This window comes from Puma concolor, chromosome A1 (genome assembly GCF_028749965.1).
Source record: "Puma concolor isolate L17-30 chromosome A1, mPumCon1.1.hap2, whole genome shotgun sequence".
NCBI classification, from domain to species: domain Eukaryota; kingdom Metazoa; phylum Chordata; class Mammalia; order Carnivora; family Felidae; genus Puma; species Puma concolor.
Window position 1 is genome coordinate 156,681,272 of NC_141667.1, and position 72,089 is coordinate 156,753,360.

General features: G+C 40.5%; 1 protein-coding gene across 2 annotated transcripts; it reads right to left on the reverse strand.

The window, feature by feature from the left end:
- Positions 1-3,366: 3,366 nt before the first annotated feature.
- Positions 3,367-40,073, reverse strand: PGBD2 (piggyBac transposable element derived 2). Of its 2 annotated transcripts, XM_086707559.1 has the most exons (5): positions 40,059-40,073; positions 36,858-36,979; positions 24,368-24,431; positions 10,736-10,831; positions 3,367-5,375 (listed from the first exon to the last, which is right to left on the reverse strand). In XM_086707559.1, exons 3-5 carry the CDS (start codon positions 24,382-24,384, stop codon positions 3,614-3,616), a joined length of 1,875 nt encoding a protein of 624 aa, XP_086563685.1. In that variant the 5' UTR covers positions 24,385-24,431; positions 36,858-36,979; positions 40,059-40,073; the 3' UTR covers positions 3,367-3,613. The 2 variants fall into 2 exon arrangements, with proteins under 2 accessions (XP_086563685.1, XP_025775931.1); XM_025920146.2 differs by lacking the exon at positions 10,736-10,831.
- Between the last annotated feature and the right edge of the window lie 32,016 nt (positions 40,074-72,089).

The following is a 72,089-nucleotide window of genomic DNA, read 5'->3' on the forward strand; positions in this document are numbered from 1 at the left end:
ATGAGATCAAGCCCCATGTTGGGCTCTGGGTACTGACAGTATGGAACCTGCTTGGGATTCCTCCCCCCACCCCCTCTGTCCTTCCCCTGCCAATGTTGCCCTCTTTCTCTCTCTCAAAATAAATAAACTTTAAAAAAATGCGTGATAGGCATTAAGGAGGACACCTATTGGGAGGAGCACTGGATGCTATATGTAAGTGATCAATCACCGGGCTCTCCTGAAACCAACACTACACTGTAGGTTAACTAACTTGAACTTAAATAAAGTTTAAAGTAATTCTTCCAGAACTGTTTTATTGTTCACAAACTCCTATAGCTTTTGCTAAGGAGTTTTGCTAAGAATCTACAGATTCTTAGAATCTCTTCAGATATCCTTCTGTTCTGAATGATAGTCTTGCCGGAGGAAGTATTGTTGGTTGCATATTTTTCACATTTAGCACATTAAATATATCATATCACTCCCTTCTGGCCTTCCAAGATACTGTTGACTTGTCTGCTTCTAACCTCATGTGTCTACCCTTGTAGGTTAAGGACCTTTTGTCTTTAGCTACTTTCAGAATTCTCTTTATCTTTGCATTTTGCAAGTTTCATTATATGTCGTGGTTTTGACCTGTTTTTGTTGATTTTGAGGGGAGTTCTCTGTGACTCTTGGATTTGAATGCCTGTTCCTTTCCGAATATCAAGGAATTTCTCAGCTATAACTTATTCAAATAAATCTTCTTTCACTTTTCCCTGCTATTCTTTGACTCTTATGAGATAGATATTATTGCACTTTGTAGAATCACTGAGTTCCCTAAGTTTATATTTGTGATCTAATAGTTTTATTCCCCTCTCCTTTTCTGGCTCATTATTTTCTATAATTTTACCTTCTGTATCACCTATTCAATCCTCTGCTTCTTTCATCCTTGTTGTAATTACACCCAGTCAGTTTTGATCTCAGTTATAGCATTATTCATCTCAGACTGACTAGTTTTTAGCTCTTTTACCTCTACAGCCATGGTTTCTCTGGAGCCTTCTATGTTTTGTTTTAAGTCCAGCTAGTTATGACTGTCGTTCCAAATTCTCCTTCAGATATATTACTTATATCTGTTTTGAACAAATCCATGCCTGTGGTCTCTTCTTGATCTTTCTTTGTGGAAGAATCATCTTGTCATTCTGTCTAGGTTTCTGTTTTTGGTGTGTTATGAAAGTTTGTTAGGCTTCCTGTTCCTGGATATAATACTGTATTAAGAAGCGTTATACACTCTCCAGGGCCTTGTACTTCAGGAAGTGTTTCTGGTGTATGGTGTGTGCACTATACATCTCCTGTTGTGATTTGGCTGCTCTTTCCCCCAGGTCAGTCCTCTGTAGAGTTCCTCCTTACCTGTAGTGGGGAGTGTTTCGACCTTTAACCAGGTGTGCTTTTGACTTATTAAAATAAGCCCGATTTAAAAAACAATACAAATTAACGAAAACAAAAAGGCCTTATCCAAAAAAAAGGTATAGCAATAAAAACAAAACAAAACAAAACAAAAACAAGAAACCCAAATACACAAAATACTATAAGCTGAATTCAAGAATAAAAAAAAGAAAAAGAAGTCAGTTTCAAAACATGAGAAAAGGAAACAAACTATAGGCCTGATAAAAAAAAAAAAAAAAAAAAAAAGGCCTCTTCTTGTTTCCAGCATAACTGATGCTGATGCTTTGGAGCACTCTATGATCATTAGACTTAGTGCATGTGGGGGAGCCTGTGTTGTTCCTCTGGAGGAAAAGCCCAGTGCACTGGCTCACAATCAGACCTGCCCCTATAAGATAACCATTGTAGGGGCCAGGGGGCCAGGCTTTGGTATAAGTAGCTGTAGCCTCAATTAGGAGTGCTGTGTATGATGGGCTGGTGTGATGGGCTGGTGGGTGGGGGTAGACGGTACCATACCACTCTCTTTTCCCCAGGCAGAAAAGATGGAACCTGCAGCTGTTCAGGTAGCCCTCACAGACAAGCAACCAATCTCCTCTCCTGTGACCCATGGTTCATCAGATTCTTCCCCTTACCCTTTTGTGCCTGGGCCATCAACTTGCCTGGTGCCACAGCTCTCCAGTGTTTTATCTATGGCATACAACTGGGATTCTCAACTCTCAAATTTTAAAGGACCAGGCAAGGCACAGACCCGCTCCCCCACTGCAGAGGAGAGCTTCACAGCACTGCATCTGGTACTGTTCTGTCCCAGAAAAGCAGTCCCATGGCCATCCTGGTGCCTAGAGTTTATGGTGAAGCACAACGAAAAGCTACGACCACTTCATCCACCCTCTGCATGTGCCCCTGTCCCTTGCTGTTGAATACATGTTCAAAGGTGCCAGCTGGGTCTTTTGTCCTTGGAAAGGCATTATAGTCTCTTCCAAATACACTTGGGGAAAGAGAACTTTCTCTCCCAGTGAGACCAAAGGAATCTTTGCACCACACTGTCCACTGTCTGCTCTTGGGCTTCCCCTCCTTCTCCCCAGGAGCACTGCTGCCCATCCAGATCTATTACAGCAAACAGCACAGACTTCCAAAAACTCAGAATTTCACCTCCACTGTTTGCAAAACCTTGGGATATTCAGTTCCTCACAATTCCTGCATCAATGGTTTTGGGGGATTGCTTTCCTTATGCGAATCTGACACACTATTCTCTCCCCACTTCCCTTTCTCCTCTATGCAAGTAGGACTCCCATCCCTTCTGCAGCACCATGACTTTTCTCTCCCCCAAATCTCCTCTCCACACCTGCCATGTTCTCTCCCTCAAATTATGCAAACTGTTCTTTTAATCCTCAGGTCAATTTCCTAGGTGTTTAAAATGATTTGATGTTGATTGAGCTGTGTTTGAGGGACTGAGACTAGCCCAGGTTCCCCTTACTACACCACCATCTTAACTCCTCCCCCCTTATAAAATTAGAATTTAAATCAATGGGAAAATATAAATATTTTAATAAATGATGCAAACCATTGCTTAAGGGGGAAAAACCAGATACCTATCTTACACTAGTTATAAAAATGAATTCCATAAGGATATACTTGTATTAGGAAAATATTTTTATCAAGGAAATACAAAGTCTACAAATCTAGCCCTCTGGATAAACACAAAGCTGATTATCTATTCCTAAACAGCTTGCTAGTGTTAAAGTGAAATAACTATGATTAAAATCTCCTTCATCATATTGATACCATACTTACATACTATTGTCTCATCTTATGTTAAAACCAATAGTATACAATTATAAAATCTTTTTACTATTCATGAAAGTTTCTCTAAAGTTTTTGATTCTATTTGATTTTCCTAACTAGGACTCATCTATCACCCACAGGAATCACCCACAGGGGCCCATTATTTGAAATAAGTAACAGTATAATCTATAGATTTACAAACATCTATAATTACCAATATAAATATTAATTTATGTTACATGTAGGTATCACAGAAGACAATAAAAAGATAACTGTAATGGAGGTGGGTAGAAAATACAAGACCAAATCATTAGCGATTCAGGTGTTGTTTTTCCAACACAAATAAAACACAAGTGCTCTCTCTGCTTTATGAAATTAGCTGTAAACATTTCATTATAAACCAAACATCCACAGGGCTCCCTCTGTCCATTCTGCATCACCGAATGTGGTACTCCCTGAAACACTTGGCATGGACACCCTTCTGGCATTTCTCGCAGCGGGTGTTGGTCTGCGAGTGGCAAAGGGCACACCGAGTCCTCTTGTCCTGGTGGACGATCCAGTGACCAATCATGTCAAAGCGGCTTTCAGTTTCCAGCCGTCTGCTTCGCCTCCCTTGGGAGGACATGTCAGCATTGCTCTCTAGGTACACACAGGCCACATATCTCCGGAAGGCCAGGAGGTCTACCTGGGCATCATGGCTGCAGATCCTATGTAGTTGCCAAGCATTATTGAGGGCAGCATCAATGACATAGCCAATGAAGCTTGAGTACCACTTCATGCCCCGGATCTTTACCTTGTATTTGGCAATATTCTGGTCCATCCGGCTGACACCCCCCACTTTCTCCTGGTACAGCTTCACCAGGGATGGTTGATGGACTTGGGTCCGTGTTTTGGCTATTCCTGAATGATGGCTGGTCAGCTCCACCGGCTCTATGCCCACAGCATTAGAGCAGATGTTAACCACACTGCTATCATGCCAGCGGCACACGATAATCTCCTCACTCTCATCAACTTTATAATCAAATGAACCCCTCTTCATTTTCTTAAGTTCTTTGGGATCTTTGAGGGGACATCGCTCAGTCCTGTATTCACGAACAGTTCCTGTGGCCTTCACCCCCTTTTTCCTCAAAATGGACATGAGTTTGACACTTGTAAAAACCTTGTCAAAAAATATGTGGTATGGCAAACAGCCACGCTCCTGAAGAGCATCCACAAATTTTACCACCATACTACCTCCTAAGTCTAAGCCCCTGTCTGACTTGGTGAACAGTGTGCCCTGTGAGGGCTCAAACCACACCAGATAGCCCCTGCTGGTTGTCCCACACCAGATCTTGTAGCCCAGACGCATGGGTTTCCCTGCTGGCAGCTGCTTGGATCCCCGGTGTCCAAAGTATTCACACATGGACTCACCAAAGCTGTAGAACTCTTCCAAGGGTGCGTGCTTCTGGAAATTGCAATTCATTCGGACAATGAGAGGCCTGACCTTGGCAAACCTATCACTTTCATCCAGCTCATTATTATCTGCAAAATGCAGGTATGAAAAGATCAGTTCAAATCTGTCCCTTCTAATTGCATCAGCCACAAGATGATGATGTGAATCAGGAGATGTTTCCCAAAACATCCTTCTCCTTGGATAGGATATATACCCACTTAAAATCAAAATTCCCAAAACACACTTTAATTCCTGGGCTGTGAGCCCAAGGTTGACATTTTTTTGCCAAGCATAACGATTGGTTTCATTAACAATAAAATTAATAGTTCCTTCATCAAAAAACAACTCAAATAGGCCTACAGGACTCAGTTCCTGGCTTTTGAGATCCTCTATATGGGGATCTGATGGAGTCCAGCTGCGGAAGTTGGGTTGGATATCTCTTTTGATCCAAACACGCTGAGGTTCCACTACTGCCTTCTGCCTCTTCATGGCTGGTGGTGGCTGCAGGTCGTCATCCTCCTCCTCAGTGCCAGAGTCCTCAGGTACAACAGAGGCATGTAGCACACTACCGGGCACATGGGAGCCTCGCTGGCCATCTTCATCACCTGAGTCCTCATCAGTGAAATCCCCTGAGGCATTGTCAGGTGGCGCAATGAAGATCTCTTCCCTGCGGTGGCTAGGACCCTCCTCCTCCAATGCATTCAGAACCTCAAGTAGCTTCATGGACTTGAGCTTTGAACTGGCATCTCTCCCAACAGTGGGATTGCTGCAATGACAGGAAACGAAATAAAGCGAGGTCACACAGGAGACAGTGTTTCAGCAGAAAACTCTGTTAAAGCATCACCTGAGAGGAGGGCGCTCCCACTGCAGACCAGCTGAGCTTGAACCACATTTTGGAACCAGTACCACCAGGCACAGTACCAGTTAAGGGAATTTTCCAAACATAGGTTACTCTTTCAAGTGCAAAAGTATTTTAATGATAGGAGGCATTCTAAAGAGAAGTTCCAGGGGGAGGAGGTAAGATAGAGGAGAAATAGGGGAACCCTGAGCTTTCTCACCCCCCAAACACAGCTCTACCGAGGTCACATCACTTGGAACACCCAGGAAATCGATCTGCAGAGTGGCAGAAGGACCTGCATGGTTGGAGGGAGACAGGGTGGCAGGTGTGAGGTACATGGATATGAATTGGTGGATAGAAAAATGGCAGTGCTGCAGAGGGGGAGGAAACCCTTTCTGGTAAGAGAAAAGAAGGGAGGGAAAGAGAGAGGTGTTGAGAGAGTATAGCACTGGGTTCACACAAGAGGAAAATCTCTCTAGACCACAGACTGGGGTGCAAGAAGTACTGAGCGTTACAGGTTTTTGTTATGTTTTGTGGTTTACAAACAGCGTGTGCAGCTCAACCCTGAAGTTTTGGAAGTGTGTGACTCTCTAGCAGAGAGCTGTAGTGTGTGGTCATGGGGGGAAGGAAGGAGCTGGCCCCAGAGTGCATAGCCTGGTGTAGGGACCTTCAAGGCACACTGGGAGAGAACATTCCCCTTCCTGGAGTACTTTTGGAAGAGGTTTATTGTCTCTCCAAGGACAAAAGAACCTATAGGTGCCAGCTAATGGTGTTTCATCAGCAGGGGACAGAGGTACAGCAGATAGCATATGACCTTGTTGCTGCTTTCAGTGGTGCTACACTATACACTCCACACAACATGCTGGCGAGGAACTATTCTTCTGGGACAAAAACCATCTGACACAGCATGCAGAGGCTCTACTCCAGAGGAGGGAAGCAGGTCCATGTAGTGCTGTGCCCATTAAGTTTTCAAGTTTTGTATTCCAGCTGCACACCAAGGAAAAACTCAAGAAAGCTGTGGTGCAGGGCAAGTTGACTGCCCTTACTATCTGTGAGGACTGCCTGAATGGTGGGGGATGTGAGATTCTTTCTGGGGACAAAGATTGGGGTGGCGTCATTTTCCCCCAATACCAACACAGTGGGACTTCTGAGACCAACACAGCAGCCCCCAGCAGAGGTGGGACCCGGTTACACCACAACCTGCCTCAAAGTGCCTGGTAACTGCTTATTTACTGGAGTAAGACTGACTCTGAGCCATTTCAGTCAGTCTCTCACGCAGAAGACCACCATAGGCAGCACCCTGCATGTACCAACTGTACTGAAAATTGAATGCTTCAAAATGACACATGTAGTTCTGGTGGAAACAGGACCAGGTTTACTTTTTTTCTACCACAGCCCCCCCCCCCCATTTGTTTGTTTATTTGTTTTTCTTTCTTTCTTTTTTCTTCTAGAATCAGGCTCATACTGTTTTATATGTTTGTTAGTTTGCTATTTTCATTTCCTTTCTCCTTTTTGGGAGGGTCAAGCTTCTTTTTTCTTTTATTTGTCTTTTATTTTTTTAGCTTTCTTTCTCTTTGAATTCAGCTTATAGTTTTTTGATTGGTGTTTTTTGTTCCTTTTCCCTTTCTTTTACAGGATCAGGTTTTTTATTGTTTGTTTGTTTGTTTGTTTGTTTGTTTTCCAGGCTTATTTTAATGAACAAATCAAAGCAAACCCAGCTAAAGGTCCAAACACTCTCCACTGTAAGAAAGGAGGAGCTCTATGGATGAATGGATAAAGAAGATGTGGAGTATTACTCGGCAATCAAAAAGAATGAAATCTTGTCATTTGCAACTACATGGATGGAACTAGAAGGGGTTATGAGCAAATCATAGCAGAAAACTTTCCTAACCTGGGGAAAGACACAGACATAAAAATCCAGGAATCACAGAGGGCCCCCATTAGATTCAACAAAAACTGACCATCAATAAGGCATATCATAGTCAAATTCACAAAATACTCAGGCAAGGAAAGAATCATGAAAGCAGCAAGGGAGAAAAAGAGTCCTTAACCTACAAGGGAAGACAGATCAGGTTTGCAGGAGACCTATCCAAAGAAACTTGGCAGGCCAAAAAGGAGTGGCAGGATATGTTCAATGTGCTGATTCAGAAAAATATGCAGCCAAGAATTCTTTATCCAGCAAGGCTGTCATTCAAAATAGAAGGAGAGATAAAAAGTTTCCCAGACGAAAGAAAATTAAAGGAGTTTGTGAGCACTAAACCAGCCCTGGAAGAAATTTTAAGGGGGATTCTCTGAGGGGAGAAAAGATGAAATAATAAACAAACAAAAAAAAAGGCAACAAAGACTAGAAAGGACCAGAGAACGCCACCAGAAACTCCAACTCTGCAACCAACATAATGGCAATAAGTTCATACCTTTCAGTTATCACTCTAAATGTCAACAGACTCAGTGCTCCAATCAAAAGACACAGGGTAACAGAATGTATAAGAAAACAAGATCCATGTATATTCTGTTTACAAGAGACCTACTTTAGACTTAAAGACACCTTCAGATTGAAAGTAAGGGGATGTAGAGCCATCTATCATGTTAATGGTCCACAAAAGAAAGCCGGAGTAGCCATACTTATATCAGACAATCTAGACTTTAAACTAAAGGCTGTATCAAGAGATGAAGAAGGGCATTATATCATAATTAAGGGGTCTATCCACCAAGAAGACCTAACCATTGTAAACATTTATGCTCCAAATGTGAAAGCACCCACATATATAAATCAATTAATTACAAACATAAAGAAACTCATTGATAGTAATACCATAATAGTAGGGGACTTCAACACCCCACTCACAGCAATGGACAGATCATCTAATCAAAACATCAACAAGGAAACAATGGCTTTGAATCACACACTGGACCAGATGGACTTAATAGATATATTCAGAACATTTCATCCTAAAGCAGCAGAATATACATTCATCTCCAGTGCACATGGAACGTTTCTCCAGAATAGACCACATACTGGGACACAAATCAGCCCTCAACAAGTACAAAAGTATTGAGATCATACCATGCATATTTTCAGACCACAATGCTATGAAACTTGAAATCAACCACAAGAAAAAATTTGGAAAGGTAACAAATACTTGGAGACTAAATAACATCCTACTAAAGAATGAATGGGCTAACTAAGAAGTTAAAGAGAAAATTAAAAAGTTCACGGAAGCCAATGAAAATGATAACACCACAACCCAGAACCTCTGGGACTCAGCAAAGGTGGTCATAAGAGGAAAGTATATAGCAATCCAGGCCTTCCTAAAGAAGGAAGAAAGGTCTCAGATACAAAACCTAACTTTACGCCTTAAAGAGCTGGAAAAACAACAGCAAATAAAACCCAAAACGAGCTGAAGACAGGAAATAACAAAGATTAGAGCAGAAATCAATGCTATGGAAACCAAAAAAACAGTAGAACAGAACAATGAAACCAGAAGCTGGTTCTTTGAAAGAATTAACAAAATTGATAAACCACTAGCCAGTTTGATCAAAAAGAAAAAGGAAAGGACCCAAATAAATACAATCAAAAATGAAAGAGGAGCAATCACAACCAACACAGCAGAAATAAAAACAATACTAAGAGAATATTATGAGAAATTATATGCCAATAAAATGGGCAATCTGGAAGAAATGGACAAATTCCTAGAAACATATACACGACCAAAACTGAAACAGGAAGAAACAGAAAATTTGAACAGACCCATAACCAATAAGGAAATCGAATGACTAATCAAAAATCTCCTAAAAAACAAGAGTCCAGGGCCAGATGGCTTCCAGGGGAATTCTACCAAGCATTTAAGGAAGAGTTAACACCTATTCTTTCGAAGCTGTTCCAAAAAATAGGAATGGAAGGAAAACTTCCAAATTCTTTCTATGATGCCAACATTACCTTGATTCCAAAATGAGACAGAGGTCCCACTAAAAAGGAGAACTAACTATAGACCAATTTCCCTGATGAATATGGATGCAAAAATCCTCAACAAGATATTAGCCAACCAGATCCAACAATACATTAAACAAATTATTCACCATGACCAAGTGGGATTTATACCTGGGATGCAGGGCTGGTTCAATATCCGCAAAACAATTAACGTGATTCATCACATCAATTAAAGAAAGGAAAGAACCATATGATCCTTTCAATAGATGCAGAGAAGGCATTTGACAAAATACAGCATCCTTTCTTTATAAAAACCCTCAAGAAATTAGGGATAGAAGGAGCTTATCTCGAGATCATAAAAGTCATGTATGAATGATAATGGTAATATTCTCAATGGGGAAAAACTGAGAGCTTTCCCCCTAAGGTCAGGAACAAGACAAGGATATCCACTCTTGCCACTGTTATTCAACATACTATTGGAAATCTTAGCCTCTGCAATCAGACAACACAAAGAAAGAAAACACATCTAAATCAGCCAGGAGGAGGTCAAACTTTCACTCTTTGCAGATGACATGATACTCTATATGAAAAACCCAAAAGATTCCACCAAAAAAATGCTAGAATTCATGAATTCAGCAAAGTTGCAGGATATAAAATCAATGCACAGAAATCGGGTGCATTCCTATACACCAACAATGAAGCAACAGAAAGAGTAATCAAGGAATCGATCCCATTTACAGTTGCACCAAAAAACATAAAATACCTAGGAATAAATCTAACCAAAGAGGTGAAAAATCTATACACTGAAAACTATAGAAAGCTTATGAAAGAAATTGAAGATGACACAAAAAAAATGGAAAAAGATTTCATGCTCCTGGATAGTAAGAACAAATATTGTTAAAATGTCCATATTACCCAAAGTAATCTACACAGTCAATGCAATCCCTATCAAAACAACACCAGCTTTCTTCACAGAGCTAGAACAAATCATCCTAAAATTTGTATGGAACCAGGAAAGACCCTGAATAGCCAAAGCAATCTTGAAAAAGAAAACCAAAGCAGGATGCATCACAATCCCAGACTTCAAGCTATATACTATAAAGCTGTAATCATCAAGACAGTATGGTACTGGCACAAGAACAGACACTCAGATCAATGCAACAGAATAGAGAACCCAGAAATGGACCCACAAACGTATGGCCAACTAATGTTGGACAAAGCAGGAAAGACTATCCAATGGAATAAAGACAGTCTCTTCAGCAAGTGGTGCTGGAAAAACTGGACGGCGACATGCAGAAGAATGAACCTGGACCATTTTCTTACACTATACACAAAAATAAATTCAAAATAGACGAAAGACCTCAATGTAAGACAGGAAGTCATTAAAGTTCTCGAGGAGAAAGCAGGCAAAAACCTCTTTGATCTTGGGGGCAGCAACTTCTTACTCAACACGTCTCTGGAGGTAAGGGAAACAAAAGCAAAAATCAACTACTGGGACCTCATCAAAATAATCTTCTGCATAGCGAAGGAAAGAATCAGCAAAACTAAAAGGCAACCGAAAGAATGGGAGAAGATATTTGCAAACGACATATCAGATAAAGGGTTAGTTGTCAAAATCTCTAAAGAACTTATCAACAACACCCAAAAAACCAAATAATTCAGTGAAGAAATGGGCAAAAGATATGAATAGACATTTCTCCAAAGAAGACATCCAGATGGCCAACCAACACATGAAAAAATGCTTAACGTCACTCATCATCAGGGAAATAGAAATCAAAACCACCATGAGATACCACCTCACCCCTGTCAGAATGGCTGACATTAACAACTCAAGCAACAACAGATGTTGGCAAGGATGTGGAAAAAGAGGATCTCTTTCCACTGTTGGTAGGAATGCAAGCTGGTGCAGCCACTCTGGAAAAGTGTGGAGATTCCTCAAAAAATTAAAAATAGAACTACCCTATGACCCAGCAATTGCACTACTAGGTATTTATGCAAGGCATACAGGTATGCTGTTTCAAAGAGACACATGCACCCCATGTTTATAGCAGTACTATCAACAATAGCCAAAGAATGGAAAGAGCCCAAATGTCCACACACGGATGAATGGATAAAGAAGATGTGGTATATGTATATATACACAATGGAATATTACTAGGCAATCGAAAGGAATGAAATCTTGCCATTTGCATCTACATGGATGGAACTAGAGGGTATTATGCTAAGCAAAATTAGTCAGAGAAAGACAAATATCATATGTCTTCACTCATATGAGGACTTTAAGACACAGAACAGATGAACACAAGGGAAGGAAGCAAATATCATATAAAAACAGGGAGGGGGACAAAACATAAAAGACTCTTAAATATGGAGAACTGAGGGTTATTGGAGGGGTTGGGAGGGGGGATGGGCTAAATGGGCAAGGGGCATTAAGGAATCTACTCCTGAAATTATTGTTGCACTATATGCTAACTAATTTGAATGTAAATTAAAAAAATAAAATAAATTAAAAAAAGAAGATGTGGTGTATAGGTATACATATATATACATACATACATACAATGGAATATTAGCATCAAAAGGAATGAAATCTTGCCATTTCCAATGACGTGGATGGAGCTAGAATATATTTTGCTAAATGAAATAAGTCAATCAGAGAAAACAAACATCATATGATTCCACTTATATGTGGAATGTACGAAACAAAACAGATGAACATATGGGAATGGAGGGAAGAAGGAGAAGAAAAGAAACCACAAGAGACTTAACAACAGAGAACAAACAGGGCTGATGGTGGGAGATAGGCTAAATTGGTGTTGGGTATTAAGGAGGGCACTTGTGATGAGCACTGGGTGTTATATGTAAGTGATAAATCACTAAAGTCTACTTCTGATACACCTATATGTTAACTAACTTAAATTTAAATAAAATCTTAGGGAAAAAAAATGCCAACTTTGTAAATCACTGAATTCTAGTTCTGAAACCAATATTGCACTGTATATTAACTAACTATATTTAAATAAAAAGTAGGTAACAACAACAAAGAAATGTTACATACCTCCTTCCTTCTTAATGTGTCTTGAATACAGAATTCCCTTTACTGATAAATGACAGGTGCCACTGTCATTACCCAAATGACAGTAACAACCAAAAAGGAAGCCTAGGCTGCTGAAGTGACATCCACTGATGTCTTCTGATTCATTGGTCCCAGCAGCTCTACTTTCATGCTTCAGTCTTACCTTTCCCTTATTAATTTGGCAAATATAAGGTTCCTCCCTCCCAAATTCCCAAGCTCTCCCTACTTGACCTCTTACTACCCAATATCAGGACCTGAACAGATTCAGACAAATTTTCAGATGGTTCCCTCAGTATCAGACATCTTACTATACACTAGTTGCAATTCAGAAGCCAAACAGATTTAGAAAACATGGAAACCCCGTCTATCCTAACTCTCCCTGTGCACTAGGATCTAAATGGATGACAAGAGATACCTATATTTAATGAGCACCAACCACGAGCAGGCACTTCCCAGTTAACTGGCAATGGACACACTCCGCTCCTGACCTGCACAGCACTTGTCTACCTGGAGGTGAAAGATGACAGTTCAGCACACAAGTAGCTATGCAAGATGGGGGCCATCCTGGACAATGGGCAGAGAATGTAGCAAAGGAGTAGGACTGGGGTTACTATTTTAGATGGATGATAAGTGAAGGCTCCCAGGCAGGTGGCCTGAAAAAAGAGGGAGGGGGCCTTACAGACAGCTAGAAACAGGGTGTCCCAGGCAGAGAAAAAGAACTGTAGGCACAAGGCCCTGAGCCTGAAGGGACTTGATAACTGTGAACAGCAAGGAGGTCAGTGAGACTTCAGATGTAGTAAAGGGAGGAGAGCAGAGCACAGGCTGCCAGGACCAGGACCCACAGGGCTCTATAGGCCCTAATGAGGACTTTCAGTAGTGTTCAGCTGTCACAGGAAGCCCTCTAGTAGGATGCAGAAGGGGCAGTGACGCACATCACTGGCTATGAGAATGGACGGGCAAGGAAGGTGGGCTCTACTGCTGCCCTGTGTCACTCTGGCCCAACCTCCACATGAGAAGAATCTCAAACCAGAGGGAAGACACAAGCTTTACCACAAAGGTTATTTCTCTACAGACCTACCCTTGGACTTGGGAGTTCACTGCATTAGAGATTCACTACAACCTCATTTGGTGAAAACGGACTCCATCAGCCTCTGTGCTAGAGTCTACTAGGGCACAGGAGATCTGACCTCAGGGAAGGCATGGTATTTCTCATGCTATGCCAGAAAGGGAACCCAGCTTTCAGGGATAGGAAATCTGAAGCACTTCCCATGGACCTCAGACTGAGAGGTTCTCAGGGGTCAGTAGACAACTTGCCATCTTCTCAGCCTCTCCTATTTTCGAGCAGCAGATCCAGGCCTATATAGTCAGGGTTTCCACCACTCTCACTATCTAAGCTCCTGTGTGCCCCCATGCCTCCAAAAACTTTCTGTACATAGTTGTTAAGACTCCTGGAGTAGGACAGGATTTAGATGTCAGAGTAGTAGGGGGACCCTATACTTACTTTGTCCATCAAACATAACTAGATAAATATCAAATCCATTCCAAACACCCAAGAAATGAATCTGAGGACTGAGAGAACAAACTGCACAACTACAGGGATAAAAGAGGCCACACTGTGGAAGGGAGGAGGTGCAGAGAAGTGATTAGTGAGAAAAGAATCGTGGGTGCTGTGGGGGGTAAGGAGCACTGATCACACAGGAAAGAGATTCAGAGACAGAGAGCACATGTGAGAAAGCATGTGCATGCAGGGCACTGCACAAGAAAAACACTTCCCCAAAACCACTGAGAAGCAAAACAATTGGGGCTGACTATTGCCAAGTTTTTCCAAGCAGTGGAACTCAAAGTCAGAAGTTTTAGAAGTCCATGCCATGACCAGAGACAGAACCTGACCAGCACAGATGTGCTTCTGTTGAGAGGGAGGGCAGTGGCCTGGGAGAAGACAGATGGTCTACAGATACCCTGGGCCACACTGGGACAGACAGATCTCCTCCTTACAGTGCATTTGAGAGAGGTAGCACTGCCAGCAGGTGCCACTGAGCTACCCTATTCATTCCAATAGGAGCAGAGACACCTGCTGAGACCAGGTAACCTGAAAATCAGCCTTTCGCTGTGCTTTACCATACTCCAAGTGGCCGCACATTCTGTGACTGCCCTTCTGAGACAAGCAGGCACCAGCCACAGTGTAGTGAGACCCCACCCCAGATGATTAGTGCAGGGCCAACCATGCCAGGTCCCTTTGGAGTTCTGAAACTCAGCACAGGTTGTGTCCAGCACAGGACCATGATGCTGGGTGGGCAAAAGGCTCAGACACAGAATGGGTGAAGGCAGAGAGATCTGAGGGATTCCTGGGACACAGGAGGGGAGATTGTTCGATCTTCAGTGAGGGTTTCCTGAACATCAGTGGGCGCAAACGCCCCTCTGCAGGAAGACAGTGGGCTGAAACTATATTAATTCCTCACCTATCAGCACAGACAGACTTAAGTGAGCAACACAGCACACACATTAGAGGCTTGAGCCACTTACTCCAAGACCCGCCCCTATAGGCTCTGCAGGTGCTTTTTCATGAGTGCAATTGTGCCTGAGAGCCAGAGCAGAAGCAGGTCCCTCTGCTAGAAGACGAGCACAAACCCCTTGCACCTACCAAGTCTACTGACAACGGAGTGATGCAAAACTTCAGCTCTAGTGGAAAATGGATCTGGCCTTTTGAACAAGCAGACCAAAACACACCGAGTTAAAACTCACCACACACTGGGCAAGGCCCAAACACAACCCAGTACAGACAAGGTGAAACTGCAGAGGACTGACGTGAGGGAAAGAGCAGTTAAAACACAAAAGCAGAGTGTACAAACTGCACACCAGAAACACTTCCTGGAGCGCCAAGCCGGGGTCAGTATATAGCATCTTCTTTTTTTTTTTTTTTTTTTTTTTTTTAATTTTTTTTTCAACGTTTATTTATTTTTGGGACAGAGAGAGACAGAGCATGAACGGGGGAGGGGCAGAGAGAGAGGGAGACACAGAATCGGAAACAGGCTCCAGGCTCTGAGCCATCAGCCCAGAGCCTGACGCGGGGCTCGAACTCCCAGACCGCGAGATCATGACCTGGCTGAAGTCGGACGCTTAACCGACTACGCCACCCAGGTGCCCCTAGCATCTTCTTAATATAGCCTTTACTCTCAGAAGCAGGAAATATAACAGGCTTTCCTAACACAGAGAAAACAGAGACTAAAGCAAAGTGCCAAGATGGAGAAATGGATCACAAAACAAAAAATAAGAAAAGGTCATAGCCAGAGATCTAATCAAAATAGATATAAGTAATATGCCTGTACCAGGATTTAAAACAACAATCATAAGGATATAGCTGGGCTTGAGAAAAGCATAGAAGACACCAAGGAGTCTTTTAACACAGAGATAAAAGATCTAAAAACTAGTCAGACAGTAATAAAAAATGCTATAACTGAGATGTGAAACCGACTCTAAGAAATGACCATGAGAATGGAAGAAGCAGAGGAATGAGTAAGTGATAATGTAAGATAAAATTATGGAAGATAATAAAGCTGAGAAGAATAGGGAAAGAAAACATTAGATCAGAATGTAGACATAGGGAACTCAGCAACTCCATAAGACGTAATAACATTTGTATCACAGGAGTGCCAGATGAAGAGAGGAAAACAGGGCAGAAACTTATTTGAGCAAATTATTGTGGAAAATGTCCCTAATCTGGGGAAGGAAACAAACATTCAAGTCAAGGACACACAGAGAACTCCCACCATAATCAACAAAAGCAGGGCAACACCAAGACATATTGTAGAAAAATTTGCAAAATACAGAGTTAAGGAAAAAATCCTGAGAGCAGCAAGGAAAAAGAAATCCCTAAGTCATAAGGGAAGACAAATAAGGTTAGCATACTTATCAGCAGAAACTTGGCAGACTAGCAGGGAGTTGCATGATATATTCAAAGTGAATGGGAAAAATATGCAGCCAAGAATACTTTATCCAGCAATGCTGCCATTTAGAATAGAAGGAGAGATAAAGAGTTTCCCAGACAGGTAGGAGTTAAGATGGCAGAGCAGTAAGGGGACCCTGAGCTTGTCTTGTCCCTGAAACACAGCTAGATCAGCATCAAACCATTTTGAACACTTAGGAAATTGATCTGAGAATTATTGCAACAATCTGCATAATTTGAATCAGAGAACTTAGCAGGTACATGGTGTAGAGAGGTGGACTGGGGGGAGAAAAGCTGAGGAGCCGTAGAGGGTAGGAAGCCATTTTTGCAGAGAGAGGACTGGGGAGAAGGCAGCACATCAGGATCATGCAAGAAAAGCACTCCCCCCAAAAGTAGCTGGAGAGAAAGAAAGAAAGAGTGAAAACACTCGCATGGGACTAGACAAGAAATCTGTTCACAAAAACCACTGATGGAAGAAAGGAGGGGATTTCAATACCACCAGGATTCTATATATAGCTATATTCTATAATAGGACAGAATCTGAAGTTTTGGAGCTCAGTGCTTGGCGGTGCTCTGGTGAGTAAGTCAGGTGAATCCCCAGGAGCAGGAAGCATGGTTTGAGGGGTCCATGTGCCACCTGGGGAAAAGTGGTTCTCCTGATTGGAGTGTACTTGGTAGAAGCCATAGGCTTCCCCATGGGCAAAATTCCTGGCATATCCCAGAGAGCTACCATGTAGCTGTAGTACTGAAACAAAGATGCCAGAGTGCACCATGACCTGTACAGGATATGTGCTGTGATTCACCATAAACTCTGAGCCTCTGCTGCTGTGGGATCGTGCAAATGTTTTCTGTGGACACCCTTCCCCAAAGCATTAGCATGGGTCCAAGCCACAGGGATCTCTGAAGTGAGGGGTTTTGAAACACAGCTCTGTGTGAGATAAAACTCGGGAGGGAGGTGCCACCTGGAAGGGACACAGCTTGGACACAGACAGGGTGAAGGCAGGGAGCAGATAGAGGCCTGAGACCAAGGAGAGGCACTTGAATGCATGTCCGCAAGGGCAAAAATTCCCACATCAGACACTAGAGAGCTCTGTGAAGTGATTCTCACCACTAACAAGCATACATGCATGGATGCACTCCTTGATCGACACCCATAAGCTAAGCAGTGCCATCAAATGGAGAACAGAAACAGTTACCCCACGCCCCACCCAGCTGTGCCCTCTAGGCACATGCCCCAGAAGACCAGGACAAATCCTTCCACCTACTTAGTCTATGAATTATAGTGTCTTACGAAGATTTCATTCTAGGGGAAAATGAATGTACTTCATTCAGGTTTCATTCTGTTTGCTTCTTCATTTGTTTGTTCGTTTTCTTTCCTTCTGTTTTTGCTTATCTTTTTTTTTCCTTCATTCTTTTCTCTTTCTTGGATACAGAAAAAGCAATTTTTTATTTTTTTTTATTTTCCTTATTTTATTCTATTACTTAAGAACTGTATTTTTCAATTTAAAATTTTGTTTATAGGGGCGCCTGGGTGGCTCAGTCAGTTGAGCATCCGGCTTTGGCTCAGGTCATGATCTCATGGTTTGTGAGTTCGAGCCCCATGTCAGGCTCCATGCTGACAGGTCAGAGCCTGGAGCCTGCTTCCGATTCTGTGTCTCCCTCTCTCTCTGCTCCTCCCCCAGTCATGCTCTGTCTCTCTCTCAAAAATAAACATTAAATTTTTTTTTTTAATTTTGTTTATAGTTTTTTGTTTTCCTTTTTTTTCTCTCTTTTCTATCAACCTCTCAACAAGCAGAAAGAAACACACCTAGGGGCACCTGGGTGGCTCAGTTGGTTAAGTGTCTGACTTCAGCTGAGGTCATGATCTCACAGCTCGTGAGTTCGAGCCCTGAATCAGGCTCTGTGCTGACAGCTCAGAGCCTGGAGCCTGCTTCAAGTTCTATGACTCCCTCTTCTGCCCCTCCCCTGCTCATGCTCTGTCTCTCCAAAAATAAATAAACATTAAAAAAAATTAAAAAAAAAAGAAAGAAACACACCTAGTATCTAGCTTCCATTATTTGATTTGTATTGTATTATCTTGTTTGTAATTTTTTAATTTTAATTTTGTATTTTATTTTTTTTTTTTTGCCTCCAAAATGACAAGACAGAGGAATTCACCCCAAAAGAAAGAACATGAAAAAATGATGGCCAGGGATTTAATCAACACAGATATAAGAATCATGAGTGAATTAGAATTTCAAACCACAAGTATAATAATATTAGTTGGAGTTGAAAAAAGCACAGAAGATGCCAGAGAATCCCTTTCTGCAGAGATAAAAGAATTAAAATATAGTCAGGCCAAAATTAAAAATGCTATAACCAAGATGTAATCTTGAATGGACACCTTGTTGGCAAAGATAGACAAAGCAGAGAAGAGAATCAATAATACAGAAGATAAAATTATGGAAAATAAGGAAACAGAAAAAAGAAGGAAACAAAGGCAAAAGACTATGATACAAGACTGAGAGAATATAAATTATTAAAGAGGAATACCATTTGTATCATAGGAATCACAGAAAATAAGGAAAGAGAAAAGGGGGCAGAAGGTTTATGTTAGCAAATTATAGCTGAAACTTTCCTAATCTGGGTAAAGATACAGACATCAAAATTCAAGAAGCACAGAGAATTCCCATTAGATTTAACAAAAACCAACATCACTATGGCATATCATAGTCAAATTCACAAAACACAGACAAGGAAAGAACCCTGAAAGCAGCAAGGAAAAAAGTCCTTAACCCACAAGGGAAGACAGACCAAGCTTGCAGTGGATATTCCACAGATACATGGCAGACCAGAAAGGAGTGGCAGTATATATTCAACGTGCTTATAGGAAAAATATGCAGCCAAGAATTCTTTATCTAGAAAGGCTGTCATTCAGAATAGAAAAAGAGATAAATAGTTCTCCAAACAAAACCACCCTGCAAGAAATCATAAGGAGGACTTTTGAGTGGAGAAAAAACAAAACAAACAAAAATCAGACCAAAGGCAACAAAGATTAGAATGGGCCAGAGAGAACATCAACAGAAACACCAACTCTACAGGACACACAATGGCACTAAATTAATATCTTCCAATAATCACTCTAAATGTAAAAGGACTGAATGCTCCAATCAAAAGACATAGGGTATCAGAATTGATTAAAAAAAAAAAAAAAACCATTTATATGCTAATTAAAAGAGACTCATTTTAAACCTAAAGACATATGCAGAGTGAATGTGAAGCGATGGAAAACCATCTATCATGGCAATGGACATTAAAAGAAAGCCAGAATAGACATACCTATATCAGACAAACTAGATGTTAAAACAAAGACTGTAACAAGAGATGAGGAAGGGCATTATATAATAATTAAGGGTCTATCTACAAAAAAGATCTAACAGTTGTAAATATCTATGCTGCCAAGTTGGGAACAACCAAATTATAAATCAATCACAAACAGAAAGAAACTCATTGATAAAAATACCATAGTAGTAGGGGACTTTAACACCCAAATTACAACAATGGACAGATCATGTAAACAGAAAATCAACAAGAAAGAAAATAATCGCTTTGACTGATACAATGCACCAGATGGACTTAACAGTTATATTCAGAACATTTCATCCTAAAGTAGCAGAACACACATTCTTTTCCAGTGCACACGTAACATTCTCCAGAAAAGATCACATATTGGGTCACAAATCAGCACTCAGCAAGTACAAAAAGATTTACATCATACCATGCATATTTTTAGACAAAAACACTATGAAACTTGAAATCAACCACAAGAAAAAATATTTGGAAAGACCACAAATATTTGGACATTAAAAAAAAAAATCCTACTAAAGAATGAATGGGTTAACGAAGAAAGTAAAAAAGAAATTTAAAAACACATGGGAGCCAATGAAATGAAAACACTATTGTCCAAAACCTTTGGGATTCAACAAAGGCAGTCATAAGAGGAAAGTATATAGCAATCCAGACATTCCTAAATAAGGAAGTAAATTCTTAGATACATAACCTAACCTTATACCTAAAGAAATTGGAAAAACAACAGCAAATAAAGTCCAAAACCAGAAGAAGAGGAAAATAATAAAGATTAGGGCAGAAATCAATGATATCAAAAAAACAAAACAAAACAAAAACAGAACAGATCAATGAAACCAGGAGCCGGTTCTTTGAAAGAATTAACAAAATTGATAAACTCCTTGCCATATTTATTAAAAAGAAAAAGGAACAGGACCAAGTAAATACAATCACGAATGAAAGAGGAGAGATCACAACCGGCTCACAGAAATGAAAACTATAATAAGAGAATACTATGAAAATTATATGCCAACAAACAGGGCAATCTGGAAGATGGACCAATTTCCTAGGAACTCACAAACTACCAAAAATGAAACAGGAAGAAATTCAAACAGCAAAGACATTCAATCAGTAATCAAAAATCTCCCAACAAACAAGGGTCTAAGGGTGGATGGATTCCCAAGGGAATTCTACTAAACATTTAAAGAAGAGATAATACCTATTATTCTGGACCTGTTCCAAAAAATACAAATGGAAGGAAAACTTCCAAACTCATTCTATGAAGCCAGTATTACTTTGATTCCAAAACCAGACAAAGTTCCCACTAAAAAGGGTGTCTGTAAAAGTTACAGACCAATCTCCTTGATGAACATGGATGCAAAAATTCTGAACAAGATACTAACAAGTTGAATCCAACAATGCATTGAAAGAATTATTCACCATTATCAAGTGGGATATATTCCTGGGCTGCAGGGCTGGTTCAATATTCGCAAATCAACATCATAACACCACATTAATAAAGGATAAGAACCATAAGATCCTCTCAATTGATGCAGAAAAAGCATTTGACAAAATACAGCATCCTTTCTTGATAAAAATCCTCCAGAGAGTAGGGATAGAAGGAACATAATGCAATATAATAAAGGCCACATATGAAAGACCCACAGCTAGTATCAATCTCAATGGGGAAAAACTGACAGCTTTTCCCCTAAGGTCAGGAACATGAGAGGGATGTACACTCTCACCACTGTTGTTCAACATAGTAATGGAAGTCCTAGCCTCAGCAATCAGACAACACAAATGAAAGGCATCCAAAATGGCAAGAAAGAAGTCAAACTTTCACTCTTTGCAGATGACATGATACACTCTCTATGTGGAAAACTCAAAAAACTCCACCAAAATACTGCTAGAACTGATACATGAATTTGGCAAAGTCACAGGATATAAAATCAATGTAGGGGCGCTTGGGTGACTCGGTCAGTTGGGCGGCCGACTACAGCTCAGGTCATGATCTCGTGGTCTGTGAGTTCGAGCCCCACATTCGGCTCTGTGCTGACAACTCAGAGCCTGAAGCCTGCTTCCAATTCTGTGTCTCTCTCTCTGCCCCTTCCCTGCTTGCTCTGTCTCTCTCTCTCTCTCTCTCTCAAAAATAATAAGCATTAAAAATTTTTTTTTTAGTAAAATAAAATTAACATAAAGAAATCGATTGAATTTCTATACACCGATAATGAAGCAGAAGAAAATGAAGGGCTCAATCCCATTTACAATTATAGCAAAACCATAAAATACATAGGAATAAACCCAACCAAAGAAGCAAAAGATCTGTCCACTGAAAACTACAGAATGTTTATGCAAGAAATTGAAGAAAACTGAAGAAATGGAGAAACATTCCATGCTCATGGACTGGAAGAACAAATACTGTAAAAATGTCTATACTATCCAAAGCAATCTTTACATTGAATGCAATCTGTATCAAATAACTCTATTTCACAGGCCTAGAACAATTTCAAAATTTGTATGGAACCAAAAAAGACCCCAGATAGCCAAAGTAATATTGAAAATGAAAACCAAAGCTGGAGGCATCACAATTTCTGATTTCATGAAGCTGTATTACAAAGCTGTAGTCATCAATACAGTATGGTACTAGCATAAAAACAGACAAAAAGATCAGTGAAACAGAGAACCCAGAAAGAGACCCACAGATGTATGTAAAACTAGTCTTTGATAAAGCAGGAAAGAATATCCAATGAAGAGACAGACTCTTCAGCAAATGGTGTTAGGAAAACTGGACAGCAACATGCAGAAGAATACACCTGGATCACTTTCTTGTACCATACACAAAAATAAATTAAAAATGGATGAAAGACCTAAATGTGAGACAGGAAACCATCAAAATCCTAGAGAATACAGGCAGCAACCTCTTTGACGCTGGCCATAGCCACTTCTTACTAGATATATCACTGGAAGGACAGAAACAAAAGTGAAAATGAACTACTGGGACTTGAAGAAGATAAATAGGTCCTGCACAGCAAAGGTAACTATCAACAAAACTAAAAGGCAACCTAGGGTACGGGAGAAGATATTTCCAAATGACATATCTGATTGATAAAGGGTTAGTATCCAAATCTATAAAGAACTTATAAACTGCAATATTCCCAAAAAAATAATCCAGTTAAAAAACTGGCAGAGGACATGAATAGAATCTTCTCCAATGAAGACATCCCAATGGCTAACAGAAACACGAAAAGATGTTCAAAACCACTCATCAAGGAAATACAAATCAAAACTACAATGAGATACCACCTCACACCTGTCAGAATGGCTAAAATTAACACAAGAAAACAACGGATATAGGAGAAGATGCAGAGAAAGGGGAGCTCTCTTTCACTGATGGTTGGAATGCAAATTGGTGCAGCCACTCTAAAAGAGATGGAGGTTCCTCAAAAGTTAAAAATAGAATTACCCTATGATCCAGCAGTTGTACTACTAGGTATTTATGCAAAGAATACAAAAACACAGATTCTAAGGGGCATGTGCACCTCATATTTATAGCAACATTATCAATAATAGCCAAATTATAGAAGGAGACCAAATGTCCATCAATTGATAAATGGATAAAGATGACGTGTACACACACACACACACAAACACACACACACACACATACACACAATGGAATATTAGTTATTAAAAATAATGAAATCTTGTCATTTGCAAATTCGTAGATGGAGGTAGAGTGTGTTAAGTGAAATAATTCAGTTAGATAAATACCTTATGATTTCACTCATATGTGGAATTAGAAAAAAAAAAGAGATGCACATAGAAGAAGGAATAAAACAAAAGGAGGGATGCAATCCATTAGAGACTCTTAACTATAGAGAACAAACTGAGGGTTGCTGGAGGGTTGGAGGTGGATGGGGAGATGGGCTGAGTGATGGGCATTAAGGAGGACACTTGTGATGAGCACTAGGTGTTATCTGTGAGTGATGAATCACTAAATCCTACTACTGAAACCAATATTGCACTATATGTTAACTAACTAGAATTTAAATAAAACTTGAAACAAACAAACAAAAAGACTCCTGGAGTGGGAAGGCTTGCAGGGACTGAAGCAGCCCCAGTAGCAACCATCTTGTGCATTAAAAGATGAGGAAAGTAAATCACATTTTTAAATTTTTTTTAATGCTTATTCATTTTTGAGAGACAGAGAGAGAGAGAGAGTGTGTGTGTGTGAGTGAGTGGGGGAAGGGCAGAGAGAGAAGGAAACACAGGATCTGAAGCAGGCTCCAGGCTCTGAGCTGTCAGCACAGAACCCGACGCAGGGCTCAAACCAACAAACCATGAAATTATGAGCTGAGCTGAAGTCAGACACTTAATCGACTGAGACACCCAGGCACCCCAGAAAGTAAATCACATTTTTAGATCAAGTATAGACACTGGAACTACAGGGCCACACCTATCCCACACACCCGACCTTGTCTGCCTCACCTTTTCTCCATCCTCCCAGTCTCCTCTCTCTTCCTACTTTTTCCTTCTAGAGACCAAATGCTTAGTGAGGTCAGTAAACTAAGGGCTAAAAATGTCATGGGCTTGGGCATTTCAAAGAGAATTAATCACTTGCATAAAGTCTTTCATCAAACAGGACTTACCTTGAAGTTGAAGCCATGATATACTGGGAACACAGAGTGGTCTTTATGTGCAAAGTCAAAGAATCTGTAAGGCAACAAAAATTGATTTTTAAAAATTGTATCTTAAGTAGAAAGGCAACAGGACTTTCTAGACCATTTAAGGAAAACAAAAACAAAAACAAAAACAAAAAGCATCTCTAGCTTAAGGTTCACCAGCAGAGTAAATGGACTGAGTATACAGGGACAGGGATGGTGTCTAGCCAACTGGTTAAGCAGAGGGAAAAACAACAAGATCTCCACCTCACACTTCACATCAAAATACATCGTAGGGCAGAGTTTCCCACCATCAGAATTATTGTCATGTTGGCTGAATGAGTCTTTGCTGTGGGGGGGGGCTGTCCTGTGTATTATGGGATGTTTAATAGCTCTCCAGCCCTCTATCCAATAGAAACCAGAATACCTATCCCTTATTTGTAGAAATCAAAAATGTTTCCAGATATTGTCAAGTGTCCCATAGGGTAAAAATTGCTCCTGGTGAACAACTATTATTCTATAGCAGGATTGCCAATGAAAGTTATTATAATAGTGGAAATGTTTTGTATCATTGGTACCTAATATGGTAGTCAGGAGCCACCTGTGATTATTAAACATCTGATATATGGCTTGTGACTGAGAAAGTGAATTTTTAATTTTATGTGATTCCAATTAATTTTAATGTAGATAGTCATATATGCCTAGCCAGCGGCCAGTGCATTTGACAGTGAAGTCCTAGATATGTAAAGAACTGACTATGAAACAAGATTCTCCTTAACAACCAATGAATTAAAGAAGAAATTAAAAAGAAAATTTAAATATATCTTGTTGGAGTGCATGGGTGGCTAAGTTGGTTAAGTGGTTTCAGTTCAAGTCATGACCTTATGGTTCATGAGATCAAACCCTGCATCGGGGTCTGGGAGTCTGCGCTGTCAACACAGAGCCTGCTTGGGATTCTTTCTCTCCCTCTCTCTCTACCCCTCCCCTGCTCATGCTTGCACGCTTGCACATGTGCTCTATCTCTCTCTCAAAAATAAGTAAATAAACATTAAAAAAAATTAAGGGGCACCTGGGTGCCTCAGTGGGTTGAACATCCAACTTCAGCTCAGGCCATGATCTCGCAGTTCGTGAGTTCAAGCCCCACATCAGGCTCGCTACTGTCAGTGCAGAGCCCGCTTCAGATCCTCTGTCCCTCTCTCCTTCCACCCCTCTCCACTTGCACTCTCTCAAAAATAAATAAAATATTAAAAAAAATAAAAAGTATCTTGAAACAAATAAAAAAGAAACACAATATATCAAAACATATAGGATGCAGCAAATGATTTCTAGGAGAGAAGTTTATAGTTATAAACGCATACATTAAATAAACAGAAAGATCCAAAAAAAAAAAAAAAAACTTCATATCTTAGGAACTATAAAAAGAATAGATGAATGGATTAAAAATATGTGATACAACAGAATATTATTCACCCATAAAAAGAACAAAATCTTGGGCCCCAGGTTACAAATGCAGAGGAGTAGGGTGACCCTAAGTTTGTCTCCTTCCTCGACCACAACTAGATAAATATCAAATCATTATGAACACCCAAGAAACCAATCTGAGGACTGAGAGAACAAAGTTGCACATCTACAAGCAGAAAAAAGACCACCTTGAGGAAGGTATGAGGTGCAAAGAACTGATTTAAGAGAGAAAAGCACTGCAGGTGCTGCAAAGGACATGGAGCCCTGAATGTGGACAAAGAAGAGTTAAAGAGAATGAGAGAAAGAGTGAGAAAAAGAGTGAAAATGTGCAGGGGATTGCACAAGAAAACTCTTCCCCAAAACCACTGAGTGGCAAAAGGAAAGGGTTTTAATATTGGAGGTTTTATAAACAGCAGAGTGCAGAGTCTAAAGTTTCAGAGATCAGTGCCATCACCGTGGTCATGCCTGGCAGCATTATCAGTGTTCTGGTGGGGAAGGATGGCAGACACCCAGGAGCAGGCAGATCCCCTGGATCAGACAGGAAGAAAGAGTTCCCCTGTCTGGGGTGCATTGGTAGAGGTGATATGGCCTCTCTGGGGGCAAAAGATCCTGCAGGAGCCATTGAACTGCCCTGTTCATCAGCAAAGGAACAAAGATACTGGCTGAGGACAGCAAACCTTGGTGCTGGCTTTGTGCTGTGATTTACCATAAACTCCAAACTGCTGTGCAGCCACATGACTGTTTTCTGGGACTGCCAGCACTGGCCACAGCACACAGCAAGACCCTCCCCCAGAGGATCAGCAGAAGTCTGCACCTCAGGGTGAGTTTTGAAACTCAAGTCATGCCACAGATAAAACACAGAAGTGCTGTGCCTCCTGGTAGGCAGACAGTTCATACATAGGATGATGACGGGTATCTGACAGAAGCTTGGAACAAAGGAGGGGTGACTCTTTGATCATCTGTGAGGGCTTCCTAAGGAGCAGTATGCATGAGGTCCCTGATCCAGAGAAAAGAAAGCAGGGAAAAACCATTCTTCCCCCACCCTTCAACTCTGACCAACTTCAGGGAACAAAACAGCATCACCAAGTGGAAGCTGGAGCCGCTTACTGCAAGCCTCACCCCACTGTGCTCTGCAAGTACAACTTGACTAGGGGAAGTCCTCCTGAGAATCAGCGCAATCAGCTCCTACCCCAGAATATCAGCACAAATCCCTCACATGCACCAAGTCTACTGATAATAAAGTGCTACAAAGCTTCAGCTCTAGGGGAAACAGGATCTAGCTTCCTTTGGATTTATATATATGTATGTGTATATATGTGTGTGTATATACACACACATATATACACATACATATATATACATATGTATATATAAATACAGAGAAAGGAATTTTTGTTTATTCTTTTTCTATTTATTTTTATTGTTTATTTATTTATTATAAAAGAGAGACAAAATGTGCACGAGTGAGTAGGGGAGGGACTGACAGAGAAGGAGAGAATCCCAAGCAGGCTCTGCAATGTTAACACAGAGCCCAATGTGAGGTTCGATCTCACAAACTGTGAGATCATGACCTGAGCCAAAATCAAAAGTCAGACACTTAACTGGCTAAGCCACCCACACGCTATTTTATTTTTTAAATTATTATTTTATTCTATTTGTTTTATTTTTCTTTTTTATTTTGGATCAAGTGTCTCTTAACAAGGAGACCAAAACACACTGAAGATCTAGCCTGCTTTCTTCTCTATCTCTCTTTCTCCCTCATTTTTTTTTGACCTCCAAAGTGACAAGTAGAAATTCATCCCATCCCAAAAGAAAAAAATGGAAAAATTCATGGCCAGAGATTTAATTAACACAGATATAAGATGTCTGAACTAGAATTTGAAACAACAATTTTAAGGGTACTAGCTGATATTGAAAAAAGCATAGGGGCACCTGGGTGGCGCAGTCGGTTAAGCGTCCGACTTCAGCCAGGTCACGATCTCGCGGTCCGTGAGTTCGAGCCCCGCGTCGGGCTCTGGGCTGATGGCTCAGAGCCTGGAGCCTGTTTCCGATTCTGTGTCTCCCTCTCTCTCTCACCCTCCCCCGTTCATGCTCTGTCTCTCTCTGTCCCAAAAATAAATAAACGTTGAAAAAAAAAAAAAGAAAAAAGCATAGAAGACACTAAGGAATCCATTACTACAAAGACAAAAAAACTAAAAACTAGTCAGGCCAAAATTAAAAATGCTATAACCGAGATACAAACCTGAATGGATGCCATGACAGAGAGGACGCAGAGGTAAGAATCAGTGATACAGAATCTAAAATTATGGAAAGCAATGAAGCTGAAAAGAAGAGGAAAAGAAAGGTTTCAGATCACGAATGTAGACTTTAGGAACTCAGTGACTCCTTAAACTGTTATAACATTCAAAACATAAGAGTCCCAGAAGATGCAGAGAAAAAGGTAGAGGGTTATCTGAGTAAATTATAGCTGAAAACTTCCTTAATCTGGGGAATAAAACTGACATCACAATCCCAAGAAGCACAGAGAACTCCCATTAAATTCAACAAAAGTTAGCCACCATGAAGACACATCATAGTCAAATATACAAAATAATACACACAAGGAAAAAATCCTGAAAGCACAGAGCAAAAAAATCCTTCGCCTATAAAGGAAAACATATCAGGTTCACAACAGATCTGTCCACAGAAACTTGACAGGAGAGAAGGGAATAGCATGATATATTCAACGTGCTGAATAGGAATCATATGCAACCAAGAATACTTTATTCAGAAAGGATGTTATTCAGAATAGAAGGAGAGATAAAGAGTTTCTCAGACCAGCAAAAACTAAAGGAGTTCATGACCATTAAACCAGCCCTGCAAGAAATAGTAACAGGGACTCTTTGAGTGGGGGAAAAAAAAACCAAAACCAACAAGGATAGAAGGGAAAAGAGAACATCACCAGAAACACCAACTTTACATGTAACAAAATGGCACTAAATTTATATCTTTCAATAACCATTCTGAATGTAAATGGACTAAATATTCTAATCAAAAGACACAGGATGTCAGAACAGATTAAAAACAACAACAACAAGAAAAAACCAAGACCCCATCAATATGCCGCCTATAAGAGAGTCATTTTAACCTAAAGACAACTGCAGATTCAAAGTGAGGGGATGGAGAATCATCTATCATGCTAATGGCTGTCAAAAGAAAGCCACAGTACCCATACTTAGATCATACAAATTACATTTTAAATCAAAGACAGTAACAAGATGTTGGTGAGGATGCTGTGAAAGGGGAACCCTTTTGCACTCTTGGTGGAAATGCAAACTCTGGAAAACAGTATGGAGGTGCCTCAAACAATTAAAAACAGAACTACCCTACGACCCAGCAAATGCACTAGGTATTTATCCAAGTATACAAAAATGCTGATTCAAAGGAGCACATGCTCCGCAATGTTGATAGCAGCACTATCGACAACAGCCAAATTATGGAAAGAGCCCAAATGTCCATCAACTGATGAATGGATAAAGAAGATGTGGTATATATCAGGGCGACTGGGTGGCTCAGTTGGTTAAGCGTCCGACTTCGGCTCAGGTCATGATCTCTCATCGGATCTTCGGCTCAGGTCATTAGTTCAAGCCCCGTGTCAGGCTCTGTGCTGGAGCCTGCTTCGGATTCTGTGTCTCCCTCTCTCTCTGCCCATCCCCCACTCATACTCTGTCTCTCTCTCAAAAATAAATAAAAAATTTTTAAAAAATATTAAAAAAAAAAAGATGTGGTGTATATGTACAATGGAATACTAATTGGTGATCAAAAAGAATAAAATCTTGCCATTTGCAACAACATGGATGGAATTAGAGTGTATATGTGAAGCAAAATAGTCAGAGAAAGACAAATAATCATGATTTCACTCATATGTGGAATTTGAGAAACTCAACAGATGAACATAGAGGAAGGGAAGGAAAAATAAGACAAAACCAGAGAGGGAGGCAAACCATAAGAGACTCTTATATACAGGGAACTGATGGTTGCTGAAGGGATACTGCATGGGGGGATGCGCTAAATGGGTGATGGGCATTAAGGAGGGCACTGGTTGGGATGAGTACTGGGTGTTATATGTAAGTAATTAATCACTAAATGCTACTCCTGAAATCATTTTTACAATATATTTTAACTAACTTGAATTTAAATAAAAAATAAATTAAAAAAAATTTAAAAAACATAAAGCAAAAAATAAAATAAAAAATAAACCAAAGACTGTAACAGGAGACGAAGAAGTGCATTACATCACAGTTAAGCGGTCTATCCATCAAGAAGATCTAACAATTTGGGGAGGTTAAGTGTCCGACTTCAGCTCAGGTCATGATCTCATGGTTGGTGGGTTTGAGCCCCGTGTTGCAGTCTGTGTTGACAGCTCAGAGCCTGGAGCCTGCTTCAGATTCTATGTCTCCCTCTCTCTCTCTGACCCTCCCCTGCTCATGCTTTCTCTCTCTCTCTCTCAAAAATGAATAAACATTTAAAAAATTAAAAACAAAAGATCTAACAGTTTTAAATACTTAGGGTCCAATTGAGAGTTCCCAAATATAAGAATCAATTAATAACAAACATAAAGAAACTCATTGATAGAGAACTTTAACACCCAACTGACAGTAATGGACAGATCACCTAAGCAGAAAATCCACAAGGAAATAATGGCTTTGAATGACACACTGGAGCAGAGAGACTTAACAGACATATTCAGAACATTTCATCCTAAAGCAACAGAATACATATTCATCTCAAGTGTACATGGAACATTCCCCAGAACAGATCACATTAGGTCACATATCAGTCCTCAACAGGTACAGAAATAATGAGATCATGCCCTTCATACTGTCCTATCACAATGCTATGAAACTTGAAGTCAACCACAAGAAAAAATATGGAAAGCCCTTGGAGGTTAAAGAACATCCTACTGAAGAATGAAAAGGATTCACCAGGAAATTAAAGAATTTAAAATGTACATGGAAGCAAATGAAAATGAAAACACGACAGTCCAAACCCTTTGGGATGTAGCAAAGGTGGACCTAAGAGGGAAATAGATCACAATATAGGCCTACCTCAAAAAGGAAGAAAAGTCTCAATACACAAGGTTACACAATAACCTTACACCTAATGAAGCTAGAAAAGGAAAAGCAAATAAAGTCTGAAGCCAGCAGAAGAAGGTAAATAATAAGGATTAGAGCACAAATAAATGGTATAGAAATTTAAAAAGATCAACAAAAATGAGGAGCTGGTTCTTTGAGAGAATTAATAAAATTGATAAACCCCTAGCCAGACTTATCAAAAAGAAAAGACAAAGGACCCAAATAAATAAAATCACAAATGAAAGAGGAGACATCACAACCAACACTTTAGAAATACAAACAACTCTAAGAGAATATTAAGAAAAATTATATGCCAACAAACTGGGCAATCTAGAAGAAATGGACAAATTTCTAGAAAAATACAAACTACCAAAACTAAAACATGAAGAAATAGAAAACTTGAATAGACCCGTAACTAGCCAAGAAATTGAATGTTATCAAAAATCTCCCAACAAACAAAAGTCCAAGGCCAGACAACTTGCCAGGGGAATTCTACCAGACATTTAAAGAAAAGTTAATATATACCCTGCTCAAATTGTTCCATAAAACAGAAATAGAAGGAAAACTTCCAGTCTCATTCTACAAGGCCAGCATTACCTTAATCCAAAAATGAGAAAAAGAACCCACTAAAATAGAGAACAGGCCAATATTCCCAATGATCATGGATACTAAAATCCTCAACAAGATACTAGCAAATTGTATCCAACAGGACTTAAAAGATTTATTGCCCACGATCAGCGGTATTTATTCCTTGGATTCAGGGGTAGTTCAGTGTTCACAAATCAATCAATATGATACACATTAAAAAAAAAAAAAAGCCATGAACCATACGATCCTCTCAATAAATGCAGAAAATGTATTTGACAAAGTATAGCATACATTCTTGAAAAAAAAGCCCTCAGCAAAAAAGGGATAGATGAAACATACCTCAACATAATAAAGTCCGTATCTGAAAGACTCCACAGCTCATACAATCCTCAATGGGGAAAAACTGAGAGCCTTTCCTCTATGGTCAGGAAGAAGACAGGGTTGTCCACTCTCACCATACTATTTAACATAGTATTGTAAGTCTTAGCCTCAGCAATCAGACAGCAAAAAGAAACAAAAAGTATTCAAATCACCAAGGAAGAAGTCAAACTTTCACTATTTGCAGAAGACATGTTACTCTATTTAGAAATCCCAAAAGACTTCACCCCAAAATTGCTAGAACTGATAAATGAATCCAGCAAAATTGGAGCATACAATGTCAATGTACAGAAATGTATTGCATTAAACAACAATAATGACACAGCAGAAATCAAGGAATCAATCCCATTTACAATTGCACCAAAAACCGTAAGATACCTAGGAATAAACCTAAACAAAGAAGTAAGAGATCTGTACTCTGAAAACCATAGAACACTTATGAAAGAAATTGAAGAGGACACAAAGAAATGGAAAACCATTCCATGTTCATGGATTGGAAGAACATTGTTAAAATGTCTACATTTTACACAATGCAATCTACACATTTAATGTAATCCCTGTCAATACCCTGCCCCTATACCACCAGCATTTTTCACAGAGCTACAACAAAGAATCCTAAAATTTGTATGGAACCAGAAAAGACCCCAGATAGCCAAGCAATCCTGAAAAAGAAAAGAAAAGCTGGAGGCATCACGATTCCAGATATCAAGCTCTATTACAAAGCTGTAATCATCAAGACACTATGGTACTGGCACAAAAACAGACACACAGATCAATGAAACAGATAGAAAATGCAGGAATGGAACTACAATTATATGGTCCATTAATCTTCAACAAAGCAAGAAAGAGTATCAAATAGAAAAAAGTCTCTATAAAAAATGGTGCTGGGGGGCACCTGGGTGGCGCAGTTGGTTAAGCGTCCGACTTCAGCCAGGTCACGATCTCGCGGTCCGTGAGTTCGAGCCCCGCGTCGGGCTCTGGGCTGATGGCTCAGAGCCTGGAGCCTGTTTCCGATTCTGTGTCTCCCTCTCTCTCTGACCCTCCCCCGTTCATGCTCTGTCTCTCTCTGTCCCAAAAATAAATAAAAAACGTTGAAAAAAAATTTAAAAAAATAAATAAATAAATAAATAAATAAAATAAAAAATGGTGCTGGGAAAACTGGACAGCAACATGCAGAAGAATGAAACTAGACCACTTTCTTATAACATACACAAAAATAAATTCAAAATGGATGAAAGACCTAAATGTGAGACAGAGAACCATCAAAATTCTAGAGGAATTTTGCTGTATTACAGGCAGCAACCTCTTTGACCTTGGCCACAGCAACTTCTTACTAGATACATCACCGGAGGTACAGAAACAAAAGCAAAAATGGGCTATTGGACCTTGGTGAACATAAAAAGATCCTGCACAGTGAAGTAACTATCAACAAAACTGAAAAACAACCTAGGGAACAGGAGAAGATATTTCCAAATGATATATCTGACTGATAAAGGGTTAGTATCCAAAATCTATAAAGAACTTACCAAACTCAGCACCCAAAAACAAATAATCCAGTAAAGAAATGGGAGAGGACATGAACAGAAACTTTTCCAAAGAAGACATCCAGATGGCTAATGGACACATGAAAAGATGCTCACCATCACTCATCATCAGGGAAATATGAATCAAAATCACAATGACATACCACCTCACACCTGTCAGAATGGCTAAAATTAACAACACAAGAAACAACAGGCATTGGCGCGATTGTGGAGAAAGGGAAACCCTTTGGCCCTGCTGGTGGGAATGCAAACTGGTACAGCCACTCTGGAGAACAGTACGGAGGTTCCTCAAAAAGTTAAAAATAGAACTACGTTATCATCCAGCAATTGCACTATTAGATATTTACCGAAAGGATACAAAAATACAGATTCAAAGGGGTCAACGCACCCCAACGTTTATCACAGCCTTATTAACAATAGCCAAACTATAGAAAGAGCCCAAACGTCCATCAACTGATGGATAAAGAATGGACACATGGACACACACACACACACACACACACACAGGAACATTATCACTCAGCCTTCAAAAAGAATGAAATCTTGCCATTTGCAAAGAGGTGGATGGAGCTACAGTATTTTATGCTAAGTGACATAATTCATTCAGGAAAAAACAAATAACCACATAATTTTACTCAAATATGCAACTTAAGAAACAAAACAGATGAACATACGGAAGAGGAAAAAAAAAGAGAGGGAAGGAAATCATAAGAGACTCTTAACGATGGAGAACAAACAAGGTTGATGGAGTGGTGGGTGGGGATGGGCTAAATGGGTGTTGGGTAATAAGGAGGGCACTTGTGATGATGAGCACTGGATGTTGTATGTAAGTGATGGATCATTTTATTCTACTCCTGAAACCAATATTGCACTGTATGTTAACTTGTACTTAAATAAAAATTAAATATATATATATATATATATATATATATATGTCTAGATAAAGAAAATGTGGTATATACTTACAATGGAGTATTATTCAGTCTCAAGAAGGAATAAAATCTTGTTTCATGTTATAGCATGGATGAAACTTAAGGATATTATGCTAAATAAACCAATCACAAAAAGACAAACACTGTAGGATTCCATTTATATGAGGTATCTAAATTACTCCAATTCATAGAAACAGAAAGTAGAAGTGTGGTTGCTAACGCCAGTGGAGGGTGGAGGGGGAAAGGGGGAGATGATGCTTAATGGGTATAGAGTTTCAATGTTGCAAGATAAAAGTGTTCTCAAGATTGGCTGTACAACAATTTGAGTATATTAACACTAGTGAAAAGCAGTTAATGTGGCAAATTTTATTTTATGTTAATTTTTACAATTATCAGAGAAAAAGAAGGTAACTTCTAGAGAAAAAATCTCCTACTTGCTAGAAGGATATAATAATTTTAAATTTTATGCACTTAATAACAACCTCAAAATAAAGTAAAAATTAACTGCAGAAGCTGACAAATCCATCACAGTAGTGAGAGATTCAATACACCTCTTTCAGTGATTAATGATCAAGCAGACAAAATTACTGAGACCTGAACAGCAAAACTGACAACGTTTGGTCTATCCTAAACAGCAGTGATGTCAACAAGATGGAAGAACAGAAAGTCCCTATCTTGTGTCTCCCTACACAATGATTTGGCAGCCAACCACAGAAAAGTGCCTTTGTAGGTGCTTTGGGATCCAGGTAGGAGGCTTCTAAACTGGGGTAAACCAAGACTAAGGAAAGCTTCTTTGAAAAAAAGGCCAGCACTCTGGTGGCAAGTTCACCAAATGCAGCATGGCCTACAAACCAAAGGCAGCCTCAACACCCTAGGGACTGAGCTCCAGGCCTGCCTGGCCATAGTCCTGCAACCAATCCCATGTGCCAAGGAACTTAGGAAGAGCCACAGTGTCCACACACCAATAATAGGTCCCCCAGCCTTGGACCAGACTACGGATCCCAAAGCACCCCTGTGTCCAGGCTCTAGTCTGCCCTTAGTCCTTCTCACCCAGGGACCCAGCAGCACCCATCCATTCTTCTAGTATGAGGCCTGCTGACCTCAGTGTCAGCTGTGGACCCAGAAGCAGCCCTGAGACATGGTTTCAGCCTCTCTCTGCCACAATCTAGGGTAGGTCCAGGGAACCAGTGGGAGACACACCGATCCAATCCCCCAGTGGCAAACCAGCTAATCTTAGTCCCAGCTGTGGTCCCTGAAGCAGTCCTGTGGTTCAGCTGCAGCCTTGACTGAATGTGGTCCCAAAGGCAGTCACATCCACCTGGGGACCAGCAAGAACCACATCTTTCTGCAGAAAGTATTAACCATAAAGAAAATGATAAATTACACCACATTTAAATTAAGAACTTCTTAGTTCATCAGAAGAAACTCATAAATAGAAAAAGTTATCTGTAACAAATATAAGGGATTAGTATCTAGGAGACCCAAAGAATCTAAGATACACAAAGAAATCAGAGGAACAATTAAGAAAAACACAAATAACACAACAGGAAAATGGGTAAAAGGATATCAGCAGGTATTTCTCAAAGGAAATACAAACAGCATGCAAACATGAAAAGACAGTCAATCTCATTACTATTAGGGAAATAAAAATTTCAATCACGATTGAGGTATCATTTCACACATCACTTCACTAGGTTGGCAAAAATTTTAAAGGCAGACATTATCAAGTATTGGAGAGGACCATGAGTCATACAAGAGGCCTCAGTGCTGGAAGGAGTGTAAAAGGTGCATTAGTATCTATGCCCAAACCCACACCCAGCAATCCACCCCAAGTATTTACCCTAGGGCAAGAGTTCTCAGCCTCAGCAATGACACTGGGGACTAAACAATTCTTCAGTGTGTGGGAGGGCTGGAGATGGGGAGGCTGTCCTGTGCATTACAGAATGTTTAGCAGCATGCATGACCTCTACCCATTAGAGACAGTAGCACCTCACTTGCCAGTTATGACAACAAAAAAGGATCTCCCTTTTTTTGTTGTATTATGAAATACAACAAAAAAAGTGAATGAAGAACTTCAGCCACACACACCACTGAATGAATTGCAAAAAAATTCATTAGCAAAAAAAACCCACATACTTCATTGCATGCATTCATTTTATAAGGACCAAAAAGGTAAACAAAACTAAAGTATATATTATCTGGAAATACACACATACACATGGTAAAACCATAAAGAAATGCAAGGAAATGATTAAAAGATACTTCAGGACAGTGGTTACCTCTGAAGAGAAAAGATGAACTGGAGCAGACAGATAAATGACTTCTAAGGTTTGGATAAGGTTCCATTTCTTAAACTGAGCAGGATATTGAACATTGTTTCATTATTTTTGTTCACATGCATTTTATATATTTTTTGCACACTCACACAGACACACACAAAGGCACAAGGATATTTGCACACCTGTGAGCAAATACTAGCGAGTTGATCCACTCTGTGCCCCTCAGGAAGACTGCTGTCTGCGGTGATGGAGTGGCAGGCAGAAGGTATTCTGTGGTGTTCCAGAACACATGTATCTTGCACAACTAGAGGAAGAAAATTAGAAAACAGTTATCTCCCCACTCTATAGTCTCATGAAGAGTCTCTTTACAGAATCCTTATTTCTCAAAGCCCAGCCAGCCCACATCCCAGCTTGTCCACACAGCGTCTCTGACCACCTCACCTCTTCCTCTGGTCTACTTGACACTGCATATAAATTCCCCTACAGCCCAACCACACAAGATGCAGGCATCACGGAAACAAGTCCCACAAGCCCTTAGTGTATCTGAGTATGTGACTATAACCTCTATGGGCCTCCCACCTCCCTTCTCCTCTGACCTTCCTCAGCACTCAGGCAGGCTGGCTATAGATGCTAGGTGTCTAAACAGTAGGAGAAAGACCTTGGTCCTTCAACCCCTCTCCCCACCTCCCATTCACAAATCTGCACCCTGGTAAGAATGTAGACCATGGAGCCACCAGTGGCAAGCTCTGTAACAATGGGTAAGTCGCTAACCTTGTCTGTGCCCACATCTCCTCACCTATAAAATGATATCTTCATGGTACCAATCCTAGTGGGGTCACTGTGAAGAGAAGAGTCAAGGCATGTGAAGCACATACAAGGGGCCTGGCTCTAAAAGTGTTAGCTATCATTTGAGATCCACAATCCCTCCCCCACAATTCTCAGAAGTCACAAATGCTGTGAAAACTGAACAATTCTTCAAAATGTACCAACAAACTCTGGCAGCAAAATCTAAAATGATGTGAGGCTCTCTGCAATCTCTATTTCTAACTGTAGGTATCCATACATTTTGCAGAAATCCTGTGTTTGATTAGGGGTGCTTTAGTATGACTTTGATAAAATCCAAACACGTCTGGCCAGTTTGGGGTCAGATAATGTGACCTGGTTACCATTTCACAGTCATGCTAACCCTCAGCAGCTCAGCTCATTACCTTTTTCTCTGTTGTGCCCTAGGCGGTCCTCTTCCACTCACTGACATTCAGTGACAGCCCCCAATCAGTCATTCTGACACTGGCCCATCCTCACAATCTGCCAAGAACCTTCCCAGATCACAACTGCACAGGCCTTGGTATTAGATCAAGGCCACTAAACAGCCTGGTCCTGAGCCTTCCCCTACCGAGCCCCTGCCTAGGCTCAGGCCACCCTATGTCCTGCAATGTTCTTATCTAAGTCAAGAGTTACTGCATGTTGACCTCACCAAGTGCCCCCATGGCCAGGCAGTTGCCTGGTAAATTTATTCACCTTTATATCCCCAGAAGCCAACACAACTCCTGGCATGCAGTATGCACCCAATAAATACTTGCCGAACTGAACAAATGAGCAAATGGCCATAGTTCAGGGAACCTAATCCACCTTATCAGGCCTTCATTTTCATCTTCACCTTTTGACTTTCAGTCACTTATTCAGAACAGAACTAGGAACTCTTGATATATGATTGACCCTTACCAAAATATACTTATAAAGATTCTCTGAAACTGTGAGAAATAAGCCCTCTATTTTTTTTTTTTTTTTTTTTTTTTAGCAAAGGAATATCTTTAAAGATTATAGGCAGAATACAACACAATCACTTGGACATTTTAACAAGCTTATTCTGACTGTGGTGCAGCCAACTGAGGGCACCAAAGCAAGTACAGGTAGACAAAAGGCAGGATGGTGGTTCCCATAGAGAAAAGTGGGCCAGCCCAGGGAGAACTCAAAAAGGTAACCAAATCTGTATTGACTGCAGGCTAGAGCTGGGGGAAGAGCTGACAAGGGATGCCTTCCCCAGGAGTGTCTGGGTGGCTAGGGTAAGGTGATGTCATTCACAGAAATTGGGGGCACTAGAAGAGGACCAGATGTGAGTGAGCTCAAGGTGCCTTATGCTCATATTGAGACAGAAACGCTTTTGAGATAACCCAGAAATGTATCATGTAGGCCACAGGCTAAGCAAGTCTGGGACAGAGAAATGACCTGGGCTGGACCTGGGTTTGCTCAAAACCACAACAATCCTTAAAGCCACAAGAGATCACCCAGGGAAGATGCCCAGACTGAAAGAGAAGATGGCCAAGGAGGGCATCTTCAGAGATTTGAGGACAAAAGGAGATAGGCCTGATAAGTAGAAGGAGAATCAAGAGAGGCTGGCTAGGACCAGGATGGGTCAAGGCACAGAGGATGACCAAAGCTGCCACTCTCTATTGGGCCTGGCAGGGAGGAAGAAAAGACCCTCTGATTTGAGATCTGGTGCTTCCAATGCCACTCTGAAGGGGAGAGAGAGCCTCTACTGGTTAAAATGTAAGTTTGTCCAATAAGACAACTAAATGCAACTAAATGCTGACTTGGATCCTATACCACAGAAAAGAAATGGGCTAGACAAACAGACTGATCTGAATAGAACCTGTAGATGTTAGTGTCCTAGTTTTGCGGTTCTGTTAAATTAGATGTTAGCATTTGGGGAGTCCAAGTGAATAGAACGAGAATTATTTGTACTAGTTTCTAAACTTTTTCTTAATTCTGAAATTATTTCGAAAATATTTCTTTAATAAGACATTTTACAAATGTAAATGCCTCAAAGTTGAGCCACGTGCAAAACGGCTGGGGAAAAGCCTTTGTGAGACACCAGCCCCCTCCCCTCCTCTTCCCCATTACAAAATCAAACGGAGAATAGGAAAACAAAAGGCACTCCGCGACCGCAGAGGCAGGCAGAAGCACCCAGCAAGTCCCCGCTCAGGGTCACCCCTCCCTGAGGGTGCTCCCTCCCCTGAGGGAGCGCGGCCCGAGACTCGCCCCCTACCAGGTCTCTCCGCAGCCGGGACTCCGCCCACAGGTGGCGACCACTCAACTCCCGTACATCCTGCTTCAGCGCATTCCCGCCCAGCCCAAAGGTTCTAGGTTCTCTTGGCTGAATCCGCACCGCCCTCAGCCCGCCTCCCGCCCTACAGCGGGAGTGCCGCTGTTCGGCCTTAGAAGCCCAGAAGCCCATTGTCCCCATACCAGTCCCTCGTAACCACTATCCGCGCGCGGCGCTGAGGGCCAAAGCCTGGGATGCCGTTGAGAAAACGCAACGCCAGGCCCCACCGCTCCCGAACCCAAACCAGGGCGGTCCGCAACGCGAGCGGGCCGACGCCTACCTGCGCGCCGTGCGGGCTGAAGTCTCGCTGAGCTGCGCTGGACACAGCGCGAGGCAGGGAACCCCAAAGCGCGGGCCGCGCCCGCCTCGGGCGTCGCGGCCGCGCAACGTCCGGCACCAGAGCGCTCTGGGCGCCTGGGCTTGCCTTCTGTGTCCCGCCCCAGTCACGCCCCCACCACGCCCCGACCCGAGCAACCACAGAGAGGCCAGGGCCTCCGCAGAGCCTAGAGGGACCTTGGAAGTAGCTCCGCGAGCCGGTCTGAGCTACAGAAGTGTCCGTAGAATCTCCTGTTTGCTCCGCTCACACCGCTCTCTCCCGTGCTAGTCTAGGCACTTTTCTCGCCCCTGGTCACAAAAGCAGGAGGCTTTTTTCTATCTAGGATGGTGGTTCTGTAAACAGAATGAGTTAGGGGGGGCCTCTGGAAAAGTACAAACTTCGCTTTCTCTACATAAGAAAAGTTATTTTAAGACCCTGACCATATTGTGAAAGAATTTAAAAGCAAATAGCCGCTATCAAGCCAGAAGATACCCTAGTCACGTAAGGGACAATATAATCAGTGCTAAAACTCCCAGTGCTGACTCAAAAGTGAAGACTGACCTGACACACATACTTGAGTTAACTTTACAGAATCTAAACCACTTTGAGCACTCAGGTACAAGACTTACTGGAGCCATTGAACTAATAATGCTCACCTGGTTGGACCTTGTGAGTTCAACCTGGAGACAGTCAACTTAAGATGACTTTTACCCTAATTCCTTGTTGTCTTCCCCATTGTGCAAGCCTTTCAGGAGTATGCACGCTCCCTTAGCTTAAAATTTACCCAATTTTGTTGTTCAAGGAGACTCTCTTGGGAAAGACCACCCTTTACCTGTTTCAAGTAAAACTCTTACTCTTCCTATTCTTTGGGTTCGTTGTGTATTTTGGCTCCACTTCCACCAAGAGGTGAACTTAGTTTTGGGTAACAGTTTTCCAGACCAATAGCTGCTTCACCTGGGAACTTGGTAAAAAAGCAAATCCTGGAGTTCCACCCCAAACCTACTGAATCAGAAACTGAGGGCAGGCCCAACATCCCTTGAGGTGATCCTGATACAAAGTAGGTTTTGAAAACCACTGGTCTGTGACAAGTTTTCTCAACCTCCATACTCTGGACATTTTGGCCTGTATAATTCTCTGTTGTGGGGGTCTGTCCTGTGCTTTATGGGTAGAGTCACCATAAAATACAAGGTGACCAGTTAAATTTGATTTTCAGCTAAACAACAGTGTTAATTTAAGATTCAAATTTAACTGAGAGTCCTGTATTTTATTTGGGGACACTACCCTACATGTATTTTTATTTGCTAAATCTGAAAATTCTGATTATAGGATATTTGAACATCCCTGGCCTCTACCTGTTAGGTGCCAGTAGCACACCACACCCTTGCCCCTCCAGTTATGACCACTAAAACTGTCTCCAGTATGCTCATTGTTAAATAAAAAATTCATTTGACTAAATTTAAAGATCTAAGTTGTTTTATTAAATCATTCACAAATTGGGGAGCATTCCCTCTAGCAAATGAAGGAAAGTTCTGAGGAGTTATACAAAATTGAAGTTTTTTATAGAAGAAAGGTGGGGCAAGAAAATTACTAGCAAAGGAAAAGGATTGTTCCTAGAAAGACCACTTTCCTTGTGGGTAAAGGCAAGGGATTTTATTGTGGAATTGACCTCATCTGCCTTTGGGAGATGGAGAGGGCCTATTATGGAAAACTGGCACTGATCAAAAAAATTCCTGACTTACCAGTAAACAAACACTACATTTCTGGGGGAGGTTGAAATTGCAATTTTTAAATTTTTTTTGTTTACAATTTATTTTCTTTTTTCTGTTTTAAATTTTTTTAACATTTATTTATTTTTGAGAGACAGAGGCAGAGCATGACCAGGGGAGGGGGAGAGAGAGAGAGAGAGAGAGAGATACAGAATCTGAAGCAGGCTCCAGGTTCTGAGCTGTTTGTTAGCCCAGAGCCTGATGCGGTGCTCGATGCAGGGCTCGAACTCAGAACTGCAAGACCATGCATGACCCGAGCTGAAGTTGGACGCTCAACTAACTGAGCCACCCAGGTGCCACCCAGGTGCCACCCAGGTGCCCCTATTTTCTTTCTTTAAGAAATCTCCACACCCAATGTGGGGCTCAAACTCATAACCCTGAGATCAAGAGTTGCATGCTCTACTGATGAAGTCATCCAGGCACCCCAAATCTGCAATTAGATTGGTATTAATCCCCAATGTAGGAACTCAATGTAAGTGACACATTTTGAGCCTGTGGTTTCCTTTTTAACACCAAGGAGGCAAAATTCCTCCTCTACTCCAACCCACCTCTACCTTCACAGCTTGAGAATTACTGCTTTATGAGATACATGGGACAGCGTACTTCACAGAAAAGGGTGACTTGGCCTCAAAGGCTCTGTCTAAACACAAATATTCTTGGGAACAACCTATGTTAAACATCCAAGAGAGTCAAGTAGCAAAGGTTTTGCATTTGCTTGTCTACCCTGGCAATTCTCCAGAAGATATTTTTTGTTTGGTTGGTTTTGTCACTGTTTGTAAAAATAAAATCAAAATGGTGTCACTTAAGTTAAGGCCTGAAGTCAGTAAACCAACAATTATTACCTAACCTAACTGCAGTTTCAACTCTGCAGAAATGTAAACTTTAATCAGTCAACATGGGGATTTCCTGGTCAGCACTAGGAAATTTACTGAGAGACCCTGTCAGTACCCCTTAGGAGGACAACCTTGTCTAAAATAATGGGTTCATGGACAATAATTTCCTTTTTGTCAATACCTCTCTATCTTTAAAAACCTTTCCCAGGGTGCCTGGGTGGCTCAGTTGGTTAGCATCTGACTTCAGCTCAGGATATGATCTCATGGTTTGGTTCAGTTCCTGACCTCAAGCCCACATCAGCGCAGAGCCCACCTTGGATCTTCTGCCCCCACCCCCCGCCCCTACCCCACTCATTCATGCTTTCTCTCTCTCTCTCTCAAAAATATGGGGCGCCTGGGTGGCGCAGTCGGTTAAGCGTCCGGCTTCAGCCAGGTCACGATCTCGCGGTCCGTGAGTTCGAGCCCCGCGTCAGGCTCTGGGCTGATGGCTCAGAGCCGGGAGCCTGTTTCCGATTCTGTGTCTCCCTCTCTCTCTGCCCCTCCCCCGTTCATGCTCTGTCTCTCTCTATCCCAAAAATAAATAAACGTTGAAAAAAAAAATTAAAAAAAAAATAAATAAATTAAAAAACGTTTAATTTTTTTTCCCTTTTCTGTAGACCTTTGGAACTCCCCTCTACTTTCCAGACAGGATGCTGTGTGATTCATGAATCAATATATAAAGCCAATTAGATTTTTAAATTTATTCTGTTGAGTTTTTGTTATTTAACAGATTTGGTATCAGCAGTGTCATTCGAAGCAAACTTTTGGCAACATTCAGGGACAATGCAAATAAATAAATAAATAAATAAATAAGCATGCTCTCCATGAATCCTTTGAAGTCCCTGTCCTTCTCACATTTCCAAGGGCTATAAGTAAGTTCTTCTCAGTTCTGACTTCCACACTTTCTGCATTCAAACTTTCAAATCTAATTGGCATTCTTTTACAAGGCACATCAACTTGAGCTGCCAGGAGATATTCCCAGAGGCAACTGAGCTTCCATAAATATGGAACCCAGTTGATCTGCCATGTTTGCCTGGTGCCCAACTGAGCTGGCAGAGGATGTTGCCAGGGCCAAACTCTAACCTTTCAGACCACAATTGCCTGGGTAGAAAACCTCAACAGTTTCCATGGGAATTGGTGATAGTGTGCACACAAGGCATTCTTGTGACCAGGAGGCACTAACATTTTGTGGTTACTGTCAATACATTAAGGTGCACACGTGGGGCGCCTGGGTGGCTCAGTCAGTTAAGCGTCTGCCTTCAGCTCAGGTCATGGTCTTGCGGTCTGTGGGTTCGAGCCCCGCGTTGGGCTCTGTGCTGACAGCTCAGAGCCTGGAGCCTGTTTCAGATTCTATGTCTCCCTCTCTCTCTGACCCTCCCCTGTTCATGCTCTGGTCATGGAATGGGTTAGGTTCACACTAGTTTGCCCGCCAACTGCAAGAAAATCTCCATGCAACAAGATATATTGTAAAACATGCACAATCCTCCATCCAGTGGCACATCCCTTTTAGATAGTAGTTCAAGTCTGAGAAACCCAAAGGCTTAGCTAATGGATCCTTAAGTTCTAGATTCAAGCATGACACCTTCCAGCCTACCAATTTATTTTATGTCCAAGAACTATAGTCCTGAAAGTTGCAGATATTTAGCAAAAACAACAAAATCTTACTAAGCATGTCTTGTGTCCTGAGGAATTTGGCTTGGTAACCATCAGACTGGGGGCCCCCAAATAGGGCAGAAAAGAAAAGTGAGTTGCAAAATGAACAAACCTTTTAGAATCTCTAAAAGAAAGTTTCATTTGAACCAGAGTTGAGACAGCTGCCCAAGAAACACCATCTTCCCAAAGAAGGGAGTGCTCTGGAAAATGATGTTTTTACAGGGTTATATACTTTTTACATCTTGTAAGAGCTCAAATATTATAGACTAACATATAGGCAGGAATCACAAGTAGTAACATCAAGGAATGCAGGGATAAGAAGCATTGTCTTTAAGGACAAGATAGTTTTCCTTTAGAATACCCATTTACAAAGCAAATATACAATGCATGCTTGGAGGACTTGAATACAGTTTCAACTCCCTGAGATATGTAGCCTTTAACCAGTCACCAGGGAGATTTGTTAGTCAGTTTTAGGAAATTTAATGATAGACACTCTCTGTTCCCCTCAGGAGGGCAACCTTGCCTACAACAATAAATTCTTTGCTAATAATTTTCTTTTTTCTACTTTTAAAAACCTTCTCTATAGCTTTTTGGACATCACATCTACTTGCTATATGTGGAGCTGCCTGATCCATGAATAAATTTATAAAGCTAAACAGGTCTCTAAAATTTACTTGGTTGAATTCTTGTTATTTAACATTGTAAAGTGTGTTACAAAATATAAGTTATATATAAGAAATATATACATAAGAAATATAAGTTATGACAATTTGTGACATCCTCAGCCAATGTTACACTCAAGTTTGTCATTGTTCATTTCACTTATATGCAGTGAGGCCATGGACACCAGATACAACAGATAACAAAATGTGCTTGTTCTCATGGACTCACTTTCTAATAGAGGAGGCACTCAAGAAACAAGTAGTATGTAATGTGTCAAAATGTGGTTTATTTAACACGTTTTTGTGGTATTGCTTTATTTAGCAAGTTAAGAGGATAAGGAATGATCGCTATAAGGGTGGGGTGCTATTTTAGGTAATGTAAAGGTAGTGTTTCTCAGATTACTTTACTCCCCAGAACCTGTGTCTCATTTGTTCCTTCATTCAACAAATGTCTAATGAATAGCACTCTGTGACACTCATTCTTCTCCTCTAAGCACTGTAGTTAAAACAGTGAGGGAAAAAAAAAAAAAACCACACCTTTTCTTCATGGTACTTACATTCCAGTGAGAAAAACAATAAACAAACAAGTAAAATATATGTTAGAGACTGCTATGGAAAAAAATAAAGTGGGAAAGGGAATAGCAAATCCAGTTTTACATAGTGTGGTCAGGGAAGACCTCACTGTGAAAACTATATCTGAGTGAAAAGCCAAGAGATATGAAGAACAAACCATTCAGAATTCAACAGGAAAAATAATTTAGGCAAAAAGAATGGCATGTTCAAAAGCCCTGGAGTGAAAGCATGCTTAGCAAGTGTGAGGAACAGCATGACGAGCTGAGTGAATAAGGAGAGTCAAAGAAATGAAGTCAGCCAGGAGGAGGTCAAAGTTCACTCTTTGAAGACTACAAGATACTCTATATGTAAAACCCAAAAGATTCCACCAAAAACTGCTACAACTGATTCATGAATTCAGCAAAGTTGCAGGATATAAAATCAACACACAGAAATCGGTTGCATTCCTATGCAAAGAGAAATCACGGAATCGATCCCATTGACAATTACACCAAAAACCATAAAACACCTAGGAATAAATCTAACCAAAAAGGTGAAAAAATATATACACTGAAAACTATAGAAAGCTTAAGAAAGAAATTGAAGAAGACACACAAAAAAAGGAAAAATACTCCATGCTCCTGGATTGGAAGAACAAATATTTTTAAAATGTCAATACTACCAAAAGCAATCTACATATTGAGTGTAATACCTATCAAAATAACATGAGCATTCTTCACAGAGCTAGAACAAACAATCCTAAAATTTTTATGGAACCATAAAAGACCCTGAATAGCCAAAGAAATCTTGAAAAAGAAAACCAAAGCAGGACGCATCACAATCCTGGACTTCAAGCTATACCACAGACTGTAATCATCAAGACAGTATGGTACTGGCACAAAAACAGACACTCAGATCAGTAGAACAGAATAGAGAACCCAGAAATGGACCCACAAACGTACAGCCAACTAATCTTTGACAAAGCAGGAAGGAATATCAAATGGAATAAAGACAGTCTCTTCAGCAAGTGGTGCTGGGAAAACTGGACAGTGACATGCACAAGAATGAACCTGAACCACTTTCTTATACCATACACAAAAATAAACTCAAAATGGATGAAAGACGTCAATGTAAGACAGAAAGCCATCAAAATCCTCAAGGAGAAAGCAGGCAAAAACCTCTTTCATCTTGGCCGCAGCAACTTCTTACTCAACACGTCTCTGGAGGCAAGGGAAACAAAAGCAAAAATCAACTACTGGGACCTCATCAAAATAAAAAGCTTCTGCACAGCGAAGGAAACAATCAGCAAAACTAAAAGGCAACCGACAGAATGGGAGAAGATATTTGCAAATGACATATCAGATAAAGGGTTGGTACCCAAAATCTATAAAGAACTTATCAACCTCAACACCCTAAAAACAAAGAAACCAGTGAAGAAATGGGCAAAAGACATGAATAGACACTTCTCCAAAGAAGACATCCAGATGGCCAACCAACACATGAAAAAATGCTGAACTTCACTCATCATCAGGGAAATAAAAATCAAAACCACAATGAGATACCACCTTGCCCCTGTCAGAATGGCTAACGTTAACAACTCAGGCAACAACAGATGTTGGCGAGGATGCAGAGAAAGAGGATCTCTTGCATTGTTGGTGGGAATGCAAGTTGGTGCAGCCACTCTGGACAATAGTATGGAGATTCCTCACAAAACTAAAAATAGAAATACTCTATGACCCAGAAATTTCACTCCTAGACATTTATGCAAGGGATACAGGTGTGCTATTTCGAAGGGACACATGCACCCCAATGTTTATTTATTTATTTATTTTTATTTTATTTTATTTTTTTTCAATATATGAAATTTATTCTCAAATTGGTTTCCATACAACACCCAGTGCTCATCCCAAAAGGTGCCCTACTCAATGCCCATCACCCACCCTCCCCTCCCTCCCACCCCCCATCAACCTTCAGTTTGTTCTCAGTTTTTAAGAGTCTCTTATGCTTTGGCTCTCTCCCTCTCTAACCTCTTTTTTTTTTTTTTTTTTTGCCTTCCCCTCCTCCATGGGTTTCTGTGAAGTTTCTCAGGATCCACATAAGAGTGAAAACATATGGTATCTGTCTTTCTCTGTATGGCTTATTTCACTTAGCATCACACTCTCCAGTTCCATCCACGTTGCTACAAAGGGCCATATTTCGTTCTTTCTCATTGCCATGTAGTACTCCATTGTGTATATAAACCACAATTTCTTTATCCATTCATCAGTTGATGGACATTTAGGCTCTTTCCATAATTTGGCTATTGTTGAGAGTGCTGCTATAAACATTGGGGTACAAGTGCCCCTATGCATCAGTACTCCTGTGTCCCTTGGGTAAATTCCTAGCAGTGCTATTGCTGGGTCATAGGGTAGGTCTATTTTTAATTTTCTGAGGAACCTCCACACTGCTTTCCAGAGTGGCTGCACCAGTTTGCATTCCCACCAACAGTGCAAGAGGGTTCCCATTTCTCCACATCCTCGCCAGCATCTATAGTCTCCTGATTTGTTCATTTTGGCCACTCTGACTGGCGTGAGGTGATATCTGAGTGTGGTTTTGATTTGTATTTCCCTGATGAGGAGCGACGTTGAGCATCATTTCATGTGCCTGTTGGCCATCCAGATGTCTTCTTTAGAGAAGTGTCTATTCATGTCTTTTGCCCATTTCTTCACTGGGTTATTTGCTTTTCGGGTGTGGAGTTTGGTGAGCTCTTTATAGATTTTGGATACTAGCCCTTTGTCCGATATGTCATTTGCAAATATCTTTTCCCATTCCGTTGGTTGCCTTTTAGTTTTGTTGGTTGTTTCCTTTGCTGTGCAGAAGCTTTTTATCTTCATAAGGTCCCAGTAATTCACTTTTGCTTTTAATTCCCTTGCCTTTGGGGATGTGTCGAGTAAGAGATTGCTACGGCTGAGGTCAGAGAGGTCTTTTCCTGCTTTCTCCTCTAAGGTTTTGATGGTTTCCTGTCTCACATTCAGGTCCTTTATCCGTTTTGAGTTTATTTTTGTGAATGGTGTGAGAAAGTGGTCTAGTTTCAACCTTCTGCATGTTGTTGTCCAGTTCTCCCAGAACCATTTGTTGAAGAGACTGTCTTTTTTCCATTGGATGTTCTTTCCTGCTTTGTCAAAGATGAGTTGGCCATACGTTTGTGGGTCTAGTTCTGGGGTTTCTATTCTATTCCATTGGTCTATGTGTCTGTTTTTGTGCCAATACCATGCTGTCTTGATGATGACAGCTTTGTAGTAGAGGCTAAAGTCTGGGATTGTGATGCCTCCTGCTTTGGTCTTCTTCTTCAAAATTACTTTGGCTATTCGGGGCCTTTTGTGGTTCCATATGAATTTTAGAATTGCTTGTTCTAGTTTCGAGAAGAATGCTGGTGCAACTTTGATTGGGATTGCATTGCATGTGTAGATAGCTTTGGGTAGTACTGACATTTTGACAATATTTATTCTTCCAATCCATGAGCAGGGAATGTCTTTCCATTTCTTTATATCTTCTTCAATTTCCTTCATAAGCTTTCTGTAGTTTTCAGCATACATATCTTGTACATCTTTGGTTAGATTTATTCCTAGGTATTTTATGCTTCTTGGTGCAATTGTGAATGGGATCAGTTTCTTTATTTGTCTTTCTGTTGCTTCATTGTTAGTGTATAAGAATGCAACTGATTTCTGAACATTGATTTTGTATCCTGCAACTTTGCTGAATTCATGCATCCGTTCTATCAGACTTTTGGTGGAGTCTATCAGATTTTCCATGTATAATATCATGTCATCTGCAAAAAGCGAAAGCTTGACTTCATCTTTGCCAATTTTGACGCCTTTGATTTCCTTTTGCTGTCTGATTGCTGATGCTAGCACTTCCAACACTATGTTAAACAACAGCAGTGAGAGTGGGCATCCCTGTCGTGTTCCTGATCTCAGGGAAAAAGCTCTCAGTTTTTCCCCATGGAGGATGATGTTAGCTGTGGGCTTTTCATAAATGGCTTTTATGATCCTTAAGTATGTTCCTTCTATCCCGACTTTCTCAAGGGTTTTTATTAAGAAAGGGTGCTGGATTTTGTCAAAGGCCTTTTCTGCATCGATTGACAGGATCATATGGTTCTTATCTTTTCTTTTATTAATGTGATGTATCACGTTGATGGATTTGCGAATGTTGAACCAGCACTGCATCCCAGGAATGAATCCCACTTGATCATGGTGAATAATTCTTTTTATATGCTGTTGAATTCTATTTGCTAGTATCTTATTGAGAATTTTTGCATCCATATTCATCAGGGAGATTGGCCTGTAGTTCTCTTTTTTTACTGGGTCTCTGCCTGGTTTAGGAATCCAAGTAATTTTGGCTTCATAGAATGAGTCTGGAAGTTTTCCTTCCCTTTCTATTTCTTAGAATAGCTTGAGAAGGATAGGTATTATCTCTGCTTTAAATGTCTGGTAGAACTCCCCTGGGAAGCCATCTGGTCCTGCACTCTTATTTGTTGGGAGATTTTTGATAACAGATTCAATTTCTTTGCTGGTTATGGGTCTGTTCAAGCTTCCTATTTCCTCCTGATTGAGTTTTGGAAGAGTATGGGTGTTTAGGAATTTGTCCATTTCTTCCAGGTTGTCCATTTTGTTGGCATATAATTTTTCATAGTATTCCCTGATAATTGTTTGTATCTCTGAGGGATTGGTTGTAATAATTCCATTTTCCTTCATGATTTTATCTATTTGGGTCATCTCCCTTTTCATTTTGAGAAGCCTGGCTAGAGGTTTGTCAATTTTGTTTATTTTTTCAAAAAACCAACTCTTGGTTTCATTGATCTGCTCTACAGTTTTTTTAGATTCTATATTGTTTATTTCTGCTCTGATCTTTATTATTTCTCTTCTTCTGCTGGGTTTAGGCTGCCTTTGCTGTTGTGCTTCTAGTTCCTTTAGGTGTGCTGTTAGATTTTGTATTTGGGATTTTTCTTGTTTCTTGAGATAGGCCTGGATTGCGATGTATTTTCCTCTCAGGACTGCCTTCGCTGCGTCCCAAAGCGTTTGGATTGTTGTATTTTCATTTTCGTTTGTTTCCATATATTTTTTAATTTCTTCTCTATTTGCCTGGTTGACCCACTCATTCGTTAGTAGGGTGTTCTTTAACCTCCATGCTTTTGGAGGTTTTCCAGACTTTTTCCTGTGTTTGATTTCAAGTTTCATAGCATTATGGTCTGAAAGTATGCATGATATAATTTCAATTCTTGTATACTTATGAAGGGCTGTTTTGTGACCCAGTATATGATCTATCTTGGAGAATGTTCCATGTGCACTCCAGAAGAAAGTATATTCTGTTGCTTTGGGATGCAGAGTTCTAAATATATCTGTCAAGTCCATCTGATCCATTGTGTCATTCAGGGCCCTTGTTTCTTTATTGACTGTGTGTCTAGATGATCTATCCATTTCTGTAAGTGGAGTGTTAAAGTCCCCTGAATTACCACATTCTTATCAATAAGGTTGCTTATGTTTATGAGTAATTGTTTTATATATTTGGGGGCTATGGTATTTGGTGCATAGACATTTATAATTGTTAGCTCTTCCTGGTGGATAGACCCTGTAATTATTAAATAATGCCCTTCTTCATCTCTTGTTACAACCTTTAATTTAAAGTCTAGTTTGTCTGATATAAGTATGGCTACTACAGCTTTCTTTTGGCTTCCGGTAGCATGATAAATAGTTCTCAATCTAAAGGTGTCCTCAGATCTAAAACATGTCTCTTGTGGACAGCAAATAGATGGGATTGTTTTTTTATCCATTCTGATACCCTATGTGTTTTGGTTGGTGCATTTAATCCATTTACATTCAGTGTTATTACAGAAAGATACGGGTTTAGAGTCATTGTGATATCTGTATGATTTATGCTTGTAGTGATGTCTCTGGTACTTTGTCTCACAGGATCCCCCTTAGGATCTCTTGTAGAGCTGGTTTAGTGGTGACAAATTCCTTCAGTTTTTGTTTGTTTGGGAAGACCTTTATCTCTCCTTCTATTCTAAGTGACAGACTTGCTGGATAAAGGATTCTCGGCTGCATATTTTTCCTGTTCAGCAAATTAAAGATCTTGTGCCAATCCTTTCTGGCCTGCCAAGTTTCAAAAGAGAGATCAGTCACGAGTCTTATAGGTCTCCCTTTATATGTGAGGGCACGTTTACCCCTTGCTGCTTTCAGAATTGTCTCTTTATCCTTTTATTTTGCCAGTTTCACTATGATATGTCATGCAGAAGATTGATTCAAGTTACGTCTGAAGGGAGTTCTCTGTGTCTCTTGGATTTCAATGCCTTTTTCCTTCCCCAGTTCAGGGAAGTTCTCAGCTATTATTTCTTCAAGTACCCCTTCAGCACCTTTCCCTCTCTCTTCCTCCTCTGGGATACCTATTATGCGTATATTATTTCTTTTTAGTGTATCACTTAGTTCTCTAATTTTCCCCTCATACTCCTGGATTTTTTTATCTCTCTTTTTCTCAGCTTCCTCTTTTTCCATAACTTTATCTTCTAGTTCACCTATTTTCTCCTCTGCCTCTTCAATCCGAGGCGTCATGGTTTCCATTTTGTTTGCATTTCGTTTAAAGCGTTTTTCAGCTCCTCGTGACTGTTCCTTAGTCCCTTGATCTCTGTAGCAAGAGATTCTCTGCTGTCCTCTATACTGTTTTCAAGCCCAGTGATTAATTTTATGACTATTATTCTAAATTCACTTTCTGTTATATTATTTAAATCCTTTTTGATCAGTTCATTAGCTGTTGTTATTTCCTGGAGATTCTTCTGAGGGGAATTCTTCAGTTTGGTCATTTTGGATAGTCCCTGGGGTGGTGCGGACCTGCAGGGCACTTCCCCTATGCTGTGGTGTATAACTGGAGCTGGTGGGTGGAGCTGCAGTCAGCCCTGATGTCTGCCCCCAGCCCACTGCTGGGGCCATAGTCAGACAGGTGTGTGCCTTCTCTTCCCCTCTCCTAGGGCGGGATTCACTGTGGGGTGGCGTGGCCCGTCTGGGCTACTTGCACACTGCCAGGCTTGTGGTGCTGGGGATCTGGCGTATTAGCTGGGGTGGGTAGGCAAGGTGCACGGGGGGCAGAAGGGGCCGGCTTAGCTCACTTCTCCTTAGGTGATCCACTTCAGGAGGGGCCCTGTGGCAGCAGGAGGGAGTCAGACCTGCTGCCAGAGGGGTGGCTCCACAGAAGCACAGCGTTGGGTGTTTGCCCCGAGCGAGCAAGTTCCCTGGCAGGAACTGGTTCCCTTTGGGATTTTGGCTGGGGGATGGGCGAGGGAGATGGCGCTGGTGAGCGCCTTTGTTCCCCGCCAAACCTAGCTCTGTTGTCACGGGGCTCAGCAACTCTCCCTCCCTTCGTCCTCCAGCCTCCCCGATTTCTGAGCAGAGCTGTTAACTTATGACCTCCCAGCCGCTAAGTCGCGCTTGCTGTCGGAACACAGTCTGTCAGGCCCCTCCGCTTTTTGCAAGCCAGACTCGGGGGCTCCGCTTGGCCGGCGAGCCGCCCCTCCGCCCCGGCTCCCTCCCGCCAGTCCGTGCAGCGCGCACCGCCTCTCCGCCCTTCCTACCCTCTTCCGTGGGCCTCTCGTCTGCGCTGGGCTCCGGATACTCCGTTCTGCTAGTCTTCTGGTGGTTTTCTGGGTTAGTTAGGCAGGTGTAGGTGGAATCTAAGTGATCAGCAGGACGCGCAGTGAGCCCAGCGTCCTCCTACGCCGCCACCTTCCCCGAAAGTCCACACCCCAATGTTTATAGTAGCAGTATCAACAATAGTCAAAGTATGGAAAGAGCCCAAATGTCCATCGATGGGTGAATGGCTAGAGAAGATGTGGTATATAGATACAATGGAGTATTACTTGGCAATCAAAAAGAATGAAATCTTGTCATTTACAAGTATGTGGATGGAACTGGAGGGTATTATGCTGAGTGAAATTAGTCAGAGAAAGACAAATATATGACTTCACTCATATGAGGACTTTAAGAGACAAAGCAGATGAGCATAAGGGAAGGGAAACAAAAATAATATAAAAACAGGGAGGAGGACACAACATAAGAGACTCATAAATATGGAGAACAAACAGGGTTACGGAAGGGTTGTGGGAGGGGGGATGGGCTAAATGGGTAAGGGGCACTAAGGAATCTATTCCTGAAATCATCGTTTCACTATATGCTAAGAAATTTGGATGCAAATTTTTAAAAATTAAAATTAAGAATTATAGTGAGAAAAAAAGGAAATTTTAAAAAAAAGAAATGAAGTCGAGGGGTAATAAATAATGTGCCTGATGTGTGGGGTCTTATAGGTCATTGCCAGCTTCAGTGTTCACTCAATGTTAAAGCGGAGGAAGAATGCAGTCTAATGTAGATTTTAGAAGTGCCCTATGAGGTGAAGCAGAGCAAGAAGCCAGATGGGATGCTACTACACTTGTTCATATCAGTCATAATGGACAGGCCAATGGACTAGGGTGCTTATGATAAAGAGGGAGAGAATTAGGGTTACTCTGGACATTCTTTCAAAGTAGAGACAAAAGGATTTCCTTCTAGATTCAATGTAGAAGATGAGAGAAAGGAGTCAAGGAAGACTCAAAGTGTTGGCTTTCACGGGACAACAGTGTTGACATAAACTGAGAAAGGAAGGATGACAGAAGAACAGGTTTCATGTGAGGTCAGGACTTTGGTGTTAGACATATTAGATATCTTGCTTAGCAAGTTAGTGTAGGTGACTGACTTATCTTTTCTAGGAGATAAATACCTATCTAGTTCATAACCAACCTTTCTCCAAATTAACAGGTAGGATCTCTAGCTAAGCCATTTTCTCCTGTGTAAGTGTTCAGTTGAAAATCTGAGACCCTCCTTGGTTGACAAGATTGTTCTACTCAGAATCAGGAAATGGAAATATTCATAACCTCTAGCTAAGTCAGAATTTAACCTGGAGAGGTATTACACAAAGACCTCTCCCTTCACTCTGGTTTCCTACCTCTCTCCTTCTCAGATAATAGAAAGGGCATAAGGAAGAACTTTATTAATCATATGGCAATACATGTCCTAGAGACTGTGACTCCATTTATGAATGAGCTCAAATGGGGAATGGAAGAAGAAAAAAATGACAGGCTAATACTTTTCCAGAATAAATCAGCTTACCAACAACCAGAAAAATCATATCCCTACTGTGGTCTACTAAGGATTATAGAGATATGGAGTAGGGGTATCCTAGGATAAAGGGAGAAATAGGTTTAAATCAAAATGAGAAAGAAAAAATAGTCATGGAAAGATGGACTGAGGTAAAGAGAGGGAAGAGGGGAATGATAGAGTGGTGGGTTCCAGATGGTGAACCCATTTAGTAGATCAGGTCTTATCTCCTTTTCTGAGATGTCTCCTTAGAGTGCATTGAGAAATTTTATTTTTAATATAAAGACTTTTGCTTTGCTCGCAGTATTGAATGTCTTAATCATCACTTAGTGTGATTCATGGTGCTCCCTCAAAACATACATCCACTCAAAACCTCAACATTTGACATTATTTGGAGTAAGTGTCTTCACAGATGTTATTTAAAAAAGATCTTGAGATGAGATCATCCTGGATTAGGATGGGGCCTAACCAGTAATGGATGTCCTTACCTTCCTTGGCTTCTGGTACATTATGCCAATCTATACCTTTGTCTTCACATGGCTTTCTGACCGTGTCTTTGTATGTTCTCTCCTTTTCTATTATAAAAACATCCACTGTTACCCTCCCTCTGAGTTTTAAATCATTGCTCCTACTATTCTGGCCAAAAACAAATAAATAAAAGTAAATGGTTCTATCATTTTAGTTTAGGGCATAGCATATTGGGGTTTTAGTTATCCTGTTTTAGAATGGTTTAAGTCAGTTTTGTAGCTTATTTTTACTTCAAATGGAGATTTTTATAGCCTTGGTTAAAATTTTACTCTATTCCTTTCTTCTCTTAAACAAGTTTTGTGCCATATTTTACTAAGTTAATCATGTGACAACAATGACTATGATAACATTTACCAACACTTATATATGTTTCTTTTTTTCTACACACAAGTTTTTTTTTTTTTAAGTTTTGGTTAAATTCCAGCTAGTTAACATACAGTATAATATTTGTTTCAGGTTTACAATATAGCAATTTAACACTACCATACAATATCCAGTGCTCCTCACAAGTGCTCTCCTTTATCCCAATAACCTATTTAACCCACTCCCCACTTGCCTCCCTTCTGGTAACCAAAAGTTTGTTATCTTTAGTTAAGAGTCTTTTTTCTTGGCTTGCTTCTCCCTTTCTTTATTGACTTTGTTAATTTGTTTTGTTTCTTAAATTCCACATAGGAGTAAAATCATATGGTATTTGACTTTCTCTGACTGAATTATTTCACCTAGTATAATGATCTCTAGCTCCATTCATGTCATTGCAAATGGCAAGACTTCATTCCTTCTACAACTGAGTAATATTCCATTATATATAAATATAAATAAGTATAACATATCCTCTTTCTCCATTCAAAAGTCAATGGGCATATGGGCTGTTTCCATAATTTGACTATTGTAGATAATGCTGCTATAAATTTCTGTGTGCATGTATCCCTTTGAAATAGTATTTTTGTATTCTTTGAGTAAATACATAGTAGTGTACATGCTGGATCATAGAGCTTCTATGATCTGTCATATACTTCTGTTTTTAACTTATTGAAGAACCTACACACTATTTTCAGTAGTGGCCAAACCAGTTTGCATTCCCTACAAAAGTGAAAGAGGGTTCCCCTTTCTCCACATCCTCACCAACACCTGTTGTTCCTTATGTTGTAATTTTAGCCATACTAACAGGTTGTGAGGTGGTATTTCATTGTGGTTTTGATTTGTATTTCCCTGCTGATGAGTGATGTGGAGCATCTTTCCACGTGTCCATTGGCCATCTGGATGTCTTCTTTGGAAAAACGTCTGTTCATGTCTTTTGATCCATTTGTTAATTGGGTCATTTGCTTTTTGAGTGAGTTTCATAAGTTCTTTATATATTTTGGATACTAACCTTTTATCAGATATATTATTTACAAATAACTTCTCTCATTCTGATTGTTGCCTTTTGGTTTTGTTGAGACTTCCCTTTGTTATGCAGAAGCTTTTTATCTTGAATGAAATCCAAATAGTTCATTTTCCCCTTTGTTTCCTGTACCTCAGAAGATGTATCTAGAAACAAGTTGCTAGGACTGATGTCAAAGAAGTTAATGTCTGTGTTCTCTTCTAGGATTTTTCTGGTTTCAGATCTCACATTTTGGTTGTTCATCAATTATGAATTTATTTTTGTGTATGATACAAAAAAATGGTCCAGTTTTATTCTTTCACATGTAGCTGTCCCGGTTTCCCAATACAATTTGTTGAAGAGACTGCCTTTTTCCCATTGGATATTCTTTACAGCTTTGTCAAAGATTAATTGACAATATATTTATGGATTTATTTCTACGTTTTCTATTCTGTTCCATTGATCTACACGTATATTTTTAGGCCAGTATCATACTGTTTTGATCACTGCAGCTTTCTAAAAAAGACTTGAAGTCTGGAATTGTGATGACTCTAGTTTGATTTTTTTAATTTTTCTTTCTTATTTTTTTAGTGACAATGAAACATAGCTTTATTTATTTTTCATTTTTTTTCTTTTTTAAAAGTTTTTATTTAAGTTGTAGTTAGTGAGCATATAGTGTAATATTGGTTTCAGGAATAGAATTTAGTGTTTCATCCCTTACATATAATACGCACTGCTCATCTCAACAAAAGCCCTCTTTAGTACTCATCACCCATTTAGACCATCCCCCACCCACCTCCCTTCCAGCAACCCTCAGTTTATTCTACATAATTGAGTCAGGACACCTGGATGGCTCATTTGATTGAGCATTGACTCTTGATTTCATGTCAGGTCATGACCCCAGAGTCTTGGGATCAAGCCCCACATCAGGCTTCACGCTGGGCATGGAATCTGCTTAGGATTGTCTCTCTCTCCTTCTCCCTCTCTCTCTCTCTCTCTCTCTCTCTCTCTCTCTTTCAAATAAACAAAGAGTCTCTTATTGTTTGTCTCCATCTTGTTTTCTCTTTCCTTAAGTTCATCTGTTTCATTTCCTAAATTCCACATGACTGAAATCATATGGCATTTGCCCTTCTCTGACTGAATTACTTCATTTAGCATTATAAATACACACACACACATCTTCATCCATTCATCAGTCAATGGACATTTGTGCATTTTCCATACTTTGGTTATTGTTAGTGCTGCTATAAACATTGGGGTGCATGTGCCCCTTTGAATCTGTGTTTTTGCATCCTTTGGGAAAATACCTGGTAGTGCAATCAGTGGGTTGTAAGGTACTTCTATTTTTAAGTTTTTGAGGAACCTCCATACTGTGTTCCAAAGTTGCTGCACTAGTTTGTATTCACACCAACAATGGAAGATGGTTACCCTTTTTCCACACCCTTGCCAACATGTGCTGTTTTCTGTGTTATTAATTGTAACCAATCTGAGAGGTATGAGGTGGTTATCTCACTGTGATTTTCATTTGTATTTCCCTGATAATGAGTGACACTGAGCATCTTTTCATGTGTCTGTATCCATCTGTATGTATACTTTGGAAAAATTTTTAGATTAGAGGAGTTAATATGGTAGAGGAGTAGTGGAACCCTATGCATGCCTCATCCTGTGAATACAGCCAGATAAATATCAAACCATATTGAATGGCCAAGAAATTGATCTGAAGTTTGAGAGAACAAACAGCACATCTAGAGGTAGGAAAACAGCTACATCATGGAAGGTAGGAGCTGCAGAGAGCTGAGTTGGTGGAGAAAAGAAGGGCAAGTGCTGTGGAGGGGAGGGAGTCCTGATCATGGAGAGAGGAGCAAAAGAGAAAGAGGAAGAAAGAGTGAAAGCACATGCAGGTGATTGCATAAGAAAAACTCTTCCCCAAAACCATTGACTAGGAAAAGGAGAGGAATCTATTACCACAAGTTATTATAAGCAGGGAGCACAAAATTTGCAGTTTTAGTAGTCCACTTTTTGGCCAGGTCATGCTTCAGGAGGCTTCATGGTGCTCTCATGGGGAAGGAGGGCAGAGATCCATAAGCAAGCAGTGTGGTCTAAGGATCCCCTGGGTCACACAGGGAGAAAAATTTCCCCTCCTTGGAGTGCATTTGGGAATGGCGGCATGATCTTTCTGGGGACGAAAGGAACCAGCAGCACCACTGGGCTGTCCTGTTCCCTGGCATAGGAACAAAGACACTGGCTGAGGACAGCAAACCTGGTGCTAGCTTGTCCTGTGCTTTACCATAAACTCTGAACTGATCCACAGTCATGTGATCACTTTTCTAGGACAAACTGGCAAACAGAGTAAGCGTAGCAAGACTCTCCCCCAGAGGATCACTGTGGGCCCCTGTTGTCTGGGTCCCTAAAATTTGGAGTTTGCAGTTTTGAAACCCAGCCATGTGTCTGAGATAAAACAGGAGTGTTGTGCTACCTGGTAGGCAGACAGAACAATGGACACAGGCAGGGTGAAGACAGGGATCTGGTGGAAGCTGAGGACATAAGAGAAGTGATTGCTGGTTCTTCTGTGAGAACTTCCTAAAGAGTGTCAACTCCCTGCTCTGTGCACCAGAGTGGGGCAATGCCATTTCCCCTCCCCCCTCCCCATCCATCAGCACTGACCAACTTTAGTGACCAAAACAGCACCACCAAGGGGAGGCTGGAGCTGCTTACACTGAACATCAGCCCCCTGAAGGAGGTGCATCTCCACTTGAGGGAGTCCACCTGAGAATCACGGCAGGCTCCACTCTCAGAAGCCCAGCACAAACCCCTCTAAACCCACAAAGTCTACTGATCAGAGTGCTACATAGCCCAAGATATAGGGGAAATAAGATCTAGCTACCTTTTTTTTTTGTGCCTCTTCTTAATATAGCTTTTATTTTCAGGAGAAGGCACAAACAGGCTTTCCTAACAATCACACACACACACACACACACACACACACAACAGTGATCCAGACAAAATGACAAGAGAGGGAAATTCACCCCAAAAGAAAGAATATGAAGAAGTCATCTCCAGGTGTTTAATCAACACAGATATAAGTAAGATATCTGAACCAGAAGTTAAAACAATAATCATAAGGTAACTAGCTGAGCTTGAGAAAAGCACAGAAGACACTAGAGAAACCCTTATGACAGATTTAAAAAAAAAAAAACAAAAAACTAAACTAAACACTAGTCAAGCCAAAATTTTAAAATGCTATAACTGGGAAGGAGTTAAAATGGCAGAGTACTAGGGGGACTCTGGACTTGCCTTGCTCCTCAAACACAGCTAGATCAACACCAAATCATTTGAACACCTAGGAAATCAATTGGAGAATTAAGAGAACAATCTTCATGTCTTGAGGAAGAAAATGTGGCAGGTACAGGTGAGGGGGCATGAAAAGGGGAAGTGAAAAGCCACGGAGCCACAAAAGGGAGGGAGCCCTTTCCAAAGAGAGGAGAAGAGAGGAAGAGAGCAGTGCATTGAGTTCACACAAGAAAAGCACTACCCGAAACCATTCACCGGGGAATCGGAAGGAACTGACTATCACAAGTTTTTGCAAACAGTTGAGCCAAAATTTGGAGGCTTTGAAAGTTTGCACCATTCTCCCAAGTAGAACCAAGGGGATAGCAGTGTTCCTGGGGAGAAGAAGGCCAGAGGCCTGAGAGCACACACTGGACAGTGTGGTGTGGGGATCCCCTGGGTCACACTGGGAGAAAACATTCCCCTTCCTGGAATGCATTTGGAAGAAGCTATATTGCCTCTCTGAAGACAAAAAAAAAAAGGCTAGTACCTTTGAGTGGTGCTTCAACAGCAGGGGACAGAGGCACAAGCAAAGGGTGGATACCTCGTTTCAGCTTTCCTCCTTGCCTCACCATAAACTCCAGGCACCTGTGCAGCATGCGATTGCTTTTCTGGGACAGAACAACACCAGGAGCAGAACTGTGATGCTCTCCTCCAGAGAAAGGGAGAGGGTCCAGGCTTTGCTGTTTTTTTTGTTTGTTTGTTTGTTTGTTTTTAAGATTTGAAGTTTTGAATCCTGGCTGCACACCAGAGATAAAACAAACACAAAAGAAGTGTGGCATCACGCATATTGGTGGCCCAGGCACAGAAAGGTTGAGGAGAGGGATCTGATGGAAGCCTGAAACACAGGAGGGGGAGATCGTTCGCTGGTCTGTGAGGACCCCCCTGAATATCAGCAGACAAGACCTACCTTCCCCTGGGAAGAGAGAATGGGGTGACGCCGTCTTTCCCTTCTCCCCCACCCATGAGAACAGTCACAGTACAATGAGCAACACAGCATCCCCAGGGGAGGCTGGAGCCACCTACACCAAATCCACCCTGCTGTGCCCTGCAGGGACATCTTCACTGGTGCAAGTCTGACTATAAGACAGTGCAGTGGGCCTCTCCCTCTGAGGGCCAACACAGCCCCCCCACCCCATCCCTGCGTGTGCCAAGTTTACTATCACAGAGTACTCCAAAGCATCAGCTTCAATTCTGGTGGAAATAGGACCAGGCTTTCTTTTTTCTTTTCTTTTCTTTTTTTCTTTTTTCTTTTCTTTTCTTTTCTTTTTTCTTTTCTTTTCCTTCCTTTCCTTTCCTTTCCTGTCCTGTCTTTTTCTTTTCTTTCTTTCTCTTTCTTTCTTTCTTTCTTTATTTGCTTGTTTTATTTCCTTTTCTGATTTTTTTGGATCAGGCTCCTTTATTTATTTATTTATTTATTTATTTATTTATTTATTTATCTATCTTCTTTTTGCTTTCTTTCTTTCTTTCTTTCTTTCTTTTTTTTGTCTTAAAGTTTTTTGTTGGGTTGTTGTTGTTCCTTTTCCTTTTCTCTCTCTTTTTTTTGGACCAGAACTTAAAAAAATCAGTCTTATTTTAACAAGCAAATCAAAGAACAACTAGTTAAAAGTCTAAACATCCCACCGTAAGCAAGAAGAAACTCTGCAAAGGACTGAACTGGGGGAAAGAGCAGCCAAATCACAGCAGCAGAGTTGCACATAGCACACACCAGAAACTCTTACTGCAGCACCAGGCTCTGGACAGTGTATAACCCTTTCTTAATATATCATTACACTCAGGAGCAAGAAACATAACAAGTTTTCATAACACACAAAAGACAGAAACCTAGACAAAATGACAGATGGTAGAATTCTCCCTTAAATAAAGATGTAGAGGAAACCACAGGCAGGGATTTGCTCAAAATAGATTTATGATGGTACAGGAGTAGGGTGACCCTAGCTTTCCTCCTCCCGCAAACAGCTAGATAAATATCAAATCATTGTGAACACCCAAGAAATCAATCCGAAGTCTTAGCAAAGCTGCACAACTACAAACAGAAAAAAAACTATCCATAGAAGGTAGAAACTGCAGACAGTTTATTTGGGGGAGAAAGAGCTGTGGGCATTGGGGTGCAAAGGGATCCCCGATCATGAAGAGGAGCTAAGAGTGAAGAAAAAAGAGTGAAAACACACGCAGGGGACTGCACAAGAAAATTATTCCTCAAAACCATTGACATGGAAAAAGGAGAGGGTTTTGGTACTACCAGTTTTTTATAAACAGCAGAGTGCAGAGTCTAAAGTTTTGGAGGTCAGCATCTGGCAGTGCTCTGGTGAGGAAGCAGGGTAGAAACCCGAAAATGGCAGCAAGCTCTGAGGATCCTCTGGGTCACACAAAGAGAAGCGGTTCCCCTGTTGGAGTACATTTGGTAGAGGTGGTAAGGCCTCTCCACAAGCATAAGACATGGTGGGCACCATAGTGCTGTCCTGTTCACCAATATAGGAACAAAGACGCTGGCTGAGGGCAGCAAACACTGGTACTGGCTGTGTGTTGCAATTTATCATAAACTCTGAGCTATTGCCACTGTGCAGTTGCACAATTGCTTTCTGGGACAAGTCAGTACCTGCCACAGTGCAGCAAGACCCTCTCCCAGAGGATCAGCTTGAGTCCAGGCTACAGGGGTGTCTGAAGTGTGGGCTTTAGAAACATGAGATAGAACCCAGGAGGGCAGCACAACCTGACTGGCAGACAGCTCAGATACAGACAGGATGAAGGCAGGTTTTCCATCCCTAGCCCACCAACACCAACCTCTGTGAGCTAAACAGTGCCATCAAGGGGAGTACAAGAGCCCTTACACCAAGCTCCACCCCTCTGCATCCTCCAAGCACATCTCCCCTAGGGCAAGAAGGCCTGAGAATCAGAGCACCAGCAACCCCCACCAAGATTAATAGCACAAATACTTTCCATGTACTAGGTCTACTAATCAGAGATTGGTGCAAATCTTTGGCTCTAGAGGAAACAATTGATCTTCCTTTGTTTTTTTCTTTTTTTTGCTTGTTTGTTTGTTTGTTTCCTGGACAAAGAGGAGCAAATTTTTATATTTTATTTTTTGTATTTTTAATTTATCTTTTTAAATATTTTTTTTCTATCAAACTTCTCTTAACAGTCAAGGATAAGAGTTAAAATGGCAGAAAAGTAGGGGAAACCTGCTCTCTTCTCATCCCACAAACACAGCTGTATTGAGGTCAGATCACTTGGAATACCCATGAAGTCAATCTGCAGAGTGGCAGGAGGATCTCCACAGTTGGAGGGAGGCAGGGTGGCAGGTGCAAGGAGTGTGGAAGTGAATTGGAGGAGAGAAAATCTGCAGTGCCACAGAGGGGAGGGAACACTTTCTGTTCAGAGACAAAAGAGAGAGAAAGAAAGGGGGGATGACAGAGAGTGGCATCAGGTTAGCACAGGAGGAAAACCTCTCTGAACCATGCACTGGGGAGTGAAAGGTACTGGGTGTCCCAGGTTTTCTGCAAACAGTGGGAAGACCTCAAAATCTGAGGTTTTTGAAGTGTGCAACATTCTCCACAGCAAAGATGTGATGTGCACTCCTGGGGAGAAGGGGGGCTCTGACCCTGGAGTGCATAGCATGCTATAGGGATCTCCTGGGTCCCACTAGGAGAGAACATTGCCCTTCCTGAGTCCATTTGGAAAAAGGTATAATGCCTCTCCAAGGACAAAAGACCCTGCAGGTGCCAGCAAAAGGTCTTTCATCAGCACAGGGTAGAGGCAAGTGCAGAAGCCAGATAACCTGGTTTCTGCTTTTTGCAGGGCTACATCACAGATTCTGTGCAATGCATAGGCATGGGACTGTTTTCTGCACAAAGGACAATAGACACAGCAGGGAGAGGCTCTACTCCAGAGGAGGGCTACTATCATAGAGTACTTCAAAATGTTACCTGCAGTTCTGGTGAAAATAGGACTAGTCTTACTATGCCCCCCCCCCCTTTGGATCAGGTTTATAGGTTTTCGTTTGTTTTCATTCCCTTTCTCTCTCTCTCTCTCTCTCTTTCTCTCCCTTTGGATCAGGCTTTTTTTCTCTACTTTTTTTTTTCCTTTGGAAAAAGGCTTATAGTATATATATATATATACATATATATATATATACCAATTTGACTATATATATATATAAATTTGACTATATATAAATATATATATTTGAATATATATAAATATATATATTTGAATATATATATTTATATATATATACACTTGAATATATATATATACACACACACACACATATAGTCAAATCTGTTTCCATACAATACCCAGTGCTCATCCCAACAGGTGCCCTCCTCAATGCCCATCACCCACTTTCCCCTCTCCCCCACCCCCATAAATCCTGTTTCTTCTCAGTATTTAAGAGTCTCTATCTGTAACTTTTTCCCCCTTCCCCTTCCATGGTATTCTGTTAAGTTTTCCAGGATCCACATATGAGTGAAAACATTTGCTCTCTGTCTTTCTCTGCCTGACTTATTTCACTTAGCATAAAACCCTCCAGAGGTTTTTTTCTGCTTTCTCCTCTAGGGTTTTGATGGTTTCCTGTCTCACATTCCAGTTCTTTATCTATTTTGAGTTTATTTTCATGAATGGTGTAAGAAAGTGGTGCATGGTGCTATATTCTGCATGGTGCTGTCCACTTCTCCCAGCACCATTTGTTAAAGAGACTGTCTTTTTTTTTTTCCATTGGATACTCTTTGCTTTGTCAAAGATTAGTTGGCCATATATTTGTGGGTCGAATTCTGGGGTCTCTATTCTAATCCATTGGTCTTTATGTCCGTTTTTGTGCCAATACCATGCTGTCTTGATGATTACAGCTTTGTAGTAGAGGCTAAAGTCTGGGATTGTGATGTCTTCTGCTTTGGTTTTCTTCTTCAATATTACTTTGGCTATTCAGGGTCTTTTGTGGTTCCATACAAATTTTAGGATTGCATGTTTTAGCTTCGAGAAGAATGCTGGTGCAATTTTGATTTTGATTGCATTGAATGTGTAGATTGCTTTGGGTAGTATTGACATTTTTGCAAGATTTCTTCTTACGATCCATGAGCATGGAATGTTTTTCCATTTCTTTGTATCTTCTTCAATTTCCTTTATAAGCTTTCTATAGTTTTCAGCATACAGAAAACTTTGGTATTGGTTTATTCCTAGGTATTTTATGGTCATTGGTGTAATTTTAATTGTGGGATCAGTTTCTTTATTTCTCTTTCTGTTGCTTCATTATTAGTGTATAAGAATGCAACTGATTTCTGTATATTAATTTTGTATCCTGCGACTTTGCTGAATTCATGTATCAGTTCTAGCAGGCTTTTGGTGGAGTCTATTGGGTTTTCCATGGAGAGTATCATGTCATCTACAAAAAGTGAAAGCTTCACTTCATCTTTGCCAATTTTGATGCCTTTGATTTCCTTTTGTTGTCTGATTACTCATGCTAGCACTTCCAACACTATCTTAAACAACAACAGTGAGAGTGGACATCCCTGTCGTGTTCCTGATCTCAGGTGGAAAACTCTCAGTGTTTCCCCATTTAGGATGATATTAGCTGTGGGCTTTTCATAAATGGCATTTATGATGTTTAAGTATGTTCCTTCTATCCCAACTTTCTCGAGGGTTTTTATTAAGAAAGGATGCTGGATTTTGTCAAATGCTTTTTCTGCACTGATCGACAGGATCATATGGTTCTTTTCTTTTATTAATGTGATGTATCACATTGATTGATTTGTGAATATTGAACCAGCTCTGCCATGCAGGAATGAATCCCACTTGATCATGGTGAATAATTATTTTTATATGCTGTTGAATTTGATATGGTAGTATCTTGTTGAGAATTTTTGCATCCATATTCATCAGGGATAATTGGCCTGTAGTTCTCTTTTTTTGCTGAGTCTCTGTCTGGTTTAGGAATCAAAGTAATTCTAGCTTCATAGAATGAGTCTGGAAGTTTCCTTCCCTTTCTGTTTTTTGGAACAGCTTGAGAAGGATGTCTGGTAGAATTCCCCAGGGAAGCCATCTTGTCCTGGACCCTTATTTGTTGGGAGATTTTTGATAACTGATTCAATGTCTTTACTGGTTATGGGTCTGTTCAAATTTTCTATTTCTTCCTGTGTGAGTGTTGGAAGTGTGTGGGTCTTTAGGAATTTGTCCATTTCTTCCAGGTTGTCCAGTTTGTTGGCATATAATCTTTCATAGTATTCCCTGATGATTGCTTTTATAATGAGGGATCAGTTGTAAAGTTCCATTTTCATTCATGATTTTATCTATTTGGTTCATCTTCCTTTTCTTTTTGAGAAGCCTGGCTAGAGGTTTATCAGTTTTGTTTATTTTTTTCAAAAAACCAACTCTTGGTTTCATTGATCTGCTCTACTGTTTTTTTAGATTCTGCATTGTTTATTTCTGCTCTGATCTTTATTATTTCTTTTCTTCTGCTTGGTTTGGGGTGTCTTTGCTGTTCTGCTTCTATTTCCTTTAGGTGTGCTGTTAGATTCTGTATTTGGGATTTTTTTTTGTTTCTTGATATAGGCCTAGATATTGATTCTCTGTCTAGATGTTCTATCCATTGTTGTAAGTGGAGTATTAAAGTCCCCTGCAATTACCACGTTCTTATCAATAAGGTTGCTTATGTTTGTGATTAATTGTTTTATATATTTGGGTGGTCTGAATTCGGTGCATAGACCTTTATAATTGTTAGCTCTTCCTGATGGATAGATCTTGTAATTATTATATAATGCCCTTCTTCATCTCTTGTTACAGCCTTTAAGTTAAAGTCTAGTTTGTCTAAGTATGGCTACTCCAGCTTTCTTTTGACTTCCAGAAGCATAATATATAGTTCTCCATCCCCTTACTTTCAATCTGAAGGTGTCCTCAGGTCTAAAATGACTCTCTTGTAGACAGCAAATAGATGGGTCTTGGGTTTTTTTTGTTTGTTTGTTTTTTTGTTGTTTGTTTTTTTTGTTTGTTTGTTTGTTTTTATCCATTCCGATACCCTATGTCTTTTGGTTGGAGCATTAGTCCATTTACATTCAGTGTTATTATTGAAAGATATGGGTTTAGAGTCATTGTGATATCTGTAAGTTTCATGCTTGTAGTGGTGTCTCTGGTACTTTGTGGTCCTTGTAACATTTCACTCGCAGAGTCCCCCTTATGATCTCTTGTAGGGCTGGTTTAGTGGTGATGAATTCCTTCAGTTTTTGCTTGTTTGGTAAAACCTTTATCTCTCCTTCTATTCTGAATGACAGGTTTGCTGGATAAAGGATTCTTGGCTGCATATTTTTTTCTGTTCATCACATTGATGATTTCCTTCCATTCCTTTCTGGCCTGCCAAGTCTCAGTGGATAGGTCTGGTAGACACCCTTATGTGTCTACTTTTGTATGTTAGAGGCCGTTTATTCCTAGCTGCTTTCATAATTCTCCCTTTATCCTTGTATTTTGCCAGTTTCACTATGATATGTTGTGCAGAAGATTGATTCAAGTTATGTCTGAAGGGAGTTCTCTGTGCCTCTTGGATTTCAATGCCTGTTTATTTCCCCACATCAGGGAAGTTCTCAGCTATGATTTGTTTAAGAACAACTTCAGCCCCTTTCTGTCTCTCTTCTTTTTCTGGAATTCCTATGATATGGATATTGTTCTGTTTGATTGCATTACTTAGTTCTCTAATTCTCTCCTAGTACTCCTGGATTTTTTTATCTCTCTTTTTCTTAGCGTCCTCTTTTCCACAATTTTATATTCTAATTCACCTATTGTCTCCTCTGCCTCTTCGATCCTTGCTGTGGCCACCTCCATTTTATTTTGCACCTCATTTATAGCATTTTTAAATTAATCATGACTATTTTTTAGTTTCTTGATCTCCACAGCAACAGATTCTCTGCTGTCACCTATGCCTTTTTCAAGCCCAGTGATTAATCTTATGACTATTATTCTAAAAACTTGTTCCATTATATTGCTTAAATCGGTTTTAATCAATTCATTAGCTGTCACTACTTCCTGGAGTTTCTTTGAGGAGAATTCTTCCGTTTCATCATTTTGGCTAGTTTTCTGTCCCTTACGCATTTTAAAAGCTTGTTATGTGCTCTGCACCTGCCAGCACTGCTATATTAAAGGAGGGTCATACAGTGTCCAGGGCCTGACCCTTCAGGAGATGTTTTTTTTTCAGAGATTGTTACTTGCTCTCTGTTGTTGTGACTTTGGTTATTTTATTACCCTACTCCTAGTGATATTTTGGACCTCCACCAGGTGTGCTTTGGTTGCTCCTTGGAGTAGCCTTGAAAGGAAAACAGAGAAACAGGAGACAAAAACATGCAAACACAGAAACAAAGAACACAAACAAGCACATAAACAAACAAAAACTAAAGACTAAAAACAAAACAAAAAACCCAAAAATATTGACTACAAGTAAAGAAGAGGGTGGAGGCTGTGCTGATGGAAGAGCACATACAAACAGACAAATGACAAGAGTGGGGGGGAAGAAAAAAAATAAACATTGACTAAGCAGAGAGACTAAAAGGCTTAATCCATAGATAGAGAAGGGAAAATAAAGAAGGAGGTGGGGAAAACGAAACAAAGGTAAAGTTACCCAGAGAAAGTATATGGTTTGATTATTCCAGAGAGAGAAAAAGGAATGTCAAGAAGGAGGTGTAGAACATGTACCAAGGCAATGGATTCAATATGTCTGTTTAGACAAACCAATAACCACAGTACCAGCCTAGGGGAGGGAAGAGGTAAGGAGGAAAAATGGGGGGGACGGAGAATATACGTATATATCCGGTATTAACCTAAATTAATCCAGGCAATGCTGCAGTGCTTGTTGGGAGGAGCTGTGCACAGGGTGTGTGCAGATCTGGTTGATACAGTTACCCAGTGCATAGGGGCGTGGTTTGGTGTAATCTGGACCTACTCCACTATGGGGCCCCGCTGTGATCCCTGAGGCCCCGCCTTGGTGGTGGGGGGGGGGTTGAAAATGGTGATCCCCCAGTCTCTTCACAGAACCGGACCTGGTGGACTCCTTTTGAGTCATCCTCACTGTGCTGCAGGTTCAGAAGGGGCAGTCTTTCTCACTTCACCAACTCCCCTGACCCTGTGCTTCACTAGGATTCAAAGTCCCACTTCATTCGCTCTGGTACTGGGGAAAGGCCTTTCAGTGTGGTCTGATATGTGGTCCCGGCTGGCTTTGTCTGTGCGACTGCACTTCAGGGAGGACCGCCCTCTCCTACTATGGACTGAGATGCTGCCCTCACCTCTGAGCCGCAGGGGTGGGGATGCAGGCAGATACAGGCAGGCTTTGTCTTTTCCCACAGCACTCCAGGGAGGGGGCTGCTTTCTCCTACTGTAGACTAAGCCGTTGACCTCGCCAGGGTGGCGGATGCAGGCAGGCTTTGTATTATCATGCAGCCCTCTAGGGAGGAAACCACTTTCTCCAACTGCAACTGAGCCCCTGACCTACCACCACACCTAGGCCCCTGGCCCCCCTCCTCCCCAGGTGCACAAACAGGGAGCCAGCCCCAGTCCAAAGAAAGCCCTGCAGTTAGAGATGGGATATTTATCAGTCTCAGTCTGAGGTCTTTCTCCTGTCCAGATATGGTCCTACACTTCCTTAGCTGCTCTTATCTTCCCTTTGTCACTCTGCAGAAGGGGGTCCCTCCCCTCCATGCCCACACGGCCTTTTCTTATCTCCCACAGTTCGCAGTCATCCATCTATCTTTTCTCCAGCTTTCCCATTTTCTTCCTAGTAGATTCCGTCTCTTTGACTCCCAGGCTCTTGTGTTCAAAGTCCTTTGGCTTCTTTACTTCTTTGTTTGAGAAATATAGGAAGTATGGATCCCTCTACTTCTCTGACATGTTGGCTCCTCCTCCCCCCATCAGGCTTACAGTTTTTTGACTGTCAGTTGGGATATTTTCATTATTCTATCCACCAAGAAGGTCTAAAATTGTAAATATTTATGCCCCTATTTTAGTAGAACCCAACAAGATAAATCAATTAATAACAAGCATAAAGAAACTCATCGATAATAATACCATAATAGAAAGGGATTTAACACTCCACTTACAGCAATGGACAGATCATTTAAGCAGAAAATCAACAAGGAAACAAGGTATAGGAATTAACACAGTAGACTGAACCATCTTAAGAGCTATATATTCAGAGCATTCCATCCTAAAGCAGCAGAATACACATTCTTTTCGGGTGCACATGGAATATTCTCCAGAAAAGATCACACACTGGGTCACAAATCAGCCCTCCACAAGTACAAAAGATTGAGATCATAGAGTGTATAATTTCAGATCACAACACTATGAAACTAGAAGTCAACCATAAGAAAAAAAATTGGAAAGCTCTCAAATACATGGAGGTTAGAGAACATCCTACTAAAGAATGAATATGTTAAGCAGGAAATTAAAGAATTTGAAAAGTACATGGAAGCAATGAAAATGAAAACATAACAGTCCAAAACCTTTGGGTTGCAGGAAAGGAAGTACTAAGAAGAAAATATATTGTAATTTAGGCCTATGTCAATAAACAAGAAAGTTCCAAAAAACACACCCTAACTTTACACCAAAAGGAACTAAAAAAGGAAGAAAAAATAAAGCCTACAGACAGCAAAAGAAGGGAAATAATAAAGATTATAGCAGAAATAAATGATAGAGAAACAAACCAACCAACCAACAAACAAACAATAACCACTAGAACATATCAATGAAACTATGAGATGGTTCTTTGGAAGAATAAATAAAATTGATTAGCCCTAACAAGACTTTCCAAAAAGAAAAGAGAAATGACCCAAATAGATAAAATCACAAATGAAATAGGAGAGATCACAACCAACCCCACAGAAATAAAAATAATTACAAGAGAATACTATGAAAAATTATATGCCAAAAAACTAGGTAATCTGAAACAAGTGGAAAAATTCCTAGAAACTCACTAACTACCTTAACTGAAATATGAAGAAATAGAACAGTTGAACACACACATAACCAGAAGAGAAATTGAATCAGTAATGAAAAATTTCCTAACAAACAAGAGTCAAGGGCTAGATGACTTCCTGGGCGTATTCTACCAGAAATTTAAAGGGGAGTTAATACATATTCCCCCCAAAATATTCTAAAAAATAGAAATATAAGTGAAACTTCTAAACTCATTCTATGGAGTTTTCCCTTCATTATCTTGATTCCAAAACCAAACAATAACCACACTAAAAAGTAGAATTACAGGCCAATATCCATGAATAACGTGGATACAATTCTCAACAAGATACTAGCAAATCTAATTCAACAGTACATTCAAAGAATTATTCACCATGATTCAGTGGGATTTATTCCTGACCGTCAGGTCTGATTCAATATTCACAAATCAATCAATATGATACACCACATTAATAAAAGAAAGGATAAGAACCATATAATCTTGTCAACAGATGCAGAAAAAAACATTTGACAAAATACAGCATCCATTCTTGATAAAAACTCTCAACAAAGTAAGGATAGAATGAACATACCTCAGTATCATAATGGCCATATATGAAAGACCCACAGCTAATATTACCCTCAATAGTGAAAAGCTGAAAGCCTTTGACCTATAGTCAGGAATAAGATAATAATGTCCACTCTCACAATTAGTATGTACATAGAATTGGAAGCCTTAGCCTCAGCAATCAGATTACAAAAAGAAATAAAGGACATACAAATTGACATAGAAGAAGTCAAATTTTCACTCTTCACAGATGACATGATACTCTAGAAAACCCAAAAGACTCCACCAAGAAATTGATAGAACTAATAGATTAATTCAGGAAAGTCGCAGGATATAAAATCAATATGCAGAAATCTATTGCATTTCTATACACCAATAATGAATCAACAGAAAAATAAATCAAGAAATCAATCCCATTTGCAATTGCACCAAAACCAAGAACATACCTAGGAATAAATGAAAGAGCATCCCATGTTCATGGATTGGAACAAAAAAAATGTTAAAATATCTATACTAACCAAAGAAATCTATAAATTTAATGCAATCCCTATAAAACTACCACCAGCATTTTTTGCAGAGTTTTAAAAAACAATCTTAAAATTTGTATGGAAACAAAAAAGACCCTGAAT

Bases quoted from the DNA above. Each gene is read 5' to 3' on its own strand.
- PGBD2 (XM_086707559.1), bottom strand. The intron at 5,376-10,735 runs GTCTTTCGTCTA...CTGTCATTGCAG, and splicing joins ACTTCCTGTCTTACATTGAG to CAATCCCACTGTTGGGAGAG.